The 72,089-nt window shown below is 43.9% G+C and overlaps 1 protein-coding gene, 1 long non-coding RNA gene and 1 pseudogene across 10 annotated transcripts; 2 read left to right on the forward strand and 1 right to left on the reverse strand.

Annotated features, from left to right (window-relative positions):
• Nucleotides 1-13,842: 13,842 nt before the first annotated feature.
• LOC127313512 (uncharacterized) lies at nt 13,843-19,214 on the reverse strand. 9 transcript variants are annotated; one of them, XR_007859063.2, is made up of 5 exons: nt 18,852-19,207; nt 18,432-18,521; nt 17,104-17,493; nt 16,292-16,399; nt 13,843-15,528 (listed from the first exon to the last, which is right to left on the reverse strand). It is a non-coding gene; the product is annotated as an uncharacterized lncRNA (long non-coding RNA). The 9 variants fall into 9 exon arrangements; XR_007859057.2 differs by adding an exon at nt 15,665-15,764 and having other exon boundaries at nt 17,104-19,214; XR_007859051.2 differs by having other exon boundaries at nt 17,104-18,521; nt 18,852-19,209.
• A 237-nt stretch (nt 19,215-19,451) lies between these two features.
• On the forward strand, nt 19,452-21,280 carry LOC127335217 (F-box protein At5g07610-like; annotated as a pseudogene).
• An 8,162-nt stretch (nt 21,281-29,442) lies between these two features.
• Nucleotides 29,443-31,621, forward strand: LOC127305046 (F-box protein At5g49610-like). Its single transcript, XM_051335480.1, has 2 exons — nt 29,443-30,224; nt 30,473-31,621. Exons 1-2 carry the CDS (start codon nt 29,494-29,496, stop codon nt 31,299-31,301), a joined length of 1,560 nt encoding a protein of 519 aa, XP_051191440.1. The 5' UTR covers nt 29,443-29,493; the 3' UTR covers nt 31,302-31,621.
• The last annotated feature ends 40,468 nt before the right edge of the window (nt 31,622-72,089 follow it).

Raw genomic sequence — 72,089 nt, forward strand, 5'->3', positions numbered from 1 at the left:
GCATTATTTGGATTTTTATAACATTGTCCTTACCGGACAATGATGCTTCTTCTGAACCCGAGGTCCAGGTTCCATCAACCGCATTGAACCGCACTATCTCAAGTCCACGTGCAAGTTCACCCTTGCTCATGTCAACTTGATTATTTTCTATTACTTTAATGCAAAGCTATATACTTATCATTCCTGCATCGCAAATGAAATGTTATTTTCCAACTATGAATATGACTATGTGGCTGGCAATGGAACCATGGTATGTGTTGATATGGTGGAGGTTCCATTGCAATGGGTTATATCACCCTAGGATTAAATACCAATGCCGTCCAGTGATTCTAGCGCCGTACAAACCGCGTTGACCATGAGATCTATAATGGCTCTGGAAAAGCCAGCTGTATCTTTTCCTTCGCACGCCAACGGATCGGAGAGACGGTGGGGTGCTGGAGGCACTGCCGCAATAGGTTGGGAAATCCTTTTAAATCCCCATCCATTGGTGATGTTAATCTCTTCGATCTATGAGGGATTGTCCGGAGTACACCATGAGTAAAGCCGTATTATCGGGGGAAAGTCTACTGGAGGTGTACGGTCGGACAAAAGGGTGGGTTTGCAGTCGCGGAGAAGGCGGTGTGGGCTTGGATCTTTATACCTGGCCTCACACCAAAGGAAGTGTGAACGGGGGCAAGTCCCTGCGGATGGCAAAAAGGGTGAGATCTCTTGTGGGAAAAGTAACGCACCTCTGCAGAGTGTATCAAATTGTGGCTGTCACTCCCTGTTCCGGGAAGGGAACTGCGAACGCGGCAGGAAAGGAACTCCACGAAGTTCTGGTCAACCTGTGAAGACTGACGGGCATAGTTTTCATAATAAAAGCAACCTTTTGAAGAAATGTTTTCAAAACATGCATTGACCTGCGATTTCCTGATCAATGGTCGTAGCTAGTGCATCAAACACCTTTTATTCTTTTAGAACTTGCTGAGTACCTCTGTACTCACTTTCTTTCGACACCCTTGCTAGACTGTGATCCGGAAGTGGAGGCTATCAACGATGGAGCACCAGAAGGAAGCTACGAGCTGGTCTACGAAGAACCTGATCTTACCGGCGGAGTGGAAGGCGTAGACTATGGGATAGTCTACGGACCAGATGACACGAAGGTGGAGGAGTAGTGACACATACCCTAGCATCATAGAGCCGAGCAGCGTAGAACTTACCTAAATAAGTTGTTGAGCTCTTTATATTTGTTATGAGTTGTAATCGTACTTAAGTAGTATCTTAGGGTGTTCTCATAGGACTTGTGAGAATACCAACTTGTTAAGACAATGTTTGTAATAAAGTATGGAGTGTTATGACCTGCAATGTTTCTGTTGTACCACTCTGAGGGATATGGCAATTTGTGAGGAAGCCCCTTCACAAAGATCATATCAACGACTTGTATACTACAACATGCAGTGGTATCTTTGGGTCACCGCACTGGTATCGAGCAAATGTTGCGACCTTAGGTTGGAAAAACCTAGTATAGGGAAGAAACCTGTAGGAGTCTAGTAGAAATAGTAAAGGATTCTCTAGAAATATGGTGATTATTCACTTGAGAATAGCAAAACCATATATTTTAGTGCGATAATTCTTTATTATAGCTATTATGATGCATTACCACTACTAATATTCTGCTTTTGTATACAGCCATAATGGCGAACACTTTTCCTAAGAGGACTTTGATGAAGGTTGAGGGTTGGCTCGGTGATTATGATGGACCAATAACAGCTCTCCTATGTGGGATGCTGAAGGAACTTCATTGTGATCCACGGATACCTGTTATCAAGTATACTTACTATGATGGGGAAATCCTAGCCAAGTGCAGAGTATCGGTCCAACTACCGGAAAAACTGCTGATGAGTCGTATAATGCCATACGGAGAAGCCAAAACTATCACCACAGCCTACCATATGGGCCTATTCAAGGCAATCCTTGAGATAAGGCAGCACAAGTCAGTAGAACTCCTATGTTCAGAGTTTTCTCATATACCTCATGCCGAGGAAGATGAGGATCCCACTCTGAATCATTTGGTGTTAGCACACGTAAGTCTGAAGCTGCAAAGACAAAGCACATGGATAGCTGTAAGTCTTTATTGACCACGATGTATCTTTTACACATGAAGATGAGAGGTGAGATTGACCACATGCTAGCTGAGTTCACGGACCCTGATAAAGTCCAAACTCGGATGCGAGATTTGAGGGCACAACCACAACATACTACACCTTTCTTTAACCCAGATAGCGATGTAGATTTGAGTGACCAGTGGTCCAATAGAAATCCACTTACAAGAGATCCACTTACACCTAACTTTGTCCCGCACTATCCACACGTGTCAGCATCGTATGATACTGGATATGGGGGAGACCATTCATGGAACATAAACTGCTCGGAGTCACCGATCGAGAACTCGACGGGTTGGCGTTTCGGGGAGCCTTTCGGTGATGAGGAGGAGCCAATTCCATGTGATACAGGAGATGAGAGTGATGCGGTTAACCAGAATGTTAACCAAAGCTGTGAGCAGAAAGAGAAAGACACCAACTCCATTTCTTTAGATTTGGAGATGGGATTACCCAAAACATCCCAGTACGTCGTAGGTGAGAGTTCTGGAACAAAGAAAAAGAAGAAGAAGAAGATGAGGGGTCAAGTGAATAGGAATCCTCCATGGATGACTGGAGAAGAGGAGCTGTATTCCACTGGGGATATGTATGAATCTTTATCTAGTTACTTTGGCATGACAGATCTCTGTCTCGGCACTTCGTCCGATTCAGACTACATACCTACGGGAAGAACTTTCATTCCGGACGGTCTTCGGAGGACAGACCGCATCTGCCGGATGGACCCTGTGGATGTATGCGGAGGCGAATGAAGACGATGAGGAGTAGAGCTCCAAGGAAGAATAAAGTAATCTAGGTGGTATTGTAATAGAGCGTATTTTAAATTTCCGTTGGCTTGGGCTTTGAGCCAAATAAGTGGTTTATATGTACCACATGTAATATAAGTTTGTGAGTGTGTTATGTATTATACGGTGTATATACATAATAAATGTTTGTTTTGGATTTGCTTCTTGATTTCATTGTGTGACTAGTTCTGGGCATTGAGTTGAGCTCAGAAAACATTTGCATGGTGTAATTATGAGTAATCGCTCTTTGTTACAGGATTAGGGGGAAATGGCGTTAGTAGAAACCGAAGAGGCTCGCAGAGAGCGGGAAGCAAGAGAGAAAGAGGAGGCAGATGCAGCAGCTAGAGCAGAAAACGCACCACCACCACCACACCCAATGTTGCACCCAGACTTCCAACAGTATATGAGGTCAATGGAGGAAGATAGGAGGCGTTATCAGGAAAGCCAGAGCAAAAACATGCAGGATTTCTTTACCCATGTCATTAATGAGAGGGGTAATGAAGGCAAGGGAGTAACACTATCGGACTTCCAAAATGCAAGACCACTACCATTCACATCAGCTCCAGAACCAATGGACGCTGAAGATTGGCTCATGGATACTGAACGGAAATTGAAGACCGTTGGTTGCAACGATGAGGAGAAGATTAGATATACCACTTATCTGTTGTCAGGACCAGCAGCATCATGGTGGGAGAACCTTGTAGCAGTACACCCTCCAGATAAGGTATTCACCTGGGAGGAGTTCAAGAAGAAGTTTCGGGATGCTCATGTCCCGGACAGCGTGGTGGAGCTGAAGAAGAGGGAGTTTGAAGAACTGAGATGAATCATCGCACCAATCATGCAGTATGTTCGGGATTTCAATAGGTTATCCAGGTATGCACCTGAGGATGTAGATACAGAGGAGAAGCGGAAGAAGCGGTTCATGAAAGGCATGAATCCATACATGAAGATGCAACTGAGGTTGGCACGGACTGCCGAATTCCAGGAACTGATTGACTCGGCAATCACTTTCGAGGATGACTACAGGCAAGTCCAAGAGGACAGGAGGAAGAGGGCTCGTATAGAGCCAAGGAAGTACCCAATCAGTAAATCAATACCTGATCGGAGTTTCAAACCCCGATATCGACCTACTACTGGTAATCAATACAACCGGGGAGGTCAGAGTCAGAACCCAATTAACCAGATCATCTGCAACAGTTGTGGCCTGAGAGGGCATTTGCAGAAGGATTGTCAGAAACCCAGAATCATTTGTTATGGTTGTGGGAAGGAAGGACACATCAAACCGGATTGTCCAAACAAGGCGTCCTGGAGCGGACAGAGCTCTGGAGGACGAGGTGGAAACAACAACAACAACAATCGCAACAACAACAACAACAACAACAACCGCAATTACAACTACAACAACAAGAAGGGAAAGCCTTATGGAAAGCTGAATTGCACATCTTTGGAACAAGCGGAAGAGTCGGATCAAACAGTCTTAGGTACGCTAAGCATTCTTACTCATCCTGGCAAAGTATTATTTGATACTGGAGCAACCACATCATTTCTTGCATTGGAATTTGTGGAAAAATTCGGGCTTAGATGTTCTAAGTTAGAAACCCCTATAACTGTTCTATCCGCGGGGGGAACGATCTTAGTAACCCACGTGAAAGAAGCACAAGTCCTAACCATATGTGACTGTGTGTATTTCGCGGACCTATTCATCATACCCATGAAGGACATATCAGTCATCTTAGGGATGGATTGGTTGACAGAAAATGGAGCGGTGATTAACTGTGGAGACAAAACAGTATCACTTCGCAACTCCATCGGAGGTAGAATAGTGTTCCAAGGAGATAAGTACAGTGAGTTGGAGATTGGATTGGAACTCAATAGCCTGAAGGAAGTGAGAATTGAAGATATTCCTGTAGTAAATGAGTTTAAGGATGTATTTCCTAAGGAACTACCGGGTATGCCACCCGATAGAGAGATTGAATTCACAATCGATCTGATTCCAGGCACAACACCAATAGCACAACCACCATATAAGATGGGACCAAAGGAGTTAGTGGAACTGAAAGCTCAGATAGATGAACTGGAACAGAAGGGATTTATTCAAGAAAGTGTGTCACCATGGGGTACACCAGTTATTTTTGTGGATAAAAGAGATGGAGGAAAGAGAATGTGTGGAGATTACAGAAATTTGAACAATGTAACCATCAAGAACAAGTATCCTTTACCTAGAATTCAAGACCTTTTTGATCAAGTTCAAGGAGCGGGAGTCTTCTCAAAGATAGATTTAAGGTCAGGATACCATCAAATCAAGATCAAGAAGGAGGATGTACCAAAAACAGCATTTGTATCAAGGTATGGACACCATGAATACTTGGTTGTACCATTTGGACTAACAAATGCACCAGCAATTTTCATGAATTTGATGAACAAGATATTCATGAAGTACTTGGACAAGTTTGTGATAGTGTTCATAGATGATATTCTAATCTATTCCAAAGATAAAGAAGAACATGCCAAGCATTTGAAGATAGTTTTGCAAACTTTGAGGGAACATCAGCTATATGCGAAGTTCAGCAAGTGCAAATTTTGGTTAGATAGTATTGAATTTCTTGGACATGTTATAACCAAAGAAGGCATAGCGGTGAATCCAAGCAAGGTTCAGTCCGTATTGGAATGGAAATCACCTAAAAATGCTAAGGAGATACGAGGATTTCTTGGTATGGCAGGCTATTATCGGAGATTCATAGAGGGATTTTCGAAGATTGCAGGACCAATGACCAAGCTACTCAAGAAAAATACTCCATTTGTATGGACAGATGAGTGTGAAGCCAGCTTCCAAACACTCAAAGATAAATTAACCACAGCACCGGTGTTAGCAGTTCCTGAACCTGGAAAGGATTATACGGTGTATTGTGATGCTTCCAAAAATGGACTTGGATGTGTTCTTATGCAAGATCGGAAGGTAATAGCTTATGGATCAAGACAGTTGAAACCACATGAACACAACTACCCAGTACATGATCTCGAGTTAGCGGCAGTTGTGTATGCTTTGAAGAGTTGGAGACAATTTCTATATGGATCCAAGTGTGAGTTATACACCGATCACAAAAGTTTGAAATATTTCTTCACCCAGAAAGAATTAAACATGAGACAGAAGAGATGGTTGGAGTTGATTAAGGATTACGACCTTAAGATCAACTATACACCAGGCAAAGCTAATGTAGTAGCAGATGCCCTAAGTAGGAAGAGTACGGAGAATCAACCTACGGAATGGGAGATTCCAAAGGAACTTCGGAAAGAGTTAGAAGATGCCCAGATCTTGTTTATTCAAGGTGATGTCAAAGGAAGTATAGCAACCATGAGGATTATGGATGAGATGTACTCAGACTTGAAATATGAGATTATCCGAAAGCAAGCGGATGATTTGTTCATTCAAGAGGAAATCAAGAGGATTGGCGAAGGAAGACCATCGGAATTCCATCTAGGGGATTTTGATTCATTATATTTCCAGAAAAGGATCTGTGTACCAGATGATCCAGAAGTGAAGTTAATCATATTAAAAGAAGCACATGAAACCCCTTATTCCATACATCCGGGAAGTACTAAGATGTATATGGATTTGAAGGAGATGTTCTGGTGGAACAACATGAAAAGAGAAATAGCACAATATGTCTCGGAATGTCATACATGTCAACGAGTGAAGGCAGAGCATCAGAGTCCTGCGGGATTACTCAAACCACTAGAGATACCGGAATGGAAATGGGATGAAATAGGAATGGATTTTGTTACTGGTTTACCAATGACTAGTAAGAGGAAGGATATGGTATGGGTAATAGTGGACAGACTTACCAAGAGTGCTCATTTCATAGCCGTAAACACAAAAGATACTGCAGAAAAGCTTGTGGATATTTATGTGAAGGAAATTGTGAGTAAGCATGGAGTACCAAAGAAGATAGTCTCAGATAGAGGTTCTATTTTCACATCAGCATTCTGGAAACAACTACAAGAATCTTTGGGATCCAAGTTGGATTTCAGTACAGCATACCATCCACAAACCGGAGGACAAACCGAAAGAACCAATCAGATACTTGAGGACATGCTTAGAGCTTGTGCTCTAAACTTTGGAGGCTCATGGGAGGACCATTTACCTTTAGCGGAGTTCTCATATAACAATAGTTATCAGAGTAGTATTCAGATGGCACCGTACGAAGCATTGTACGGAAGGAAGTGTAGATCACCAATTTGTTGGTTTGAAACCGGAGAAAACAAGGAGTTTACACCGGACTACATCAAGGAGAGACAAGACGTCATCGAGGTGATCCGGGATAGACTCAAAATAGCCCAGAGTCGTCAGAAGAGTTACGCTGACTTAAAGAGAAGAGATTGGGAACCGAAAGTGGGAGACATGGTTTATCTGAAGGTTAGCCCAATGAAAGGACTTAAGAGGTTCGGAGTGAAAGGAAAGTTAAGCCCTCGATATATAGGACCATTTAAGATACTCAGTCAGAATCGAGGAACAGCTTTTGAGTTGGAGTTACCGGCACAACTAAGTCAAGTTCATAATGTATTTCATGTATCACAACTCAGAAAGTGTTTGAAAGCACCGGATGATCCTATCACATATGAAGAAATTGAATTGCAATCTGATCTAACCTATGTGGAAAGGCCTGAAAAGATCTTAGAAGTACAATGGAAGAAGTTAAGAAACAGGGCAATCAAATATTGTAAAGTGCAATGGCAACATCATCCTGAGCGAGAAGCAACTTGGGAGACGGAAGAAGAATTAAGGAAGTCTTACCCCGAGATGTTCAGGTACCAATTTTAACTTCGGGACGAAGTTTCTGTTAAGGGGGAGAGGCTGTAATAACCCAGAACATAGGAACAACGAAGGGTAGATTTAGAAATGGGATGTGCATTTCATCGCAAAACGGGGGAAATTTTCGCGCCTTATTGCAACTAAACCTAAGAGGGATCGAGGTTCTCTCTCATTTTGCACTTAGGGGTAGGCAATGTGAGTTAGGGAAATTTCGACATGATCTCTTTTGTATCTTGTTGATTTGGGGAATTGATTTCATTTGACAGGTGTTAAAACATTTAACAATAAACATTGGACAATATAAAATGGAATTCATAATTTAAACACAACTTAGGAATTCAAACAACTTTGAATTTCAAAGTGAATCATAAATACAATGTTTATTCCAGAATATAAATATTACATAAATCAAAAGCTCATAAACAAAAACTTGGGCTTTATTGATATCACAACACATATTACAAAGTCTTTACAATATTCTTGATACAAAAATTGATGAATAATAAACAGAAATGAAAATGAAGATTACAATATTATTCCTAAACTAAAACCTAGACTATATGACTTGAAGTATATCCTCTGGCCATGTCCATCTTCACAAACCTGCAATAATAAAACACCAACACTAGCCAGAATGTTAGTGTTAGTCAAATAGTTCAGTTTGGACAGTTAGCAAATAACACAATGTTCAGTTTGGACAGTGCAAACTGTCACCACACACTTGTGCTTGTCCAAAACCAGGGACAGCACAAGATAAGGGCAGCAGCAGACCAAACCTGAGCACCACCAGGGCTCAAGTTTCAGCATATGAGAGCACACAGCTCAAGTGTGCTGAGCAGCAACAGCAAGGCCATGCAACAGATTAGTCACCAAGCAAGCCAGGCTTGTGTGTCAATGCAGGGATAGAAGCAGGGTTCATATAAAAGGGGCACAAACCCTAGAAATCATAACCAGTCGACCAGATAAGATTCACCAGGTAAGGGTGAAGCAAGAACAAGCTCAGTTCATCCAGTTCTTGAGCAAGAACAGAACCAACACACACAACCACTTAAGCCACCAGAAATCATGGTGACCTAGAAGATCATCCAAGATCTGGAGGTGAAGGGCTGTGAACAAATCCAAGTCTGCATCAACAAAACATTTCTTTCTAGGAGCTGGAACAAGGTATACCTAGTTCCTGGAAAAGATCCAATGGATCTAATCCATCATATGCATGAAATAAGCATGGGATGAGCAGATGCTCATATGGGTAGATCATCACTTGGTTTTCACCAAGGATTACTGCCAGTCAAAAGCTACTAAGATAGAAACCATCCAGATACAGATCATGTGCACAGAAGCTAGAAATCATGCACAGATGCACACACTAGCAAGATCACATGCACAGATAGCACCAGTAGATAGCAAAGATTAGCAGCCAAGACTACACAGAAAATCCTAAGCATGCAACCATCAGAAACCCTAGATTTCTTCACAGGCAAGCATATTGGCATTCATAGTTACTATGATCCCCAAATATGCAAGCAAAGATGAGTAGCCAACAAGATCCAACCAACTAGGTGAGCAACCACCAAGAGCATGGCTACTGAGGTCACATCACACTTAGCACCAATTAAGAGAAAGCCAAATAGATCACATCACTATCCAGAAATGGATTCAGACTTTAATTGCTTGTAAAAGAATCATGAACAGCAAATTCATATACAAGCAAGTCATTTAAATCATCACTGCATAAGCAGTTCATCATAATTAAGTAATCCAAGCATGAATTTATCACAGATCCATGCTAAGCATGACAAAGACATCTTGTTAAGCAATACAGTTTAATTCATAGCCACTAGAGCAAGTCTAGATAGCTAAAAATAAGCAACAGCACAAGTAAGCAACAGCACAGTGATGCTTGAGCATCAGCATCACCAGATAAGTGAATCATTTAACCACAGTATTAGCCAGTAAGCCATCACTGACAATCAATTGATCAAATGGATCAATCATAGCAAGCCAAGTTACACAGAGAGGTTAGCCAACAAGCAAGAAATGATCCAATGGATCATTGGCTTGCAGAGGTAGCACTGAAGCATATCACAGGCACCACTGGCACACACACAAGTGTCACAGATGCAACACAAGTACACCTAGACAAGCATAGCATGGCATAGTTAGCTCTTGAGCAAGCACAGTAGAGCATGGCAAGTGTAGAGCATGCTAGGAGCAGCAGAGAAGTAAGCACAACATGGACAGCAAGCAAAGCAGCATGTGCCAGTACCAGTAAATGGTAATTGGGCCATGAGCTTGCAATTAACAGAAGCACAAGCAAATTGCATAGGAATAGCATAGCTCTGTGTGATCACAGGATCACCAGAGAGCAGCAGAGCATGAGGAGGAAGAAGAACAGAAGCATGGGAGGCGCACAGAAGAGGTAGAGGAGAGACAACACTTACTTGCGCCCGGAAGCGAGAGGCTAGGGCATGGCGAGGCGGTGCTCGCGCGGCCCTAACATTGCAAGTCCAGGGTAGGCGCCGACGTTACGCCGGCGAACCGGACACGAAACCGCACCACCATAGCAAGCACTGAGGCGACGGCACGAGTATCGCAGCGACACCGCGCCAGGTCAACCCTAGGCACGTACCCATCGTCGGCGAGGACGAGATCTCGCCGGAGTTCGTCAAGGCGATTCTCCACGAGATCCAGATCGGAGGCGATTCGCCAGGAGAGGACGAGAGGGGAAAAACTACGCGGACAGATCGATAGATCTGCTCGCGGCGGTTCAGGATCGGTTGGTGGCTACGGCGGAGGAGGCCGGCGATGGCCGGAGCAGGGCGGCAGCCATGGCGGCGACGCCATCGCCACGGGAGTCGCCAGAGATTAGGGTTAGGTCGAGTGAGTGAGAGGGCCGAGTGAGAGTGAGTGAGGTGGGCCGCTTCGGCGCCACCGAACCCAAAAGGGGGCCAGCCTTATTGGGCCGTCCCTGGGTTAAGTTATTGGGCTGGGCCCAATAGGGGTCCAGAGGGGTATTTTGGTCTTTTACATTTAATAAAAGATCAAAACTTTACCAAATTTCAATAAATCATAAACAACTCTAAAAATCCAATAAAAATTGGATTTATGAATGAAAAATAAATCTTAACAAGAATAAAATATGAAATGGAATTTATGAAACAAATTCAAAATTATGAATTTTCAGAATTTAAATAATAACTTGGAATTTAAAATTATTATTTCCTTGTAATTTAAATTCAAGGAAAAATCTCAAATAAGTTCAAATATTTATTTTCAAACATTTCAAAATGAAATTCTACTAATCCAAGTCATTTCTTTTGAAAGAGGGTATTTTTCCCAGAAAAATACTATACTTCTTTTTATTCCAAAAACTATAGAGTTCACTCTATAATTTCAAATTATTTTGGAATGACTAAGGTAATCATCAAGTAAAATCATTTTACTTTGAATTGTTGTACTTTGTGTGAATCACAATGATTAATACTTTTAAATCAATTGTAAATTACCGTCAAAGACATAAATCTTAAATACAACCCTAAATTGTAATAACTCATTGGGGTAAGGGATTCAACATAAAATAATCCATCCATGATTGCATTATTTGGATTTTTATAACATTGTCCTTACCGGACAATGATGCTTCTTCTGAACCCGAGGTCCAGGTTCCATCAACTGCATTGAACTGCACTATCTCGCAGTCCACAGGCAAGTTCACCCTTGCTCATGTCAACTTGATTATTTTCTATTACTTTAATGCAAAGCTATATACTTATCATTCCTGCATCGCAAATGAAATGTTATTTTCCAACTATGAATATGACTATGTGGCTGGCAATGGAACCATGGTATGTGTTGATATGGTGGAGGTTCCATTGCAATGGGTTATATCACCCTAGGATTAAATACCAATGCCGTCCAGTGATTCTAGCGCCGTACAAACCGCGTTGACCATGAGATCTATAATGGCTCTGGAAAAGCCAGCTGTATCTTTTCCCTTCTGCACGCCAACGGATCGGAGAGACGGTGGGGTGCTGGAGGCACTGCCGCAATAGGTTGGGAAATCCTTTTAAATCCCCATCCATTGGTGATGTTAATCTCTTCGATCTATGAGGGATTGTCCGGAGTACACCATGAGTAAAGCCGTATTATCGGGGGAAGTCTACTGGAGGTGTACGGTCGGACAAAAGGGTGGGTTTGCAGTCGCGGAGAAGGCGGTGTGGGCTTGGATCTTTATACCTGGCCTCACACCAAAGGAAGTGTGAACGGGGGCAAGTCCCTGCGGATGGCAAAAAGGGTGAGATCTCTTGTGGGAAAAGTAACGCACCTCTGCAGAGTGTATCAAATTGTGGCTGTCACTCCCTGTTCCGGGAAGGGAACTGCGAACGCGGCAGGAAAGGAACTCCATGAAGTTCTGGTCAACCTGTGAAGACTGACGGGCATAGTTTTCATAATAAAAGCAACCTTTTGAAGAAATGTTTTCAAAACATGCATTGACCTGCGATTTCCTGATCAATGGTCGTAGCTAGTGCATCAAACACCTTTTATTCTTTTAGAACTTGCTGAGTACCTCTGTACTCACTTTCTTTCGACACCCTTGCTAGACTGTGATCCGGAAGTGGAGGCTATCAACGATGGAGCACCAGAAGGAAGCTACGAGCTGGTCTACGAAGAACCTGATCTTACCGGCGGAGTGGAAGGCGTAGACTATGGGATAGTCTACGGACCAGATGACACGGAGGTGGAGGAGTAGTGACATACCCTAGCATCATAGAGCCGAGCAGCGTAGAACTTACCTAAATAAGTTGTTGAGCTCTTTATATTTGTTATGAGTTGTAATCGTACTTAAGTAGTATCTTAGGGTGTTCTCATAGGACCTGTGAGAATACCAACTTGTTAAGACAATGTTTGTAATAAAGTATGGAGTGTTATGACCTGCAATGTTTCTGTTGTACCACTCTGAGAGATATGGCAATTTGTGAGGAAGCCCCTTCACAAAGATCATATCAACGACTTGTATACTACAACATGCAGTGGTATGCTGGGTCACCGCACAAACTCCTCGTGCAAGGCCGCTTCAGAGATCTTCCACGTGTAATCTTCCAAGCCCATCTCTCTTACGGCCCACCTCCTGATTTGACCAAAATCTGGTGATAACAACACCATTCACTAATTAAAACCAAGTTCAATCTGGGGGTGAAATAAACAAGCCATTTGTTATGGTTTGTCCTACGGTGTTCCCTGGGAACGAGTAACCGGATTTTGACTATGAAATCTATGAGTACTTTGGAGTTGGACTCATCAACTGGAGAGCGCGGATACGGAAACATGCATATTACAGAGATCAGTACGTACGCAATAGATTGTTGAGACTCGAGAGAGGGTTTGCGTCAGTTTTTGCAGGGAGCGTGAGAGAAACAAAGGACGCACGCGGGGTTGCATCGATCGAGTGTAGGCGCGCGCGTGACAGAAACAACAATCAGCGCGCGCCGGTTTATATCGAGCCGGAGGCGCATCCACACCAGCTGGCGCTCCCGCGTTTTCCGTACAACAACTTCAACTTTGATCCGACCCCGGCCGTCTCCAGTTATACTAGATTTAGATGTGCGCCTTGGCGCACGATCCTGTGGAGCTCGCGTTTATTTCTTATAAAGATGAACACATTGGACTAAGGCGTTTTAAAAAGAAGTCATAAATAACCAAGCACGAAAGAATGCCAAACACCGAAAAACAACATTGCTATTACATTCAAATCCAATGGCCAAACACAAATAAGCATAACATAATCTTATACTATTGTTCATGGTTTTGGTTCCAGGTACATGACTAATAATATAGGTGCACACAATTATAGCAAAGCTTCTACTTGACCCCTTGTTCGATGTTGTATTGTCATTGCAATCACATATGTTGTTGCAGGGAAAAACTCGCTTAATGCACAGACCTTTTGTACTACACGAAACACAAGCAGGGAGCAAGATTGCTGTAACAAACCAATATCCAAACAAGGGAAATATTCACATAGAAATTCTCATTTTTGCTATAAGCTGTGCAAACCAGAATACAACACTTGGCAGAAAAATTATCAATTTCATTTTCTTGATACAAAGAAAAATTATCAGCTGATGAAAAGGAGAACAGGGAAAATATATTGCATACATATACTAATACATGGTTCCGAAATATCACGGAGGCATCTCATATGGGTTGACAGAGAGTTGTTCCATTATTAAATATAATTTGGACGAAACATTAAACACGAATGATTCAGACTCAGTCAAATATAGAACAAGCCCCTATGGTCTTGAGCATGTCATGGGACTCCAACGCTGTTGATTAAGATCAGTAGCCACAACCTATGTCTCAAACAAGGGGCTGCAGTTTGGATTGAGGTTCTGTGAAACTATCTTGAATGCGATGGGTGGAAACACACACAATATTGGTTACCATAGGATCTGTCAACTTCTTTCAGCTTATTGGACTTCTCTCCAGTTTTTGATCATTTTCATTCATCTGCCAGAGAAGAACCTCGCTCACATTCTTCTTTGTTTCCACCTCAGCATAGTTGAAGTCCTTCAGGACATTTTTGACAGTCTCCATGTATCTGAATGCTTGGACTGCAACCGAACTTTGGGGCGCACCTTGGCACACGGCCCTACCTCTCGCATTGGTTAAATGAAAAGAAAAATGCATCATTTCATTTTATTGGGTACATAGAAGAAGTATGAGCTAACAAAGAGAACCAAAAGAACACATAGTTTGTACATCTGGCGTGGTATGAATATTTGAATACAACTGCTAAGCATTTCATACTGTATGATGTAGATGATTAACTCAACTAATGTTAATATTGACATAGCATGTCCACCCAACGATGTGGAAAATGGAAATGAAATCGTTGATTCAATACTTTGTTCGCCATGAAGTTCAATGCTGCCTAATTATGTACAGGTTAGGCTACTATGTTGTGGCACCTAATTATGAACTTCTCTGATAAGTAACATTCTAAATGTTTCTAGCACAAATTGTATGCTGTGAAGCATTTCATCACAAGTGCTAACCGTGGCAATGTCAAAAGAACAAAGATGGGAACTCTTATAAATGCTTTAAAACCAGAAAATGTGGCCAGCTATGTACGCAAGATAACTACCATATATTTGTGAGCTCCAGTTTATGTTGATAAAGTACTCAACAGACGCCATATCTAAAGCTCTCTCACAGAACAGCTATGATTACTACTGACATGAAGATTTGAATATTTGAATACAGTTGCTAAGGATTTCATACTGTATGATGTAGATGATTAACTCAACTATATCAAGGATTTATAATGTAGATGATTAACTCAATTATATTTAGCCGCATGAGGCTTACCAACCATTTATCAGTGCAAAAAAAAGGCGGTCTACTACATGAGTACCAAATTTCCAACATATACACGCATCATGGTTTCTGGAGTTTTGGTGCTTGTGGTTTTTCAGAAGAGAGGACCACTCTTTCTTTTGTTCTTACTTTGAGGGAGAGTCTTTTTTTCATCAGGCATATAACCACTCCTCCAAGACATAGATACTGGACTTGGTAACAATATAAGTATCAAGAAATAAAAACTAAATAGCGAGATTTTCCACATTAACTAAGTATAAAGAATACATACCACTCAAAAGAGAACAATTTATTTCCTGTTACCTCCTACATTGCAGTTGCCATTAGTATTCTGAAGGAAGAAAACCTATCTTTGGGCAGATCAGAGTCTCTTGCTAGGTTGTGATTTTGATCATATGCCACATGAGTGGATTGCAATCTGCGCATCATGCAGGTTACAGGTAAATACGGTGATCATGCTGAGCTACCAAATCTCAATGCTGAAAATGAAGGTAGACAAAACCGAAAGTGCATCGAATGACCTAGGAGAATATATCAACCAGATAGTAACTGACCTATGGTTCAAAGATCTACTTCAAAAAGTCAACGTTAGCTATCTAAAGTTGAGGAAAAATTAGCGCCCGGTGGGCGACCCAGAGATTCGATCATGCTTACCTAAAATCATCAGCGCAAACGCATCTATTAGTTCAGCTGTAGCTGCAAGGTGAGCGTATTCTACAGTACCTTATATGTGAAAAGTTAAATAGTTAACAGCGGCAAAATTCTTTGTCAAGAAGAAGCAAAATACAGAGAGCATAGAAATTGCTCCCTAAGGAAAAGATTAAAGTTCATCGAGATCAATATCGTTAAGTACCACAAGCTGAATTAAGCTGATCTGCTACCAAATGACTTGGACAAAATGAACTTGGCCGAAGGCAAGCAATTGGTCTACCACAAGCTGATATGTCTCTTTTTCTGCAGCTAGCACAGTTGAAGTGCTCTTGTCGTGTGTTAACTGGTCATATCGATTAGTTCTAAATTCATTTTTTTCAGCTAAAGAAAGTAACTGATCGTACCGATTAGTTGCTGAACAAATTAAAAGAAAAAGGAAATAGCCCTGTGTGCTACACATCATCATGACAAGTCTGCATTAACTGTAGCAGCAGATTGTTCAAGGAAACAAAAATAGAAGTGGGCGTTACCTGCGGAAGGGTCAAATGCAGTGAGGTGATGTTCCATGCGAAGCCACCTGCTTCTCCCGTTAAGGGCCAAAGAGGAGGGAGAGGCGGAATAATATACTGCCACGATAACTTCAATGTAAAATAAATATCATTATGTATTGGCCAGGAAAAATTCTAAATTGAGACAGAACTTGGAATGGAATAAATTTCGATAAACTATATTAGAAGCCAATGTAGCATAAGTATTGTATTATCATAATGCAGTAAATATGTAATGAATTTTGTTCGGTGTAAGTTTAGTGTGGATTTTAGATACACATAGTTAGTGGAAAGACATTACTGAGAAAAAATAGAGCATCATCTTCACTGTGGCACTACCTGATTACAGAAGCTAAGAACAGAAAGTAAGAAGAGCAACACTGAATCAACCAAGTCATAGTGGATTAAAGAAAAACAGCCTACACGATACTTCAAAATCATATATCACACAAACTTCCAGAGCAAAGAGAAGTGACTGCAGCACATCACCATCGATACCATGGGCATACATACTTGAAAAACTGAGAAAAAAATGAACATAGCCTTGGACACCCATTGAAAATAGAACATGGACAGATATTTTCCTTATTCAGAATCTTCTCTTTCTGTCACCCGCACATCAGACAACACACAAACAAGGCCTATATCACTTTATATTTCTTTTAATCCTCCAAATAGTAAATTTGTAGTAGATATATTAGCCCAAACACAATACAATTTGGATTACCTCGAACTGGGAAATTATTAAATGGTTAGATGCAAACAAAAATAATAAAGCAGGATGCAAACACTACCTGGTACACATCAATCTATTATTGCGATGTGCCATCCTTGCTCATGTACCCCCCATTGGCGCATGCTTGACACGCCAAGTACTTTCAGCAAGGAGGACTTTCAAGAGCTGACTCAATATGTACCGCACATGAACGATTCGTCATTGACCAAACCTACAGGAATATAAGATAGGTGACAAAATAAGAAAGAGATTAACTGCTTGGTAGTGTTTGAATTGACGACAAATAAGCAGCGGTACAATCAACAAATTGTCATATCATTACCAGGTAGCCTACAATGAGCCAATTAGAAAATGGAAGATAACACCCATGTTACTGAGATGAAATAGTTACATGAATTACAGGAGGATACTACACCATTATCTGCATTCCAGTAGTGCGTCATGACTCCTAGTTACCATCAGGCAGAAATGTAACATGTTAGTATCAGCATAGTAACTTAATATGGTGTAGTGAATGGAACACCGTAGCCAATATTTTGCAAGAATAATTAATTCATGTACATAAGAAAATATTGCCACTTCTGGGATGAGCATTAATCCAAGTTATTGTATGAATGAGCATCATTTTTATATATTAGTAAATTGGAATAAATAGGAAAATATCATAATAAAAGAAAGCCAATCGTTAGCAGAGACAAGTAGCTGCAAAAAGCTTCCAGTATTTCCTCCCTCTTAAATGTAATGAAGTGATGACCTTAAACGCCAGCCTTAGAATCACACACGCAACTCCAGGAATTAAACCAAGAGAGGGTGGGGATAAAAACAACATGGCCGCCTTATAGTCCATGTGAAATAAACCTACATTAAGCTTCCATAGACAGTATTATAGTAAGCATAGTGTGCAGTAAGCAGTATGAATACCCTTTAGTGTTTACTTATGAATGTTGAATCCTAGTGGAAGAGGACAAGGGAATCAAAATATGTAACAGGATCGATAGTCAAATCTCTATGAGTTCGCAAATAGACCATATTGGAAGGTGGCATTCTGTGGTATAGAACACCAAAAGCATTGAGAAAAACAGGCTTCATATAATTGATGAATTAACTGGGAATATATATAATATATCTGTACAATAGACAAACAGACATCAGCGCGTTTCTTAGATGCTCCACACAATTTAATTGTTGGATCCACACAAAAAAAAGTCACTGAAACAAAGAATAACTGAAAACCAGGCTACAAAATAATCTGGTTCCTCTCCTTCTCTTTTTACTTGGACAGACAAACATGAATATGAACAACCCATATTAACCTATCCTTTTTATCCATATAAAGAAAGGAAATGACAAACCTGATCAATTGAAGTACAAATACTGAATCCATACCTACTGTAGTTTCTCGGTTCATTTACACCACTGGCAAGGACATAATTGATGTTTCATTACCAAAATCCATCTCATAAATCTGCGCAAAACCTACACAAAAACCAGAAATATTATCCAAAAAGAACACTGGCACACCTTGCATCATCTGTTATACGCACAACAGATGAAGCCTTTCCACTTAAAATCTAAAATACGTGGCTTCTCTTATGAGCAGTAATTTCAATAAGATGCTGCTAATGAAGATAGCAATAATTTCGCGGATCAAATAACGGTGGCATGTAGAGAAGAAAAGTGGATACAACTACAACATAAAAAAACGCAAAAACACAATTTCATGACTCCTAGACATATCATCAAACAGTTGGCTTGCATAGATTTCTCTAGATTATTACACGCAAATGGGTAAGGGAGAGAGGCAACCTAAAAGAAGAGGCAGAGGTGGGCACTACGTCATGGACATGGCTGACCGTGTTCTCCCTCCACGCCGACGATTGCACCGAGCTGAACGGGGCAGGGGCTCGATGGCGGATCTCCAATGGGCGACGCCCCGCATGCTATAGGCCACCAATTTTGTGCTACTGGCTCGGACGAGCGGCGTAGAGGAGAAGAAGGAGCGGGAGGTGGGGCTGAGCGGCCGAGCCGGTTGCTCCATGGGAGGGTGGAGCTCAGGCCGGGCCAATGAAGTGGCGCAGCTGCACCAGCCGCCGCACATGGAGAAGAGGAAAGGGTCACGGGAGTGGTGGTCTGGGGAATTTGGCTAGGGTTTTGACAGTGGGTGTGCTTTTTATATCATAAGATGAAAACCAACGAACGGCCCAGATTTATGTGCAGGCGAGATCTACGGACAGTAAAATCAGATTTACCAGGTTGCCCCATGAGATTGCCTCTATTATACCTTTAGATTCATGCTTCGCTCCCCGTTCCAATCTACTATATTGGCCAACAACTTGTAGCCGCAAAACACAACCTCGCCTGAACTCGATCGAACGAGAAAAAAGAGAGGCGATCGATCGGGAACCGATGATGATGGCAGCGGAGCCGTACGCGCTACCCGAAGACCTTCAGGCGGAGGTCCTCCGGCGCCTCCCGCCGCATGTCCTGGCCGCGTCCCGGCGGGTCTGCAAGGCGTGGCGCGACTTGGTCGACGCCCGTCTGCGAGGTTACCTGCTCTAGCTCTCCGTGCGCGGCATCTTCATCAACTACGACGAGCTTGACTTCTCGGAGTTCTTCTCGCGTCCCTCGACGGGGCCGGCGATCCGCGGAGGGCTCGGCTTCCTGCCCTGCGACGGCGTCAAGGCCACGGACCACTGCAACGGGCTCCTGCTCTGCAGCGATGGTGGTGGGGATCGCGACTACGTCGTCAACCCGGCCACGCGGCGGTGGGCGCGGCTGCCACCACGCCCTCGGCCGTGCAAAAGGAAATTCGGCCACATCGCCTACCTCGCGTTCGACCCCGCCATGTCGCCGCACTACCAGGTTTTCCTGATCCCGCGCCTGCCAGTGCCTTCCGCGTCTAGGAAATCCGACGACAACCCATTGCTTCAACCCGAGTGGCCTCCCGCGTCGTACGTGTTGCATGCGTTTTCCTCTACGGCTCATAGGTGGGACAAGATCACCTTTCTTCGGGAAGGGAAAGCTGCGGGGATCCTAGCCGACATGGGTTCGGATCTATGGTATGGTCAGTACCATGCCGCCTACTGGGGAAGTGCGCTCTACTTCCATTGCCAGCATGGCTATCTCACCAGGTGCGTACTTACTACTTCTCGACTCCTCGGTCGCCATTAATTATATATCAGCAAATAAGATATGTATCACTCCGTACGTGGTTATTGATTTGTTTTATCCAATTTCTTAAATCCTGCAGACTGTCCATCTCAAATCGCACGTACACAGTAGTTAGACTACCAGGTGCGGATGAATTCGAAGCATATCACAACCGCCATTATTTGGGGACATCACTCAGAGGGGTGTATTGCGCAAAAAATAATCGCCGGCTTGGACTTCAGCTTTGGCACCTCGATGAATCTCGCGGTCGAACAGAATGGGTGTTGGTACATGATGTGGAGCTCGAGACCTTTGCACGCAGATTCCACCCAAGGGAGGAGGGCCATGCTAAAAAATTACACAAACAATGGATCCTACAAGATGTTAACTACCGTAAGGTCCTTGAGAAGTACAATCCTAACGGATATGAAAACTGCGCAGCACCAGTGGAAGAGAAATACGACTGGAACTCCGATGATGATAACGTTCTTGATCACATCGTCGAAGATACCACTGAAGACTACAGCGAAGATTATTGTTTCCTTGGATTTCATCCTCATAAAGAGATTGTCTATTTGAGTTTATCAGTAGGAAGAGGAGTGGCCTATGACTGGAACTACTCGAAATTTCAGGACTTGGGCAGTTTACATCCAAAATATTATTATGACATGGACCAAAGGATAGAGACATCTTTCACATATACACCTTGCTGGATGGGCCAGTTCCCTGGAAACGAGCTGAAATCTCAACTTGAAGATGAGAAATTAGCTAGAAGAGAATTGAAATTGCAATTGGAATCTCAACTTGAAGATGATCATAACTTCACTTACACATGTGTGGACGAGTATGAGATGCGCAAGCTCCGGGGGCATGCCAAGAGGGCCAAGGACTCTGCCGCCAAAATTCGCCGCAGACACCGCAACACGGGTCGGTAGGAACCCATCTTCACCGACATGAACTCCATGGCAACCAAGTTCGACCTTCGCAAGGTCACCGAGTAGCTCTTCACTGGCATCGCCCGATCCAGGCAGCTTGGCTAGTGTTTTGAAAACAAATATGAGCACCTATGTACACACAATTCTGAATATCAACTATCTAACCTGTTAGAGGCCACGCACTTGCAAGCCCGATAGAAAACAAGGTGTTAGACCCTGTTTATGTATCTTGTATTTGCTTGGAAAAACCAATCATGGCGCCACGAGTAATTTTGGAGGACCCTGCCATGTAGTTTATTACATACATATACATTTAAAGTAAATAATGTATGTGGAGCTAGAATATATTGGCAACCATATATTATAAAAAATAAACTAGTAGAATTGTTAAATTACTTAATAGTTATGGTACATTTTTTCGAACAGGACGTTGCAACCTCAATCTCTCTATCGAAAAGATGCATACGCCCATATTTTATTCGGAGCTAGTTGAGTTCTCAGTTAACTCATACACCGTCCCATTGCATCATGAGTCATAAACATGAGTTGCAAATTAGATTGCACCTGAGTTTTTTTAGTTGCAAGAGGGGATACAACTAGCAAAAATAATCCGGATCATTATGGCTTCTTTGATTCATAGGATAGGAAAATCATAGGAACATGAAAAGTATATGATTGAAATGTTATGGTTACTTGAATTCTATGAAAAGATAAAGTGTGTTTGATTGTAGCAAAGAAAAATTTCCATGAGGTATGACCTCATGTTTTTTCCTATAGAAATTGCACTAGAAGATTTCTATAGGATTTGTTCCTATGAATTAAACAACATGTGTAGGAAATTTTACTGTATGATTTAAATCCTACACAATTCCTATGAAATTCCTATGAATCAAAAAAGCCCTTAGATGTGCTTTGTTATTCGTGCTAGTCATGAGGGTTGCAACTGAGATTTGATGACGTCATCTAGTTGATAAGTAACTTAGTTCTCATTCGACCGAGAATTAGCCACACCCTTTTTTTTAATTATATTATTCAACAAAGAACTTACAAGAACATACATAGAAAAACCCAAAGCCCCACACCTACAAACTTACAATCGGGGGAAGCATGACATGTGGGCCTTCTGCCCTAGGAACATAAACAACGTCCCACCATCTAGATACAGGGGGGCTCATTGAATCGCTCTATAGTGCTCTGGGGCACATATCCAAGCCAGTAGACCCTCAACGAGCACCTCATCCACACACATCGGAAGCCGCCACCATCTTCGACCCATCTTCAGAGCAAAGATTCGCATGTTTCTCACCAGGCCACCACGGCGCCAAACAACACCACCGCCCTGCCTCGACCATCAAAGTACACCCACCATCGGATGCCGTTGCGGCATGCCGCCGAGACTCGTCATTGATGACTTAGAAGATTCCACACCGCTCCATCCTTGAGGCCGCTCCTGCTAGTACCTACTCCGAAAACAATGCCCCCCACCCCCTAGAGGAAAGTGGCGCTAGGCACCGCCATCTTTCGATCCGAGAAACCTAGATCTAGCCCAAAGAAAATGAAACTTCCTGCCGATTCCACGCCCACTTCAGATCACATACCATGTGTTGTTTCAGTTGGCATCTCTATTTCTAAACTAAAGATCTTTCGGTTTGAGTATCACTCGATCACAATAAAGGGTTTTATTGATGCTGTGAAAACAATTTGGAAAATTAATTCACTAGTAGGAAAACCCTTATAGGCGGAGCTTAGTTCTGTGGCGCACCCCTAAGAATGCGCCACAGAATTTTATTTTGTGGCGCACCAGGAACGGTGCACCACAGAAATAGCTTAATTTTGTGGCGCACTATGGAACACTGCGCCACAAAAACTTGGTGGGGCCCACACCCTGTCATGCCCAATCATTGGTTTTACTTTTTCTACGGCGCACTGCACTTGGTGCGCCACAGAAATAACGTATTCTGTGGCGCACTGGCCTCGGTGCGCCACAGAAATAACGTGTTCTGTGGCGCACTGGCCTCGGTGCTCCACAGAAATAACGTGTCCTATATCATGGCCGTACCCCTCCCTCGCCCGTATACCACTCTCTCCCCTCTCCCCTCTCCCCGCGCCGCCGCCTTCCATGGCGAGCGCTGCCGTCGCCGTCGCCGCCGCCTTCCTCCGCGAGGGCCGCATGCCGCCACGCTCCACCCATCCCCGCCACCAGCAGCACAAGCCGCTGCGGCGTGGAGGAGGAGGGGCCGGCGCGGCGTCAAGGTGGAGGACCCACCGCCGCGTCAAGGTGGAGGAGCCGCCGTGACCTCCACCCCTGTCGTCGTCGTCGGTGAGCTCCTCCACAACTGCTGTCATCGTTGGTGAGCTCCCTCCCCTCCCCTCCCTCTTCCTCCCCCGCGCAAGCACAACGTGCTCGACAAAGTGCTCGCTCGGTTGGCTGGCCAGGTCGGCGTGGTTGAGGTCGATGTCGGCGACGACGGTCACGTAGGAGTCGTGCTCTTGCTTGTGCTGCTAGGTTTATTGCTGTTGTTGCTCTAGATGCATTGCTGCTGTTGCTCTGGATGCATTGCCCCTAATCATTTTGCTTCATATGGTGTTCATATGAAGACCAGCTACTAGCAGTGACATGCTATATTGGCTCTATCTGCTCCAACGGTTCATTTGGAGCCTGGATTGCTAGTGGTTAGAATATTGTTATGCTGCTAATCCTTGTTGTTGCTTGTCTTAAGCAATAGAAATTGTCTATGCCTCTCTGTACTTGCTTACCATTAACTGGTGAGCTAGTGATGCTTATTGGAGTGTTCTATATCAGTGACATATCTATGCTGCTACTACATATTGGTGTTGGTTATTGTCAACTTATATCACTTGCTATGCCTGTGTGGCTTACTGGATCATATGTACCTGTTGTTTGTGGAGGTTTACTGCCACTTGTTATTGATGAACCATGTGATGGTAATGATTCAATTTAATTCAATGATATTAATTTGATTTCCATCCTTTGTTGGAAATAAATCCATATCTGAACCTGTACAAGGCAATGAAGACTTGCTCACTTGGTATGCTACTATGCTACTGTGGTATCCTTGTGAAGATTTACTTGATGGATTCTTGTGAGCTTATGGTATGCTACTATGCTTATAATGCTCTGATTAGTGGGGATGCTTACTGGATCATGTGCATATAGTTCATATATTTCCCTAAAAAGAAAAAATGCTCCCTGACCAGATGCTTGATGTCTTGGCTCAGCCAATGATGCAAAGGCTGAGGCAAAAACTTGGATAAGAACAGATACTAAAATGTGTGATTTAAATGGAATGCTTATGATGGTATACTAAAATAGAGATATTCACATTAGGGAATCATGTAAATGAATGCCACTGTGGTATCCTTTGAAGAAAATGGGAAGTTTCTGATGGTTTAAAAGACTAGGTGATGCTAGGTTATTAAGTTGGCTGTCAAGGTTGGTTTTATCTGGTTAACTTGGATAGGCTATGTGTTCTTGCTTACTTATGCATATCCATCTCTACTGGATTGACTAGCTCAGGCTTGGCCTCTCTCTTGCCAGCATCACTTGGTTACTACCAAGGGATGAATAATCCCTTATGGTACCCCAGCTTTGTTTTGAACTCAACTGAGTAATGATAAATTTCTATTTGTTGTTGGCTTTGATGAAAATAGAGATATCCACAGTAGGGGATCATGTAAATGAATGCCACTGTGGTATCCTTTGAAGAAAAAGGACTGTTTCTGATGGTTTTAAAAGGCTAGGTGGTGCTAGGTGATTCAGTTGGCTACCAAGACTTGTCTCATCTGGTTAGCTGAGATATGCTATGTGTTGTTGCTTGTTTAGGCATATCTATCACTTACTGGATTTACTGGTTCTTGATTGGCCTCTCTTTTGCCAGCATCGCTTGGTCTATATACCAAGTGATGAATAATCCCTTTGGAGCATCTGCTCCATGCATGCTATGTGTGTTTGAGCATCTTGACTTATGTCACCATGGTTGCTGGTTTGTTGGTGTTTTTGTACTTGCCGATGATTAGATGGTTGGTCGATCACTCGTACACTCGGGGGTGGAGCAAGTGAGCCTAGTGTGATGGCACAAGTATCAATATTTTGTGCATCCTACCTGGCCTCGCTTACTCCATCTCTGGATGTTAATATTTGTTTCGACCAACAAAGTATGAGGCATTCCATTTAGTTCATACTAGCTACTTCTTAATTGCATTGGCCTTTCTTCCATTTTAGTGCCGATGATTAAATTGTTTGGTCACTTGTACACTCTGGGGTGGGGCCAGTGAGCCTGGTGCGATGGCACAAATATCAATCTCTTGTGCATCCTACCTGGCCTCACTGACCCCATCCCGGAATGTTAATATTTCTTTCGACCAACAAAGTATGAGGCATATGATATCTAGTTGAGATACCACTTGGCTCTTTCTTCCATTTTAGTGCCGATGATTAGAATGTTTGGTCACCTATACGCCGCAATATACTTTGTAGATGGGCCCCCTTTCCCCGGCCGCCGTTCCGTGAACGAGTCTTTGACGAGACAACAACGCCGACCTGCCTCTTCGGCGCATCACCACTTTTCTTCTCTCGCCGTCCAGTACGTGAACGATTCCTTAATGCAAAGACGGTGCCAGCCTCCCTAGCATCATGCCGACCCCTGTTGCCGCGCTTCAGGCCGTGTCTCACGCGCCCTGCACTCTTCGCCTTTTTGCCCGGTGAACGAATAGACTAATCGTTGGAATAAGGAAGCCGATGACGGCCGATCGCAATTTAATCTTGCGACCGGCCATCATCGGTTTCCTTATTCCAACGATCAGTCTATTGGTTCACCGGGCAAGAAGGCGAACAGTGCAGGGCGCGGGACACACGGCCTGAAGCGCGGCAACACGGCCCGGCATAATGCTGGGCAGGCCGGCACATTCTTTGCATCAAGGACTCGTTCACTGGACGGCGAGGGACTGCCGTGGTTCTGCGCCGGAGAGGCAGATCGGCGTTGTTGTGTCGTCAAGCACCCGTTCACGGAACGGCGGCCAGGGAAAGGGGGGCCCTTCTGCAAAGTATACTGCGGTGTATACTGCAACTATGGTTTCTGACCATAGTATTTGTGTTGACCAACAATGTATGAGGCACTTATTCCATTTTGTCATTCCATTTGCTTTGAGATTTTCAAAATGCCGATGATTAAAATGTTTGGTCACCGTACACTCGGGGGTGGCGTAACTGAGCCTGGTAAGATAGCACAAATATCAATCTCTTGTGCATCGGACTTGGTCTCACTTACACCATCCCTGAATGTTAATATTTGTGCTGACCAACAATGTATGAGGCATTTATTCCATTTCTCTTGTGCATCGGACTTGTTGGTCTCACTTTCTTCCATTTTCATCATAGTAGAAACTGGATGAAGACCCCGATGCAAGCGAGCCTGGTGGGTAGAGATGAGGGAGCAAAGGAGGAACCGGATGAAGACTACTTTGTATCTCGAAATTGTGAATTTTGTATGAATTAAGAGTTGTATGCAAAACATTTGACACTTGCCACTATATACGTATCTCGATCGGGCTCTAAGTAATGTGATGATGATATCTATGTTATATCTGTGCAATGTACATGATATTTATATTATATCTGAATGTTGTTGTATATAACCTGTATATTGCTGTCTATAAACTGCATGTGTATAGCAGGCAGCACAAAATCGTGTATAATACAAGCAAATTCTGTGGCGCACTGAAAACCAATTCTATGGCGCACGCGTTTCTGTGGCGCACCTAAACACACGTGCGCCACATAAACCTTAATTCTGTGGCGCATGGGCCGGTGCGCCACAGAAACCTTATTTTTGTGGCGAAGTTTCTGTGGCGCACCTCCCATGCGCCACAGAATCCATTTTTGGTGCGCCACTGATGAGGCTTTTCCTACTAGTGATTGTCGATGGACAATGGAAAATGTAGACTCAAAAAATGGAGCAGTAGCATTCCTGTGATTAATAAGTTCATTGCAAACTTCAATAAAGTCATTTTGCTCTTGGATGATATTGTTTTTTTTTCGATAAAGGATGCTTTATTACTTTAATAAGCAATTACATCCAGCCTCAGCATAACCAGGATGCACACAGCCATTTTGTTGTCTCAAGTCCAAAAAGGATAAATAATAAAAACTAGGCGAGATACATATCGGAACGATGAATCATATAACGCCTAAAGTGTAGGTGGGGCATCTATCCGTAGACTATGCTGCCACCCATGTAGGGAAAAAGTATCCCTCGCCGTAGCCTCCAACCGTGTACAGACCTCCGTACATAGCTGTCGGTTCTCCACTCGCTGTAGAGGTAACCATGAACGGAGAATACCTGTACATCTGTAGATGACCTGCAACAAAGAACAATTTTTGTCATTAAAGATCTTGTCATTTCTACATAGCCAAAGCGTCCAGATAACTGAAAAGAGAATGCAAATTTTAATTGAATGCAATTTTAGAAATATTGTGAAGAGAAATGCAACACTTGTTACCTTTTTTTTTGAAACGGAGGCAAAACCTTGCTCCATCCATTAATTAAGAAGAAGGCGCTCAATTTTTAGGAGAAAATCGGGCGAAAACCTACAACAACATGGACACGTCCACCCAAACACCATGCACCCACACATACCAACACAAAGATCATAGAGCCACACGAACTAACACGACACACCTACACGCACCGACAAGGGGGGACACCATCAATCAACCACAAATGTCTTTCTTGTAGCACACTTCTCTTGCTTCTACACTTGTTTGGGCTAGCACCATCACTCTTGGACGTAACCTCACAGCCAGGGTACGCAGTGGTGAAGGTAGCGAGAAAAACGAAGATCTCCCTGGCAACGAAAGCTCCGGGCACAGGTGCCAACACTCCTCACTTAGCAACCACATGTTCACCGGACTCATGCGAGAGATAGACAGGTGCGTCGACAACATCACTCAACTCAAGGTCAAGTGTCTGAGTCGTGATCATGGCCATGCCCTCATGCTCAGAGGCAGCTAACTCATTAGGCAGCGATGATGGCCCAGGAGGAGAGAAATAACCGTGGAAGTGCTCTTCCTCAACCACTGAGGACGTCTTCTCAGAGGAGTCAAGGCCCGACCTAAGCTTGCACTTTGGCGAGCCCCAAACCAACACAAGGACATGCTTCAGTTGGCTCCATAGAAAAACCAGCACACACCAACAACAGTTTGAGAGCTGCGAGCTCTTCATGACGTGGGCAAGACGCCTCATCGACACAGATATCAACTAGCTGAAGGAGCTCCATGTGCATCAAGGCAACATGTGACTGATAGAGAGAGTCCAGAGTGGCGTTGATCTTGAACTGCACGCAACTCGTAGGAGAGGGTATTGGCACCACCGTTGCAACCGAGTGGCCCATGACCTCAACCCAACTTCGGGGTGATGAAGGGGGACGATATTGAGCAGATGGAGAGTGGCTCCGTTGGAAAGGAGCAGAAGCGACTGGAGATCGAACAGAAGTGACCACGTCTTCACCAAGAGTGGCAGGAAATCGAGCACGACAAAAACGCTCCGGTGACGACGATATCGGATGCATCTAAAGGGCCCACGACATGTGCTGACATGGTGGTCACGCGCGTGGCACCTGCAACATCTCCCACGAGCACAACGCTTGAAGTCGAGACCACACTCAAGACCTTCCCCTCGAAGCAAAGATGTTGGCTCACGGCCAGGGCGGCCACCCCGACCCACTTGCAACCGAGCCTTCATTATCTTCAACAGCAACAGATGCAGCGCAGATCTTCACCGCATTACCCTCAACCTGCAGCTAATGTGGTGTTATGAAATTGCAAAGGAAGCTTTTCTAAATTATGCTGCACTAGTTGGACTGGCATGCTATTTTTTCAAGCTACACCATAGGATCGCTCTGGTCCCGAAATTGATTACAATTTCTTATGTAGAACACACGCAAGTTCAGTCTAATAGTGTAGATTTGCAAAAGAAAAGATGGAGGACCACAATTTGAATGAGATGCAGCTACTTTTTGGGGTGTATGATTTGAAATGTGTATTGTTTTTTTTATAGCACTGTATTGTTTTATTTTAACTTCAGCCTGAATATATGTTTGAACCCTGATCGGTGGCACAAAGTCTGAATTTATATTATCACGTAGTCTGAATCTTGTGTGCAGAATGAACCGCCTTAGGTACGCACGAAATCCCTCTCAAAAAAAAAAAAAAAGGTACGCACGAACCGTCACGGTAGGAGCAACCCTAGAAATAGGGAACTTGAGCTCTTGGAAGAAATCAAGAAACACTAGGTCGCGTGCGCGCGATCGCGAACGGGATCAAGGAACGGCGAACTGGACCGACGATGGCGCCGGAGCTGGCCGCAGCGCTACCCGAAGACGTCCTCACGGAGGTCCTCCGGCGCCTCTCGCCGCATGTCCTGGCCGCGTCCCGGTGGGTCTGCAGGGCATGGCGCGACGTAATCGACGCCCGCCTGCGCCACCTCCTGTTCTCCCACTCGGTGAGCGGCATCTTCATCAACTACACCGCGCGCACGCATGGCTTCTCGAAGTTCTTCTCCCGCCCCTCGATGGGGCCGGCGATCCACGGAGGGCTCGACTTCCTACTCTGTGATGGTGTCAAGGTCACGGACCACTGCAACGGGCTCCTGCTCTGCTACGATGGGGAGCGCGACTACGTCGTCAACCCGGCCACGCGGCGGTGGGCGCGTCTACCCCGACGGCGCCCTCAGCCGCACATGACGGGATTCGGCCAGAGCGCCTGCCTCGCGTTTGAACCCGCCGTGTCACCGCACTACGAGGTCTTTCTGATGCCGTGCCTTCCCAGCGACGGCGACGGCGACGGCGAATCGAATGATGAGGAGGACACGTTGCTCCGATCGGAGTGGCCTCCCGCATCATACTCGCTGCACGTATTTTCGTCGATGGCCGATCGGTGGGACGAGAGGACGTTTCTGCGGGAAGGCGAGGCAGAAGGGATCGTCGCTCACACTTATTCGGATCTACGGTATCATCATGCCGTCTATTGGCGAAGCAATCTCTACATCCATAGCCGGCATGGCTGCTATCTTACGAGGTACGTACCTTTTGCTAGTTCTAGGTTGATCGACAACAAAATTAGTTTAAAGATGATTCTAGAACCATTAGAGTTGTATTGTGATTCAGCCACACGAGAATTGCACATGGGTGTGAGTTACACATCTTTTTTCCGAGTTGCGTGTAAACTGCAAATGAAAATGGTTGACCAAGAATTAAGTTAATTCTAGGTCAACCCAGAACTAGCCGCACACTAACTTGTTTTATCCGATCGTTCACATTTTGTAGAATGTCCTCGACAAATCACACGTACAGAGTAATCAGACTACCAGGTGACGATGATGTGAGACAGGGAGGATATCCATACTACCATTTGGGGAGATCGCTCGAAGGGATCTATTGCGCACAAAATAAGTACTGGAATAAGCTTCTGCTTTGGCACCTCAGCGAGCCATCACGCGATCAAACAGAATGGGTGTTAAAGCATGATATTGATCTCGCGGCTTTTGCACACAATTTCCACGCACTCAACTACCGTCAGATGTTTTTTGAGGAGGACCATGCTCAACAAGTGGGCGGACCATGGATACTACAGGATGTTAAGGACTTCCAGAACTTTGAGGAATTATGGATCTTTGACGAGGATAGCATGGGATCCTGGAACTCTGAGGAGCATAACATTCTTGACATTGACGATGCTTTTGAAAGAAACTATGGCGGAGGAGGTCATCATTTTCTAGGATTTCATCCTTATAAAGAGATCGTCTATTTAGAATTTCCAATTGGAAGAGGAGTAGCCTATGATTGGAACAGCTCGAAATTTCATGACTTGGGCAACTTAAAACCACAAGGATACCATTACCTCCAACTAGGTACAGATGCATGTTTCCCGTACACGCCTTGTTGGATGGGGCAATTTCCTGGAAACGAATTGGAAACTCAACTTAAATATGAGGAGCTATTGACAAAAAAATTGGAATTGGAAGCTCAGCTTGAAAGTAGCTCCAACTTTACCTGTGTGGACGAGTACGAGCTGCACAAACACCGTGGGCACGCCAACAGGATCAAGGACTGTGCCGCCAAAACCCGTCGAAGACGTCGCATCGTGGCTCGGTAGGAATCTACCTTGACCGACATGAAGTTCAAGGCGACCAAGTTCAACCTTGGCACCGCTGGATCCAGGTTGTTTGATTAGCTTCCTTGAAACCAAAATGAGCATGTATGTGCAAATAATTAGAATATCAAATTGAAGATGAGGAGATGTGGGACACCATACTCATGTTCGAGGCCCCGTACTTGCAACTTGTTGGCCCAATGGAAAAGTAAGTTTTAGACCATATTCTTGTATTTGCTTGCCCTGTTCGTGTATCTTGTATTTGCTTGGAACAAGCCAACCATGTGTACCAGTAATTTTGAAATCCTGTGTGTAGGTGGATCCGGACTATAGACTGCTAAAAGTTATCACAGGAAGAAAGTAGACTTGTAAATTACTCAGCAGTTATTTTAGATACATAAAACCACAAAACTCATGGCCACCGTGTTCACTGTTTACAGCATTCACTAATTACTGAAGTAAAGAAAACCACCATAGTTCAATTGTCTTAAACCAACACTTTTTTCATATTGATGCTAGCAACAAGCATGCATGGCCACAAAACTAAGTTTAATCTGGGGGTGAAATCGACAAGCCATTTGCTATGGTGCTGTTCTGCGATGTCGCCTGGGAACGAGCATGTCTCGGACAAGTGATCGGATTTTGGTGATGAAATCTAGTATTCTTCTTCAGCACCACTAGCACCACCCAAATCAACGCTATGATCAGCAGCCTGAAATGAGGAATCGAATATGAAGTTAGAATGTGAACTAGATCTAGTCAGCAACGTTATTCCGTTGACCTACTTAATCCTAGTAGTACTAAGTAAATCTATAACCAAATTGTGCAGCCTCTTTACAAGGAAATTTACAAAGGAACAGGAGTGTACAGGAAAGCTTGCCCCTGCGTCCCCCACTCGCCCTCGCGTGGTGACGGGGGAACCCAACCCCCCCCCCTCTCTGCCGCTAGAGAGGATGGCCACGCAAAGGTTGGCCGTTGCTGGCAGCGACGAGGTCACTACTAGAAAAACAACTATAGTAATATTCTCAGTTTCTCACCCGTAGCGCACTAAAGTAGTGGTGCGCCACGGGTATATAGCCATGGCGCACACAGAATTTTGGTGCTTTTCATGCATATTTTTATAGTCGTGATGCACCCTAAAAAGTGATGCACCACGCCTATATTTTGGCCGGGCAAAATATGATTATCATGGAAGATTTTTTTGCAGTAGAGTTCTCCGAGTTTTGCTCGGAATAGGTCACCTGGAGGAAGCTGAGACCGAGGCTATTGCCGGAGCCGATGAGGAATCCGGCGACCATGCGGAAGAGTCCAGCTAAGCCCCTCCAAGAAAGATTACAGCAAAGATGTAGCAAAAATATATGTTCAGAGAACTGAAGGTGCTTCATCTCCGGCCAAAGAGGAAGAGAAATGATTTGATCCTACGTGAAAAACATGGAACTGTGTCACTCGGTCCCTTTGAGAGTTTGTAATAACTTAGTAAACTTTATGCCTTTGCTAAGTAGTGTGTGGAAACATTTAAGGTGGAAAATAGTTATCCTGCTACTTGTTAGTTTACATGCACATGATTGGTTTTTTGAAGCAAGTGTTGGTTTCCGCATATTTTCGAATAACATGTTTAAATTTTTACGAGTTGGAAAACCTTTTACCGAGAAAACTTGTTGCGGCAATAGAGCCAAATAGCTAGCCATCAAAAACCTTAGAGCCATCCCCCAACACTAAGTGTCCAAAATCTTTACTAGGACTCCACACATTAGCAACAGAAAATACGTAGGCTAGAAAACTTAAGCTCATGTACAGCAGGGCGGTTTTTAAATATCCAAACTAATAATCACATAGGCAGAAACTTCTAGCTCTACGTTTCTAGTTGGAAAAAATTACATGATCCAAAAATAAAAAAATAAAGAAGGTAAAAAACTTGTAGAGTGAACCAAACGCTTTTCATCGTTCATATAACACTACAGGAATGGGAGGCTACGCCGAGGGCCAGGCTATACGCCGACGGCCAAAAGTCGGGGCCGTCGGCGTATGGCCCGGCCAGGCTAGCCTGCCCTTTCGACCCTCGGCGTAGCGCGGTCGTCGGCGTAGCGAGGTCTATGCCGAGGGCAGCCCTCGGCATATCTTTGGTCCTAGGCGTAGACAAGGCTACGCCGACGGTCACCCTCGGCGTAGGCCATTATTCAAATTTGTCTAATTTTGTAAAAATCATAACTAATTCATATGATGTCAGAAAAATGCGTATGAGGTATCAAAATGTTCAGAAAAACATCCTCTATTATGTCAAAATCATGCATATTTGAATCATGTACAGTACCATGTTAACATAGAAATAATTCAATCACTTTCTTATATGTCCTCAGGTTCCCGTTTTAGCCAGATGGCAATTTAAATGAAGTCAGAAAATCTCGCGGAGCCGCATGGCATCATTTTATATGTCCTAGTAACCACTCCAAAATATGAAATTAGGATACGGCAATTATTTTGGAAAACCCTTCACAAACAGGGCTATCACGTCCGGAGTTCTATGGCTTTTAGGGCAATGAGTAGGAAACGGTCCGTGACACCGCATAGTTTGTCGGAACGAGGCCATATTTGGCACGTGTGTGGTCCCTGGGATGGGAAGCAAGGCCCCGGGAACGGATTTCCAATCCGACCCATGGGCGATGGTTTTTTCATTTTCGGGGTGCCAAAATGGTTTTTTTTGTGAAGCAGCTACATGGGGCGCATTTTAGTATTGCGCGAGACCTCCGCGTAGTGGTAGGACACCGGCTTCGCACCACATATCACATGCCATATGTGTGTGCTAGCTATATGGGAATCCATGCGGCTTCCTGCGGTTTCCCGCTGAATCCGCTGGAAAGTGACCGGATTTGAACTAGGGCTACACTTTCCGTCGCTCAATAAATTTCGGGAAAATTGTTTTTAGGTATGAGATATCACTTTATGTGCGAATTGTTTTCTGTTTAGCGCGATGGTAAACGGGTGCACCAGCGTGCCCGGTACGGCCATACCGCATCTTCGTGGGGGCCCGTTTTGGCCAATGGCAATTTAAACGAAGTCGGAAAATCCCGCGGAGCCGCATGGCGTAATTTTATGTGTCCTAGTAACCACTCCAAAATTCGGAATTAGGACACTTATTTTGAAAAACCCTTCACAAACATGGCTATCGCGTCCGGAGTTCTATGGCTTTTAGGGCAAATGGGTAGGAAACGGCTCGTGACACCGCATAGTTTGTCCGAACGAGGCCATATTTGTCACGTGCGTGGTCCCTAGGATGGGAAGCAAGGCCCCGGGAGCGTATTTCCAATCCAACCCATGGGCGATGGTTTTTTCATTTTCGGGGTGCCAAAACAGGTTTTGTTGAAGCAGGTACATGGGGCGCATTTTAGTATTGCGCGATACCTCCGTGTAGTGGTAGGACACCGCCACCGCACCATATTTCACATGCCATATGTACGCACTAGCTATCTGGGAATCCCTGCGGCTTCCTGCGGTGTCCCACCGAATCCGTTGGAAACTGGCCGGATTTGAACTAGGGGTGCACTTTCCATCGCTCAATAAATTTCGCAAAAAATGTTTTTAGGTCTATAACACATCACTTTATGTGCTATTTTTTGTCCGTTTAGCGTGTTGGCGAACGGTGCACCAGCCCGTCCGATACGGCCATTTCGCATCTCCCGAGGGGGCCGTTTTGGCCACATGGCAAATTGGGCATCATATTTGGATTCCTCTAATTTTTAGGTTCAAATTATGATATGGATGCTATATTTAGATTCCTCTAATTTTCTGATCGATTTAGAGATATTTTTTGGGGAATTTCGATTTTCCGATTTAAAGATATTAATTATTCCATATTAAATAGAAAAAAGACCAAAAAATGAAATCATTTTATTGTTATTTGAATTCAATATTATTATTACTTATATATTCATTGTTGTCTACTAAGTAATTGTTTGGGATTCAAAAATAAAAAGGTGTGCATCACGGTTCAAGGGTTAATAGGGTTGATATGCTATTATTATCAGCAAGAGGTGTCAATTCTATAATGGAAGCTCATCCGAATGGAACCAAAAAGTGAAGCGTGCTGATGCTGGAGTAGTATGAGGATGGGTGACCGACTGGGAAGTTTAACCATGATTGTAATTTGACTAAGATTAAGTGTAGTTAGAGTTAAAAGTGTATTGGGTGAAAGATAAACAAGTAAAAAAAATTGTGTAAAAGAAATTAAAAATTTAAAAAATTTAAAAGTCTATGCTGAGGGTTCTGCCGTCGGCATATAGAAAAAATATTTTTTTCAATTTTTTTTTGAATTTTTTTTTGGAAAAGGGAAATTTGAATTTTTTAAAAGTCTATGCCGAGGGTTTTGCCGTCGGCGTAGCAACGCCGAGGGCCGGGCTACGCCGACGACGATAGTGGCTTGCCGAGGGAGTTATACGCCGAGGAGCTATACCGAGGACGGCCCTCGGCGTAGCCTACGCCGACGGCCAAAGCAGGCTACGCCGAGGGTTCCCAGCCCTCGGCATATAGCCTCATTCCTATAGTGTAAGAGACATATTTACATAGTATGAAATGTCCTAAAAGTGGAATTGGCGTAGTTGTGCGAATTTCATGGTCGATCTGTTTCGTCATAGACGTCACCTGGATCCACCCTCTTTCGTTTTCGGAGGAAGTTTTTAGGCATGTCTCATACTTCACCAATATCTATGAGGTAGTAGGATCCCTTATGCAATGTTTTTTATAACGAAAGGTCCTTCCCATGTTGAAGTCAGCTTGTGAGTCTTCTCATGTTTGAGGCGTAGCACCAAATCTACTTCCTTAAATGAGTGTATCGATGATACGTCTCCAACGTATCTATAATTTCTGATGTTCCATGCTAGTTTTATGACAATACCTACATGTTTTGTTCACACTTTATATCATTTTTATGCATTTTCTGGAACTAACATATTAACAAGATGTCGAAGCGCCAGTTCCTGTTTTCTGCTATTTTTGGTTTCAGAAATCTTACACAGGAATTTTTCTCGGAATTGTACGAAACAAAAGCCAAACCTCCTATTTTTCTGAGGGACACACGGAGCCAGAAGGGCAAGCCAGGGGGAGGCCCACGGCCTCCAAACCATAGGCTGGGGCGGGCTCAACCCTGGCCGCGCCGCCATATGGTGAGGGCCCCTCGGGACTCCACCGACATCGCCCTTTCGCCTATATAAAGCTCCTGCCCCGAAAACCCTAAAAGAACCGATGATATTGCACGAAGAGTTTTGTAGCCGCCGCCATCGCGAAGACAAGTTTCGGGGGGACAGAAGTCTCTGTTCTAGCACGCCGCCGGGACGGGGAATTACCCCCGGAGCCATCTCCATCGACTCCATCGCCATCTTCATCGCCGTTGCTGTCTCCCATAATGAGGAGGGAGTAGTTCTCCCCCGAGGCTGAGGGCTCTACCGGTAGCTATGTGGTTCATCTCTCTCCCATGGTGTGATCTTTATGTGATCATGAGCTTTGTATCACTATTAATCTACGTGCTACTCTAGTGATGTTATTAAAGTAGTCTATTCCTCCTCCATGATGTAAAGTTGACAGTGTGTGCATCATGTAGTACTTGGCGTAGGTTACGATTGTAATCTCTTGTTGATTATGAAGTTAACTATTACTATGATAGTATTGATGTGATATATTCCCCCTTTCATAGCTATTGGTGACAGTGTGTATGCTGTGTTAGTACTCGGTCTAAATTACAACGGTCTATTATGCACTCTAGAGGTTACTTTAATATGAACTCCGGACGTTGTGGAGCTTGTTTACTCCGGCTTGAGGTGTGCTTTTGTAGCCCTACACAATGAATGGTGTTTGTTATCCAACAAGAGAGTGTTAGAGAGTAGCATTTATTTATTCAGTTATGTGATCATTGTTGAGAGTGTCCACTAGTGAAAGTATGATCCCTAGGCCTTGTTTCTAAGCATTGAAACACCGTTTTCAACAAGTTCTGCTACATGTTTGCTTGCTGCCATCTTTATTTCAGATTGTAATTACTACTTATAATCATCCATATTACTTGTATTTCACTATCTCTTCGCCGAACTAGTGCACCTATACATCTGACAAGTGTATTAGGTGTGTTGGGGACACAAGAGACTTCTTGTATCTTAATTGCAGGGTTGCTTGAGAGTGATATCTTTGACCTCTACCTCCCTGAGTTCGATAAACCTCGGGTGATTCACTTAAGGGAAACTTGCTGCTGTTTTACAAACATCTGCTCTTGGAGGCCCAACACTGTCTACAGGAATAGAAGCGTGCGTAGACATCAAGCTATTTTCTGGCGTCGTTGCCGGGGAGGTAAGGTAAAAGGTATTCACATCCTCCGACTACTAAGCTATTTCCTAGCACTGTTGCCGGTGTGTGAGTGCTCGAAGTTATTTCCTTTAGATCCTGCAATTGCATCTTTTTGTTTCTTGTTTTTATTTTCACTAGTTAGGCATAATGGAAAACAACAACAAAATTAGAGATCTTTATGAAATTTATCTTGAGTTAGGGCATGATGTGTTTGAAGAGAGAACTAAAAAACCCATGGAACTTTCTTTGCAAAATAGTTGTAGCAATGTTATTAGCATGAACTCTTTGAACACTATTATTTCTAATGCTATGGAAGAATTTAAGCTTGGGGAAGCTGGTTTTGATGAGCATGATATTTTAGTCCCCCAAGCATGGAGGAGAAAATTTACTTTGATGATACTTTGCCTCCTATTTATGATGATTATAATGATAGTGGTATTTTGGTGACACCAACTATGGAGGATAAAGTTTATTATGATTACAATATTCCTCCTACATTTGATGATTATGGTGATGAGAATAATAATGATAGCTACTTTGTTGAATTTGCTCCCACTACAATTAATAAGAATGACTATGCTTATGTTGGGAGTAGTAATTATTTTATGCATGAGACTAATGATAAGAATACTTTGTGCGATAGTTATATTGTTGAGTTTTTTCATGATGCTATTGGAAATTATTATGAGAGAGGAAAATATGGTTGTAGAAATTTTTATGGTACTAAAACACCTCTCTACATGCTTAAAATTTTGAAGTTACTCGTGTTTTATCTTACTATGCTTGTCACTTTGTTCTTCATGAATTTATTTGTGTACAAGATTCCTATGCCTAGGAAGCGGGTTAGGCTTAAATTTGTTTTGAATTTTCTTCTTGATGCTCCTTTTGCTTCATTTTCTATTTTCATGAGAGCATCATTAAAATTACTGAGCCCATCTTAATGGCTATAAAGAAAGCACTTCTTGGGAGATAACCCATGTTTTTATTTTGCTACTGTTTTATTATATCTTGGAAGTTGTTACTACTGTAGCAACCTCTCCTTATCTTTATTTTATTGCATTGTTGTGCCAAGTAAAGTCTTTGATAGTAAAGTTAATACTAGATTTGGATTCCTGCGCAGAAACAGATTTTTAGCTGTCACGAATTTGAGTTAATCTCTCTGTAGGAGAGTCTATAAAATCTGCAAAAAAAATCATGAGTAATCCTCAGATATGTACGCAACTTTCATTCAATTTGAGCTTCTTCGTCTGAGCATGTTAAGTGCCTCTAAAAAAATCGTCTGTACGGACTGTTCTGTTTTGATAGATTCTGCCTTTTATTTCACATTGCCTCCTTTACTGTGTTTGAATGGATTTCTTTGCTCCATTAACTTTCAGTAGCTTTGGGTAATGTCAAGAAGTGTTAGAAATGATTGTGTCCTCTCTGAACATGTGAATTTTTGATTATACACTAACCCTCTAATGAGATTGTTTTGAGTTTGGTGTGGAGGAAGTTTTCAAGGGTCAAGAGAGGAGGATGATATAATATGATCAAGAAGAGTGAAAAGTCTAAGCTTGGGGATGCCCCCGTGGATCATCCCTGCATATTTCAAGAAGACTCAAGCATCTAAGCTTGGGGATGTGATACGTCTCCAACGTATCTATAATTTCTGATGTTCCATGCTTGTTTTATGACAATACCTACATGTTTTGTTCACACTTTATGATGATTTTATGCGTTTTCTGGAACTAACCTATTGACGAGATGCCGAAGTACCAGTTCATGTTTTCTGATGTTTTTGGTTTCAGAAATCCTAGTAAGGAAATATTCTCGGAATTGGACGAAATCAACGCCCATCATCTTATAATTCCACGAAGCTTCCAGAACACCCGAGAGGGACCAGAGGAGGGCCAGAGGGCCACCAGACAGTAGGGCGGCGCGGCCCAAGGGGGGGCGCGCCCCCCTATTGTGTGGCGCCCCCGTAACCCTTCCGACTCCGCCTCTCCACCTATTTAAGCCTCCTGACCTAAAAACTTCGGACGAATAAGCCACGGTACGAGAAACCTTCCAGAGCCGCCGCCATCGCGAAACCAAGATCTGGGGGACAGGAGTCTCTGTTCCGGCACGCCGCCGGGACGGGGAAGTGCCCCCGGAAGGCATCTCCATCGACACCACCGCCATCTCCATCACCGCTGCTGTCTCCCATGAGGAGGGAGTAGTTCTCCATCGAGGCTAAGGGCTGTACCGGTAGCTATGTGGTTAATCTCTCTCCTATGTACTTCAATACAATGATCTCATGAGCTGCCTTACATGATTGAGATTCATATGAGCTTTGTATCACTATTAACCTATATGCTACTCTAGTGATGTTATTAAAGTACTCTATTCCTCCTTCATGATGTAATGGTGACACTGTGTGCATCATGTAGTACTTGGCGTAGTTTATGATTGTGATCTCTTGTAGATAATGAAGTTAACTATTACTATGATGGTATTGATGTGATATATTCCTCCTTTCATAGTATGATGGTGACAATGTGCATGCTATGTTAGTACTCGGTATAATTGCGTTGGTCTATAATGCACTCTAAGGTTATTTAAATATGGACATTGAATGTTGTGGAGCTTGTTAACTCCGACATTGAGGTGCTCTTGTAGCCCTACACAATTAATGGTGTTCATCATCCAACAAGAGAGTGTAGAGTGGTTTTATTATGTGATCAATGTTGAGAGAGTCCACTAGTGAAAGTATGATCCCTAGGCCTTGTCTCCGAATAGAAAAGTCACACCACAAAGATTCCTATCTCCCACGTCAACTGCACGCCAGCAAGCATTTTCTGGCGCCGTTGTCACTGTTTGTTTACTGTTCCACTGCATGTTTACTCGCTGCCATATTTTATTCAGATTGCTATTACCACTCATATACATCCATATTACTTGCATTTTACTATCTCTTCGCCGAACTAGTGCACCTATACATCTGACAATTGTATTGGGTGTGTTGGGGACACAAGAGACTTCTTGCATTGTGATCGCAGAGTTGCTTGAGAGGGATATCTTTGACCTCTTCCTCCCTGAGTTTGATAAACCTTGGGTGATCCACTTAAGGGAAAACTTGCTGCTGTTCTACAAACCTCTGCTCTTGGAGGCCCAACACTGTCTACAGGAATAGAAGCGTGCGTAGACATCAAGCTATTTTCTGGCGCCGTTGCCGGGGAACGAAAAGCTTCACCACGGATATTTCCTCCCTCGTCAACCACGCGCCAGTTGTAGGCAGTCAAGCTATTTTCTGGCGCCGTTGCCGGGGAGGAAAGGTAAAAGGCACTCACACTCCGGTCCGAGGAAACTAAGTTATTTTCTGGCGCCGTTGTAAGTGCTCAAAGCTATTTCCTTTAGATCCTGCAATTGCATCTTTTTGTCTCTTGTTTTTATTTCACTAGTTAGGCATAATGGAAAGCAACTATGAGCTTTTTAATCTATTTCCTGAGTTAAGACATGGATTGTTTGATGCGAAAATTAAAAAACCTATGGAACCTTATTTGCATGCTAGTAGCAGTGATATTAGTATGAACACTTTGAACACCATTGTTGCTAATGATATAGAAAGTTCTAAGCTTGGGGAAGCTGGCTTTGATGAGCATGATATTTTTAGTCCCCCAAGCATTGAGGAGAAAATTTTCTTTGATGATACTTTGCCTCCCATTTATGATGATTATAATGATAGTGGTCTTTTGGTGCCACCTACTATGGAGAGTAAATTTTATGATGATTATACCATGCCTCCTACACTTAATGAGAATAATAATGATAGCTACTTTGTTGAATTTTCTCCCACTATTACTAATAAAATTGATTATGCTTATGTGGAGAGTAATAATTTTATGCATGAGACTCATGATAAGAATGCTTTATGTGATAGTTATATTGTTGAGTTTGCTCATGATGCTACTGAAAATCTTTATGAGAGAGGAAAATATGGTTGTAGAAGTTTTCATGTTACTAAAACACCTCTCTTTTTGCTGAAAATCTTGAAGTTACACTTGTTTTATCTTTCTATGCTTGTTGCATTATGCTTCATGAATTTGTTTATTTACAAGATTCCTTTTCATAGGAAGTGGGTTAGACTTAAAAGTATTTCATATTTGCTTTTTGATGCTCTCTTTTGCTTCTACTCTTATTTCTTGGGAGTGCATCGAAATTACTGAGCCCATCTTAATGGCTATAAAGAAAGCACTTCTTGGGAGATAACCCATGTGTTTATTTTACTACAGCAACTTTGTTTTATATTTGAGTCTTGGAAGTTGTTACTACTGTATCAACCTCTCCTTATCTTTATTTTGTTGCATTGTTGTGCCAAGTAAAGTCTTTGATAGTAAGGTTGATACTAGATTTGGATTACTGCGCAGAAACAGATTTCTGTCTGTCACGAATTTGGGCAGTGTTCTCTGTAGGTAACTCAGAAAAATCTGCCAATTTACGTGAGTGAACCTCAGATATGTACGCAACTTTCATTCAATTTGATAATTTTCATCTGAGCAAGTCTGGTGCACCTTAAAAATTCGTCTTTACGGACCGTTCTGTTTTGACAGATTCTACCTTTTATTTCCCATTGCCTCTTTTGCTGTGTTGGATGGATTTCTTTGTTCCATTAACTTTCAGTAGCTTTGTGCAATGTCCAGAAGTGTTAAGAAAGATTATTTCACCTCTGAACATGTGAATTTTGATTATGCACTAACCCTCTAATGAGTTTGTTTCGAGTTTGGTGTGGAGGAAGTTTTCAAGGGTCAAGAGAGGAGGATGACATATGATTAAGAAGAGTGAAAAGTCTAAGCTTGAGGATGCCCCCGTGGTTCATCCCTGCATATTTCAAGAAGACTCAAGCATCTAAGCTTGGGGATGCCTTGCCCCTTCTTTATCAACAATTTATCAGGTTTCTTCTCTTGAAACTATATTTTTATTCGGTCACATCTTATGTACTTTACTTGGAGCGTCTGTGTGCTTTTATTTTCGTTTTGTTATTCTCTGAATAAATGCTTATGTGGGAGAGAGACACGCTCCGCTGGTTCATATGAACACATGTGTTCTTAGCTTTTAATGTTCATGGCGAAGGTTGAAACTGCTTTGTTCTTTGTTATATGGTTGGAAACAGAAAATGCTATATGTGGTAATTGATATATGGTCTTGAATAATTTGATACTTGGCAATTGTTGTGCTCATAAGGATCATGTTTAAGCTCTTGCATCATATACTTTGCACCTATTAGTGAAGAAATACATAGAGCTTGTTGAAATTTGGTTTGCATGATTGGTCTCTCTAAGGTCTAGATATTTTCTGGTAAGGGTTTGAGCAACAAGGATGACAATGTAGAGTCTTATAATGCTTGCAATATGTTTTTATCTGAGTTTTGCTGTACCGGTTCATACTTGTGTTTGCTTCAAATAACCTTGCTAGCCTAAGCCTTGTATTGAGAGGGATTACTTCTCATGCATCCAAATCCTTGAGCCAATAACTATGTCATTTGTGTCCACCATACCTACCTACTACATGGTATTTCTCTGCCATTCCAAAGTAAATTGCTTGAGTGCTACCTTTAAACAATTCAAAATTTATCACCTCTGATTTGTGTCAATGTTTAATAGCTCATGAGGAAGTATGTGGTGTTTATCTTTCAATCTTGTTGGGCAACTTTCACCAATGGACTAGTGGCTTCATCCGCTTATCCAATAATTTTGCAAAAAGAGCTGGCAATGGGATTCCCAGTCCCAAATTAATTAACCTTCATAATTTTACAAAAATAGACACTCCTCCATGGTATGTGATTGTTGGACGGCACCCGAGGATTCGGTTAGCCATGGCTTGAGAAAGCAAAGGTGGGGAGGAGTGTCATCTAAATAAAATTAAAATAAAAAGGCACTCCTTCAAGGTATGAAATTGTTGGCAGGCACTGATACGTCTCCAACGTATCGATAATTTCTTGTGTTCCATGCCACATTATTGATGTTATCTACATGTTTTATGCACACTTTATGTCATATTCGTGCATTTTCTGGAACTAACCTATTAACAAGATGCCGAAGTGCCGGTTCTGTTTCTGCTGTTTTTGGTTTCAGAAATCCTAGTAACGAAATATTCTCGGAATCGGACGAAATCAACGCCCAGGTTCCTATTTTACCCGGAAGCATCCAGAACACACGAGAACCGCCAGAGAAGGGTGGCAGGGCCACCACACCACACCCCGGCGCGGCCTAGGGGGGGGGGCGCGCCCCCCTAGGGTGTGGGCCCCCCTTCGACCTTCCTGCGCCGCCTCTTCGCCTATAAGAAGCCCCTGGATCAGAAAACCCTACACCGATTGACGAAACCCACGAAAACCTTCCAGAGCCGCCGCCATCGCGAAGCCAAGATCTGGGGGACAGGATCTCTGTTCCGGCACCCTGCCGGAGCGGGGAAGTGCCCCCGGAAGGCTTCTCCATCGACACCGCTGCCATCTCCACCGCCATCTTCATCACCGCTGCTGCTCCCATGAGGAGGGAGTAGTTCTCCATCGAGGCTCGGGGCTGTACCGGTAGCTATGTGGTTAATCTCTCCTATGTACTTCAATACAATGATCTCATGAGCTGCTTTACATGATTGAGATTCATATGAGTTTTGTATCACAATTTATCTATGTGCTACTCTAGTGATGTGTTATTAAAGTAGTTCTATTCCTCCTGCACGTGTGTAAAGGTGACAGTGTGTGCACCGTGTTAGTACTTGGTTTATGCTATGATCATGATCTCTTGTAGATTATGGAGTTAACTATTGCTATGATAATATTGATGTGATCTATTCCTCCTACATATGCATGAAGGTGACAGTGTGCATGCTATGCTAGTACTTGGTTTAGTAGCGTTGATCTATCTTACACTAAAGGTTACTTAAACATGAGCATTATTGTGGAGCTTGTTAACTCCGGCATTGAGGGTTCGTGTAATCCTACGCAATGTGTTCATCATCCAACAAAAGTGTAGAGTATGCATTTATCTATTCTGTTATGTGATCAATGTTGAGAGTGTCCACTAGTGAAAGTCTAATCCCTAGGCCTTGTTCCTAAATACTGCTATCGCTACTTGTTTACTACTGCTGCGTTACTACTGCTTGTTTACTGTTTACTGCGTTACTACTGCTACAATACTACCACCATCAACTACACGCCAGCAAGCTATTTTCTGGCACCGTTGCTACTGCTCATATATATTCATACCACCTGTATTTCACTATCTCTTCGCCGAACTAGTGCACCTATTAGGTTTGTTGGGGACACAAGAGACTTCTTGCTTTGTGGTTGCAGGGTTGCATGAGAGGGATATCTTTGACCTCTTCCTCCCTGAGTTCGATAAACCTTGGGTGATCCACTTAAGGGAAAACTTGCTGCTGTTCTACAAACCTCTGCTCTTGGAGGCCCAACACTGTCTACAGGAAAAGGAGGGGGAACGTAGACATCAAGCACTTTTCTGGCGCCGTTGCCGGGGAGGGAAGGTAAACGGCACTCACACATTGGCAAGCCCGGCAACTAAGCACTTTTCCTCCCTCGTCAACTACGCGCCAAGCACTTTTCTGGCGCCGTTGCCGGGGAGGAAAGGTAAAAGGCACTCATACTTCGGTTCCAGGTAAAGTACTTTTCTGGCGCCATTGTGTTTGTGCTCGAAGCTATTTCCTTTAGATCCTGCAATTGCAACTTTTTGTTTCTTGTTTACACTAGTAAGGCATAATGGACAACATCTGTGAGCTTTTTATTCTATTTCCTGAGTCAAGACATGAATGGTTTAATCCGAAAATTAAAAAACCCATGGAACATATTAGCATGAACACATTGAACACCATTGTTGCTAATGATATGGAAAATTCTAAGCTTGGGGAAGCTGGCTTTGATGAGCATGATATTTTTAGTCCCCCGGGCATGGAGGAGAAAATTTACTTTGATGATACTTTGCCTCCTATTTATGATGATTATAATGATAGTAGTCTTTTAGTGCCGCCTACTATGGAGAGTAAATTTTGTTGTGATTATATTATGCCTCCTACACTTGATGAGAATAATAATGATAGCTACTTTGTTGAATTTGCTCCCACTACAACTAATAAAATTGACTATGCTTATGTTGGGAGTAGTAATAATTTTATGCATGAGACTCATGATAAGAATGCTTTATGTGATAGTTATATTGTTGAGTTTGCTCATGTTGCTACTGAAAGTTATTATGAGAGAGGAAAATATGGTTGTAGAAATTTTCATGTTACTAAAATGCCTCTCTATGTGCTGAAATTTTTGAAGCTACACTTGTTTTATCCTCTTATGCTTGTCACTTTGTTCTTCATGAATTCATTTGTGTACAAGATTCCTCTTCATAGGAAGCATGTTAGACTTAAATGTGTTTTGAATTTGCCTCTTGATGCTCTCTTTTGCTTCAAATACTATTTCTTATGAGTGCATCATTAAAACTGCTGAGCCCATCTTAATGGCTATAAAGAAAGAACTTCTTGGGAGATAACCCATGTGTTATTTTGCTACAGTACTTTGTTTTATATTTGTGTCTTGGAAGTTGTTTACTACTGTAGCAACCTCTCCTTATCTTAGTTTTGTGTTTTGTTGTGCCAAGTAAAGTCTTTGATAGTAAAGTAAGTACTAGATTTGGATTACTGCGCAGTTCCAGATTTCTTTGCTGTCACGAATCTGGGTCTACCTCCCTGTAGGTAGCTCAGAAAATTAAGCCAATTTACGTGCATGATCCTCAGATATGTACGCAACTTTCATTCAATTTGAGCATTTTCATTTGAGCAAGTCTGGTGCCATTTTAAAATTCGTCAATACGAACTGTTCTGTTTTGACAGATTCTGCCTTTTATTTCGCATTGCCTCTTTTGCTATGTTGGATGAATTTCTTTGATCCACTAATGTCCAGTAGCATTATGCAATGTCCAGAAGTGTTAAGAATGATTGTGTCACCTCTGAACATGTGAGTTTTTGATTATGCACTAACCCTCTAATGAGTTTGTTTCGAGTTTGGTGTGAAGGAAGTTTTCAAGGGTCAAGAGAGGAGGATGATATACCATGATCAAGGAGAGTGAAAGCTCTAAGCTTGGGGATGCCCCGGTGGTTCACCCCTGCATATATCAAGAAGACTCAAGCGTCTAAGCTTGGGGATGCCCAAGGCATCCCCTTCTTCATCGACAACATTATCAGGTTCCTCCCCTGAAACTATATTTTTATTCCATCACATCTTATGTGCTTTTTCTTGGAGCGTCGGTTTGTTTTTGTTTTTGTTTTGTTTGAATAAAATGGATCCTAGCATTCACTTTATGGGAGAGAGACACGCTCCGCTGTAGCATATGGACAAGTATGTCCTTAGGCTTTACTCATAATATTCATGGCAAAGTTTCTTCTTCGTTAAATTGTTGTATGGTTGGAAACGGGAAATGTTGCATGTGGTAGTGTATAATAAAATACTTGTAGAACATTGAGCTTTGATAACTTGATTCTTTGCAAATGTTTTGAGATATTTAGATGGCAAGGCTTGCTGGATAAATGAGTTAAAATTAGTAGTGGATTGTTGTCTTTAAGCTTGTGCCGTACTACAAACTCTATTTAAATAGTTGAAGGCGTAGTTGGACTTGATAGCTTTCCATGTCTGAGAGTTCATCGTAATAACTAAGTTGTGCTGAAGGTCGAGGGAGCTAGCGGGGTACTTGTGCCACCGTGAACGGCCCTCCTTGGAGTAAATTTTAATCATGCTCTTAATGATGAACCTGCTAGTTGTTTGCAATAAGCTTGTGAGTTCTTTTTGACTAATGTTAAGCTACGGTTTTTGGCACTTCCACCATCCAAATTTGCTAGCCTCTTCGGTACTGTGCATTGCCTTTTGCTCACATTGAGAATTGTGCATACTTCGCTGGTACATCCAAACCCGTGGGAGAACTTTCTCTTGTTCTCCTACACATAAGCCCATACATCTCCTCAAAACAACCACCATACCTACCTACCACAGCATTTCCATAGCTGTTCCGAGATATATTGCCATGCAACATCCATTTTTACATTACATGCCATGTTGTCATTTATTATTTATATATTGCTTTGCATGATCATATACAGCTGATGTGTGGTTTACCCATGTTACGCTAGATCATTGCACATCCTGCTACACTGGCAGAGGCATACAGTTTCATACATCATGTTTCATTCATTATGAGTTATTTGTACCAAAAAGTGTGTTGTCATATTAGGATGTTGCCCCTAAAAATGGAAAGAGCCGTGGAGGCCATCAAAAAGAAAAGAAAAAGAGAAGAAAGAAAAAAATGAAAAGAAAGAAAAAAAAGAAAAAGAAAAAAAAAAGAAAAAAAAGAAAAAAAAAGAGAATAAAGAAAAAGGGGGCAGCATTACTATCTTTTATCCACACTTGTGCTCATGTTTTAGCACCAGCATTATTCATAGTCATCATTTGTGCTCATGTTCAGCACCTACATTCATATGAGAGAGTTTTCATGTTTTACTAGTATAACTATGTGGGGAATTTACACTATAGAACTTGGGTTGTATATTCCAATGATGAGCCTCCTCAAAAGTGCTCTAGGTCTTCGTGAGCAACCAAGTTGGATGCACCCCCACTAGTTCCATTGGAGAGCTTTCATACACATATAGCTCTATGTGCATCCGTTGCATGGCAATCACTACTCCTTGCATAGCTTCGATCATAAGGTTTCCTCTTGTCTAATGGTCATTTACAGCTTTGCAAGCCTTTCTTCCATTTGGCCTTCCAAACCCCCATTAACGTTCTTTATGCCATAACATCCTGGTGCTAATACCAAATGCTTGCGCTCACCGGTTGAGTAGATTTCGAAACAGTTGATTCATGATGTTCATGTTTATGTTTACTTGACTGAATCCTTCTTATGTTGTGAAAATTTACTTGATGCTTGGAATGAAGGATAGAACTTCTATGCTGAATACTTAATACATCTTTAATGAACTTTGTACGGTTGCATGTCTTTAAAGCAATAGTTCATGAAAACTTTTAGCTTGTCTAACTCTTGCATTATCATCTCTTATGTCAATATAGATACTTGCTTTGAATGATTTGATCTCAGCTCATATGCTTTACAAATAGTATGATCAAGATTATGATGGCATGTCACTCCAGAAATTATCTTTGTTATCGTTTTACCTGCTCGGGACGAGCAGAACTAAGCTTGGGGATGCTGATACGTCTCCAACGTATCGATAATTTCTTGTGTTCCATGCCACATTATTGATGTTATCTACATGTTTTATGCACACTTTATGTCATATTCGTGCATTTTCTGGAACTAACCTATTAACAAGATGCCGAAGTGCCGGTTCTGTTTTCTGCTGTTTTTGGTTTCAGAAATCCTAGTAACGAAATATTCTCGGAATCGGACGAAATCAACGCCCAGGTTCCTATTTTACCCGGAAGCATCCAGAACACACGAGAACCGCCAGAGAAGGGTGGCAGGGCCACCACACCACACCCCGGCGCGGCCTAGGGGGGGGGGCGCGCCCCCCTAGGGTGTGGGCCCCCCTTCGACCTTCCTGCACCGCCTCTTCGCCTATAAGAAGCCCCTGGATCAGAAAACCCTACACCGATTGACGAAACCCACGAAAACCTTCCAGAGCCGCCGCCATCGCGAAGCCAAGATCTGGGGGACAGGATCTCTGTTCCGGCACCCTGCCGGAGCGGGGAAGTGCCCCCGGAAGGCTTCTCCATCGACACCGCTGCCATCTCCACCGCCATCTTCATCACCGCTGCTGCTCCCATGAGGAGGGAGTAGTTCTCCATCGAGGCTCGGGGCTGTACCGGTAGCTATGTGGTTAATCTCTCCTATGTACTTCAATACAATGATCTCATGAGCTGCTTTACATGATTGAGATTCATATGAGTTTTGTATCACAATTTATCTATGTGCTACTCTAGTGATGTGTTATTAAAGTAGTTCTATTCCTCCTGCACGTGTGTAAAGGTGACAGTATGTGCACCGTGTTAGTACTTGGTTTATGCTATGATCATGATCTCTTGTAGATTATGGAGTTAACTATTGCTATGATAATATTGATGTGATCTATTCCTCCTACATATGCATGAAGGTGACAGTGTGCATGCTATGCTAGTACTTGGTTTAGTAGCGTTGATCTATCTTACACTAAAGGTTACTTAAACATGAGCATTATTGTGGAGCTTGTTAACTCCGGCATTGAGGGTTCGTGTAATCCTACGCAATGTGTTCATCATCCAACAAAAGTGTAGAGTATGCATTTATCTATTCTGTTATGTGATCAATGTTGAGAGTGTCCACTAGTGAAAGTCTAATCCCTAGGCCTTGTTCCTAAATACTGCTATCGCTACTTGTTTACTACTGCTGCGTTACTACTGCTTGTTTACTGTTTACTGCGTTACTACTGCTACAATACTACCACCATCAACTACACGCCAGCAAGCTATTTTCTGGCACCGTTGCTACTGCTCATATATATTCATACCACCTGTATTTCACTATCTCTTCGCCGAACTAGTGCACCTATTAGGTGTGTTGGGGACACAAGAGACTTCTTGCTTTGTGGTTGCAGGGTTGCATGAGAGGGATATCTTTGACCTCTTCCTCCCTGAGTTCGATAAACCTTGGGTGATCCACTTAAGGGAAAACTTGCTGCTGTTCTACAAACCTCTGCTCTTGGAGGCCCAACACTGTCTACAGGAAAAGGAGGGGGAACGTAGACATCAGGCACCCGAGGATTCAGTTAGCCATGGTTTGTGAAAGCAGGGTTGGAAGGAGTGCCACCCAAAAATAAAAATGTTTCATGGGAGCCGCTCTTCGATGGTTTGTCTGGCAAGGGGGTTAGAGTGCCCATTACCATACGTTGACAACAACAAACACCTCTCAAAACGTTACTTTTATGCTCTTTCTATGTTTTCAAAATAAAAGCTCTAGCACAAATATAGCAATCCATGCTTCCCTCTTCGAAGGGTCTTTCTTCTACTTTTATGTTGAGTCAGTTTGCCCACTTCCTTCCATCTCAGAAGCAAACACTTGTGTTAATTATGTGCATTGATTCTTACATGTTTACCTATTGCACTTGTTATATTGCTTTATGTTGACAATATCCATGAGATATACATGTTACAAGTTGAAAGCAACCGCTGAAACTTGTATCTTCCTTCGTGTTGCTTCGATGCCTTTACTATGAATTTATTGCTTTATGAGTTAACTCTTATGCAAGACTTATTGATGCTTGTCTTGAAAGTACTATTCATGAAAAGTCTTTGCTATATAATTCAATTATTTAATCATTGTCTTTACCATTGCTTTGAATCGCTGCATTCATCTCATATGCTTCACAATAGTATGATCAAGATTATGTAAATAGCATGTCACTTCAAAAATTATCTTTGTTATCGTTTACCTACTCGGGGACGAGTAGGAACTAAGCTTGGGGATGCTGATACGTCTCCAACGTATCTATAATTTCTGATGTTCCATGCTTGTTTTATGACAATACCTACATGTTTTGTTCACACTTTATGATGATTTTATGCGTTTTCCGGAACTAACCTATTGACGAGATGCCGAAGTGCCAGTTCCTGTTTTCTGCTGTTTTTGGTTTCAGAAATCCTAGTAAGGAAATATTCTCGGAATTGGACGAAATCAACGCCCAGCATCTTATAATTCCACGAAGCTTCCAGAACACCCGAGAGGGACCAGAGGAGGGCCACAGGGCCACCAGACAGTAGGGCGGCGCGGTCCAAGGGGGGGGGGGTGCCCCCCTATTGTGTGGCGCCACCGTAACCCTTCCGACTCCGCCTCTCCGCCTATTTAAGCCTCCTGACCTAAAAACTTCGGACGAATAAGCCACGGTACGAGAAACCTTCCAGAGCCGCCGCCATCGCGAAGCCAAGATCAGGGGGACAGGAGTCTCTGTTCCGGCACGCCGCCGGGACGGGGAAGTTCCCCCGGAAGGCATCTCCATCGACACCACCGCCATCTCCATCACCGCTGCTGTCTCCCATGAGGAGGGAGTAGTTCTCCATCGAGGCTAAGGGCTGTACCGGTAGCTATGTGGTTAATCTCTCTCCTATGTACTTCAATACAATGATCTCATGAGCTGCCTTACATGATTGAGATTCATATGAGCTTTGTATCACTATTAATCTATGTGCTACTCTAGTGATGTTATTAAAGTACTCTATTCCTCCTTCATGATGTAATGGTGACAGTGTGTGCATCATGTAGTACTTGGCGAAATTTATGATTGTGATCTCTTGTAGATTATGAAGTTAACTATTACTATGATGGTATTGATGTGATCTATTCCTCCTTTCATAGTATGATGGTGACAGTGTGCATGCTATGTTAGTACTCGGTATAATTGCGTTGGTCTATCATGCACTCTAAGGTTATTTAAATATGAACATTGAATGTTGTGGAGCTTGTTACCTCCGGCATTGAGGTGCTCTTGTAGCCCTACACAATTAATGGTGTTCATCATCCAACAAGAGAGTGTAGAGTGGTTTTATTATGTGATCAATGTTGAGAGAGTCCACTAGTGAAAGTATGATCCCTTGGCCTTGTCTCCGAATAGAAAACTCACACCACAAAGATTCCTATCTCCCACGTCAACTGCACGCCAGCAAGCATTTTCTGGCGCCGTTGTCACTGTTTGTTTACTGTTCCACTGCATGTTTACTCGCTGCCATATTTTATTCAGATTGCTATTACCACTCATATACATCCATATTACTTGCATTTTACTATCTCTTCACCGAACTAGTGCACCTATACATCTAACAAGTGTATTGGGTGTGTTGGGGACACAAGAGACTTCTTGCATTGTGATCGCAGGGTTGCTTGAGAGGGATATATTTGACCTCTTCCTCCCTGAGTTCGATAAACCTTGGGTGATCCACTTAAGGGAAAACTTGCTGCTGTTCTACAAACCTCTACTCTTGGAGGCCCAACACTGTCTACAGGAATAGAAGCGTGCGTAGACATCAGGATGCCCAAGGCATCCCCTTCTTCATCAACAACTTATCAGGTCACCTCTAGTGAAATTATATTTTATTCCGTCACATCTTATGTGCTTTACTTGGAGCGTCTGTGTGTTTTATTTTTGTTTTGTTATTTTCATTCTCTGAATAAATTCGGATCCTAGCAATCCATGTGTGGGAGAGAGACACGCTCCGATTTTTCATATTGAACACTAGTGTTCTTAGTTTTACTTTTAATGTTCATTGCGAAGGTTGAAAACCGCTTCGTTTATTGCTATTTGGTTGGAAACAGAAAATGCTTCATGTGGTAATTAGTATATTGTCTTGAATAATTTGATACTTGGCAATTGTTTTGAGCTCTCAAGTAGATCATGTTTAAGCTCTTGCATCATGTAGTTTTAACCTATTAGTGGAGAATTACTGTAGAGCTTGTTAAAATTTGGTTTGCATGATTGGTCTCTCTAAAGTCTAGATATTTTCTGGTAAAAGTGTTTGAGCAACAAGGAAGACAGTGTAGAGTCTTATAATGCTTGCAATATGTTCTTATGTAAGTTTTGCTGTACCGGTTCATACTTGTGTTTGCTTCAAACAACCTTGCTAGCCAAAGCCTTGTACTGAGAGGGAATGCTTCTCGTGCATCCAAAACCTTGAGCCGAAACTTATGCCATTTGTGTACACCATAACTACCTACTGTGTGGTATTTTTCTGCCATTCCAAGTAAACTGTTTGCGTGCTACCTTTAAAATTTCATTCCTTGTCTTTGCAATATATAGCTCATGGGAAAGTAGCTTAAAAACTATTGTGGTAAAGAATATGTCGCTTATGTATCTTATTTTTTATAAGTTGATTGTTGAGAGGTAACCATGTTTCTGGGGACGCCATCAAATGTTACACTATTTGTTGAATATCATGTGACTTGCTATGCATGTTCGTCTTGTCTGAAGTAAGGGTGATTTGCCATGAGTTGAATGGTTTGAGTATGCATATTGTTAGAGAAGAACATTGGGCCGCCAACCAAAGCCATGTATCATGGTGGAAGTTTCAGCTTGGACATTAATCCTCAATCTCTTATGAGAATATTATCTGTTGTTGGATGCTTAAGCATTAAAGAGGAGTCCATTATCTGTTTTCTATGTTGTCCCGATATGGATGTCTCAAGTTGAGATTTATCAAAAACGAGAAATCAAATGTGATCTATCTCCTTGGACCTTTGTACATGCTTGCTTATTGCAGTCATCATATTACTTTGTGTTGACAATTATCCATGAGATATACATGTTGAAAGTTGAAAACAACTGCTGAAACTTATATCTTCCTTTGTGTTGTTTCAAAGCCTTCTATTAAGAATCTATTGCTTTATGAGTTAACTCTTATGCAAGATTTATTGATGCTTATCTTGAAAGTACTATTCATGAAAAGTCTTTGCTATATGATTCAGTTGTTTAGTCATTGTCTTTACCATTGCTTTGAATCACTTCATTCATCTCATATGCTTTACAATAGTATTGATCAAGATCATGTTGGTAGCATGTCACTTCAGAAATTATCCTTGTTATCGTTTACCTACTCGAGGACGAGTAGGAACTAAGCTTGGGGATGCTTGATACGTCTCCAACGTATCTGTCGAACACGATGACTATGATAGCGACGTAGTTTCTGCAGGTATATGATGCATCTTTGGTCTGCCAAATCTCAAGCCTCTTCTAATAGGTCCACTAATAAGTGTCTCACCTCGTCAGCATCTTCTTTCCTATAGGCGGAAACATGTGGTGAATCATGGAATATGTCCGTTGGTAGGATAGCTTCTGCTCCATATATCATGAAAAATGGCGTGAATCGTGTTGATATGTTCGGAGTTGTACGAGCTCCAAAGTACAGATGAGAACTCTTCCGGCCGAGCTCATGCAACATGATGCAGCGGTGCTTCGAGTCTAGGTTTGATTCCGCTTAGTAGGTGTTCATTGGCCCTTTCAACTTGACCAAGATCTAGTCGGATCAATACTTCTCCACAATACTCTTTTAATTCACCTTGAGCAAAATTCGAGACATTATTAGGAATTATGTTGTGTGGGAGACCAAATCTCACTACAGGTCTCTGAAGCTCTGAAGCTGGACCAGTGTTTGGTGGCGGAGACGGCTTGTGTAGCGTTTGCATGAGGTGCTTTCTACAACTCTACCAAACCGGATGAGCGCTCACAGTTCGCTTAGAGGATGCAATATTTCCGGTTCCTCGTTGATGGGAATATTTCATTGTTTTCTAGGGAATAAGGCTATGCTGACATGATTTTCACTCGTTGCCAGCTCACTACAGGAAAACGGTACGGTGCCGACGGTTATTGCCGTTGGCGTAGCAACTAAAACCGTCGACGTAGGTCTATGCCGACGGTTACCGTTGGCGCGACATCGTCGGCATCGCTGCTCGCCGGCATAGCCGGAAACCCGTCGGCGTAGCTTCACCGTCGGCATAGCTCGACACACCAACGGGGTTTCCTGGCCGTCGCTATCGCTTGGCCGTCGGTGCGCCACCGCTAACGGAGCTCAGTTAACGGCGGGGAGGAGCTACCCTAACGGTGTAACCGTCGGCATAGGTGCGACGTGGCGGCTTCTAGCATACAACGTTGTAGGTATTGCATGGTGATTTTGGGGTTTTTAATTTATGATTTTGATCAGACATTTGTTGAATAAATCAATTAAAAATCCGTATGCATCTTTTATCTGATTAGTTGATCACATTTTGCAAAATGTACTCAGGAGGCATGGAGGATATCCAAAGTACCATTAATTGGGGAGATCACTGAGAGGGTTCTATCGCACAAAATTATTATTGGAATAAGCTTTAGGTTTGGCAGCTCGACGAGTCATCACATGATCAACATAATGGGTGCTGAAAGCATGAAATTGATCTCCAGGCTTTTGTACACAATTTTCACGCGCTTAAGTACCGCAATATACTTTTTGAGGAGGACCATGCTCAGCAAACAGGCGGACGATGATAATACAGGATGTTAAGGACTTTGAGGAGTCCGTGGATCACGTGGATTCCTGGAACTATGACAAAGGTAGCGTGGGGTCCTGGAACTCTGACGAGGATATCGTTCTTGACATTGACGATGCTTTTGAAAGGAACTATCGCGGAGGAGATCCTCATTTTATTGGATTTCATCCTTATGAAGAGTGTGTCTCTTAGACTTTCCACTAGGAAGAGGAGTGGACTATGATTGGAACTGCTTGAAATTTCATGACTTGGGCAACTTAAATCACAAGGATACCATTACGCCCAACTAGAGACAGACACATCTTTCCCGTGCATGCCTTGTTGGATGGGGGAGTTTCGTTGGAAACGAATTGGAAACTCAACTTAAATATGAGCAGCTATTGAGTATTGACACAAAAGTGGGAAATGGAAACTGCCCTTTTTACAACAGACATTGCGAATGAAGGGTTTCGCTCCAGAATAGGGTAGTTTAGTGCAACAATTTGTTCAAGGTGGTAGTGTTGGGATCAAGGTGAAAGATGATATTGGTCATTATTTCTAGACAAAAAAAGGTTTAAGGCAAGGGGACCCTTTGTCTCCAATGCTTTTCAATATTGTAGTGGATATGCTTGCCATCTTAATTGAACGAGCCAAAGAGAATGGTCAAGTTGGAGGGTTAATTCCACATTTAGTTGATGGAGGCCTCTCTATAGCTGATGATACTATCCTTTTTATGGAACATGATCTCAACAAAGCTGTTAATATGAAATTAATTTTGTGCCTCTTTGAAGAGTTATCGGGGCTCAAGATTAATTTTCATAAGAATGAGATTTTTTTGTTTTGGAAAGGCAAAGGAGGATGAAGACCAGTATAAGCAGATCTTTGGATGTGATGCTGGACAACTCCCCTTTAGATACTTGGGTATTCCAATCCATTACAAAAAAACTCAGAAATTCAGACTAGTATCCGGTATAAACACGTTTTGAGAGTAAACTAGGATGCTGGAAAGGGAAGTTACTATCCTATGGTGATAGGTTAGTACTTATTAATTCAGTTTTAACTAGCTTATCAATGTTTATGTTGTCTTTCTTACAAATACATGTTGGGGTAAGGAAACGTTTGGATTTCTATAGATCTAGATTCTTTTGGCAGTCAGATGAAAATAAACGTAAATACCGGCTTACCAAATGGAACATTATTTGTCGACCCAAAGATCAAGGGGGATTAGGTATTGAGGTACTCGAAATTAAAAACAGATGCTTATTGAGTAAGTGGCTCTTTAAACTTCTGAATGAAGATGGGGTGTGGCAACAATTGCTATAAAATAAATACCTAAGACAGAGGACGTTATCAGAGGTGCAGGCTAGACCTACGGATTTCCCTTTCTGGAAGGGGTTGATGGAAGACAAACAGGAGTTTTTTTCTAGGGGTTTTTTCAAAGTGGGTAATGGTTTGACTACTCGCTTTTGGGAGGACACATGGTTAGGAGATACTTCGTTGGCTCATCAATATCCATCCTTGTATAATATTGTGCACCATAAGAATGTCACTGTTGCACATGTGTTAGCCCACACACCACTGACTATTACTTTCCGAAGGGTACTGAATGGTATAAATGGACTGCATGGTTGTAATTATGTCGGAAACTCATGATGGTAAACTTGAATGATGAGGATGACCGTTTTGTTTGGAACCTGACACCGAATGGTTTGTTTACAGTGAAGTCGATGTATGAGGATCTTATGTGTGATCATACCCCTTTTCTTAGGAAGTACCTCTGGAAGGTCAAAATTCCTCTTAAGATTAAAATCTTCATGTGGTTCTTAAGTAATAAGGTACTGTTAACTAAGGATAATCTAGTCAAACGTCATTAGAATGGGTGTACAAAATGCGTTTTCTGTGGGGAACAGGAGACCATGCAGCATCTTTTCATAGAATGTCTTTTGGCTAAGCTTGTATGGCGAACAGTTAACCTCCGACTAATATTACCAATATGTTTGGTAATTTGTTAAATGGAGTAGATAGATAATCTAAGGCGTTTATCCGTATTGGGGTTTCTGCTTTATGTTGATCTATTTGGAGGGTCAGAAATGATATAATTTTTAATAAAAAGTCTCTTTTCATTTCTTGCAGGTTATCCATATGGTCTCCCACTGGGTCCAGCTCTGGGCCCTACTCTCACCGGAGGGGCAGCGGGATGCCATGGCTACTGGATGCACACGGCTCCTGATGGTCGCTCAGGATATCTTGTGCCAGGCTGGTTGGCGGCATACTAGAAGACTATGTTGACGTGTAGTCATAGTATGTGTTTTTTCCGATGGTTGGTTTTTGTATCAACCCTCGGTGATGCGTGAGTTGTAAACTATACTGTTCTAAACATTTTTTTCAATAAAAGATCGTGTGCATCGCCATGATGCAGAAGCCGGAGTATACCCCTATTTCAAAAAAAAAAAAACTTGAAAATAGCTCTAACTTTACCTCTGTGGACGAGTACGAGCTGCACATGCTCTGTGGACGCGCCAAGAGGGTCAAGGCATGTGCCACCGAAATTCGTCGAAGACGCTGCATGGCGGCTCGTTAGGAATCCACCTCTTCTCCCACATGAAGTCCAAGGCGACCAAGTTCGACCTTGCCAAAGTCACCGAGGAACTCGTCACTAGCACCTAATCATTAGTTCCCTAAAAGCAAAGATGAGCAGTTATGTCCTAACAATTTGGAATGTCATTTTGAAGATGAGCAGATATCGGTCATTCATGTTTGAGACCATGCACTGGTAACTACTTGGCCCAATGGAAACCAAAGTTTTAGAGCCTGCTCTTGTGTCATGTATTTGCTTGGAACAAGCCAAACCATGTCTACCAGTAATTTGAAAGACCCTCAGGTGTAGTTTATTTATATATATACATGAAAACTAAATAGTGTACATATATACCCACCAGGAATTATTCAAGCAGTTTGTTCCTGTGGTTATGTAGATCCAGACTAGAGTGGTAACAGTTATTCAAGGACTCATGCGGTGTCGGAAGCTATTAGTGCTGCTGCTCTGTGGGGAATTACTCACATCCAGATGGAAGCCGACGCGCAGAATTTGATAAAGGCACTGCAAAGCAACGAGTTCGACCTTAGGGCATCTCTAGCGGGCGCGACGCATTTTAATGTCCGCGAGCGTCTGTTTGCATCGTGCTGCGGACGTAAAAATGACCGTTTTTATCCGCGCGTCCGTTTGCGTCTGGGGTCTGCTCCAGCGGGGCGACGAATTTTTTTTCCCTTTTTTCCATCTTCTCCACTTAAACATAGTTTTAAATATAACATTTGAAACATGATTTTACACAAACTAACACATAATTTGGAACATGGTTTACACAAACTAACACACAGTTTGAACTATGGTGGACACAAATATAAAATTTTAAAAAAAAGAAGCCAGTTGTGTTGATTTCCGTATGTTCGTTGCCAAGAAAGAACATTCGAGGGCACACCTAATCACCCAAACTGGAAAATCCAGCGGGAGGAGATGGTGCCCTTGTGGTTCTACCGATGAGGCGAACATCCAGAAACCTCGACTACTGGCTTCGTCTGGCCCGTAGCCAGATTCGCTGCAAAGAAAGAACACTCAACATTCTAACTATCGGTGTCGGAGCCGGAGTCGTCGGTGTGGTAGTGCCTGCGGCAGGCTGTGTCGTCGAACACCTTGACGATCATCTCGTCGTCCCCCTCGTAGAGGAAGGTGAGCTGGCAGCCGGGCTCGAGCTCGAGGTCACGGGCGAACTTGTCCCACTCCGTGTGCAGGTACATCTTGCCCTGCCCGTCGAACAGGACCTCCACGGTATAGCGGCAGAAGTTGCAGCTGGCCTCCCGTAGCTGCAACTGCACCGGCTCGACGCTGTCGACGAACTCGGCGAACTTGCCTGGTAGCCGCTTGATGGCGAGTGGGTCGTCGTCGATGCGGAGGAGGAACTCGAAGCAGCGCTCCTCCTGCGAGGACGAGGAGGGCGCAGGCGACGGCGAGCGTGGGGCCGTAGCTGCTCCACCACGGCGGCCCCTACCCCGACCACGGGGGCGCCCAGGGCCGCGGCCTCAACCGCCTCGCCGGCCACGACCTGCCATGGATTTCCTCGCGGGTTTGGCTGCGTCGCAGGAACACCTAGGCGGCGCTATGGTCGAGCTTTGTGGCGGCTAGGGTTTCTTTGGAGGAGTGGATGAGGAAGAAGAACCCGCACCCCTTTATATAGGCCGGCGGCATGCGGGGCCGCGGGACGCGTGCCGTCGCCATTAACGTGGTTGACGAAGGTGGGCGGCCGCTCGGCAGCCGAGGCATCGTCGCCATTAACGTGGCGCAAAGTGCCGAAGCAATGCAGCGGCGCAGCGGCGTAGTCACTGGTGCGTTTGAGAAGACGCATCAACGCAGGGTCGCTGCCAGACGGCCCCGATGAAACGTCCACCAGACGTGAGCGGACGTTTCCGGGCGTCCGCAGAGACGCATCCGAGGCGCATATTTTGGCCAGGTTTGCGTCTCCGCGAACGGCCGGTCACTTTACGTCGCCCCACTGGAAGTGGTGCCAGACGTATTTCGAGTGTTTAGCCAACTGAATATTTCATCAATGTTGTTTTCTTCCTGTCCCCGTTTTTGTAATAATTTAGCACATGCCCTTGCGGCGGTTGGTGTGAGTAGGAACGATGTCAGGTATCTGTGGCCTGAATCGCTTCCAAACGATGCAAATGTCTCTCTGGCCAGCATGTCCGCTGAGCCGGTCAATTAATTAATGGAATAAGGCTGTTCCATCTTCTGAAAAAAAAGGAAGAAACTAGACTTTTAAAATTACTCAGCGGAAAGAACAACCGCCACCCTCCCCCACACCGCTCCTGGGTCGCCCCGCGCGACCAGGGGCGGAAACCCTAGTTCCCTCCCACCCCGTCCCCAACTCCTCTCCTCCTTGCCGACGCCGGCGTGCGCCGCCCGGCAAAGCCAGCGCGGTGCCGGCGGCGGTGGGCCTCCTTCCCCGTCGCGAGGAGATCCGGGCGGGGCGGCGCTCTCCTTGGCGGCGGTGGTCGGCGAGGCCTGGCGTGGTAACAACCGGCGTGCTGCATTAGGGGCAACCTCCCGCAGGTGGAGGCGGCGGCAGGTGGTGGTGCTCGTGGCGGCTGCCTTCCATGGCGGTGGCCTGAGTCCACCTCTGCAGTTCCCGGGCTCGACGGCGCAAGGGGCGGGGTGCTTGGCGTGTGAAGCTTCCCAGGGTGGGCTATGCACGTTGCTGGCCAGATCTGGGCCAGGCGGGCCTGGATCTTGTGGTGACGGTGGCGGCAGTCTACCCTGGGGGACGGTGGCTTAGGGAGGGGCTGGTGCGCCGGCGCTGCAGTGGTTCGAGAGGCGGCTGGTGGCTGCGTCTTGGCGGTGGGGTGCTCGGTCGACGGTCGGCCAGATCTGGCCGGTCCGCCGGTTGACACTCGTGCTACAGGTCGGGCGGGCGGGCGTGGGGGTGGTAGGATGACGGTGGGTCGGCGGCGGCGGCGTCCTCGAGCGTGCACGTCGAAGCCGGTCCTAGGTCTGGGTGGTGCTTTGCGGGCCTTTTGGGCCCGAGCTATACGGAGGTTGCGCCTGACCTGCTTGTCGCTCCACTTGTTTGATGATATTTTGTCATGGTTTTATAGGTTAAATGAAATTCAAATCATAATTGCGAGATTGCAGTACAGATATAAGCAATAGCTTGATATGCTTTGAGGACACACACGTGATGGCCAAGAGTCCTTGCATGGCCTGATATAATATATGGCAGATCTCTTAGGGAAAAGATTAAGATAATGATCCACTGCCGAAAGTGGTCATCGATGGGTATTAATATACTTGACTCATTCATCAGCGCGTACATGTTTATGACTTGGTTTTCTAATCCGCACGTACGTTCCTCTTGCCGTTAGCCGAGTTGTTTCGGGATAAACATCACGGGTAGCAACGGGTGGTTGGATGGGGGTTTAGTCCGAGCACTGCGGAGAAGTTGTTTCGCCGGTGGCGGCGCAGCCTCGCGCAAGAGATGATCGCCCCACTGGTAGAAAAACAGGTTTCCGTCCAGTACCATAAGTCGCGAAGTTAAAGGAACCGCGACTAATGGGATCTTTAGTCGCGGTTCGGGAGGCGAACCGCGACCAAAGGCCTGGGCCCAGGGCGCTCGGTGGCCAGCTGGTGCACGTGGGGGGCTTTAGTCGCGGTTGGCCAGGCCAACCGCGACTAAATCCCCTCCCCTATATATACCCATCCAGCAGCCAACACTTAGCCATTTGGAGCCACTCTCTTCACAAACTTCACAAGTGGGTGTTAGGTTTGCTTTTGGTTCCTCTTATGCACATAAGGTGTTTGATGAAATGCCCCAAGAGCATGAAACAAACATGATATGAAGTGTTGGAGCCACATTTGAGCTTTCTCATTTATTTTTTCCTCCTCGATCGCGGTTAGCAACTTAAACCTTTGATGTGTCATTGATAAAATATGCATGTGTGTAGTTCATTGTTTAATTTATATTGTTTGTAGCTAGTTAGTTTAACAAATGCATGATGGTTAATTATATATTTTATATTATAATAATGCAGATGAATCGGCAATGGATGTACGGTAACCGACTCTCCGGCGAGTTCAGTACGGGTTTGAAAGATTTCCTCGTAGTGGCTAATGCGAACAAGCAGGGGGGTTTTGTTATCTGTCCATGTGTTAACTGTAAGAATCAGAAGGGTTACTCTTCCTCAAGAGATGTTCACATGCACCTGCTTCGGCACGGTTTCATGCCAAGCTATAATTGTTGGACCAAGCATGGAGAAAGAGGGGTTATAATGGAAGAAGATGAAGAAGGGGATGATTTCATCGATGAAAGCTATCTTGCTCATTTCGGTGATACTTTCATGGAGGATGCTGAAGGTGAAGGGGAAGGTGAAGGGGAAGGTGCAGAAGAGGCACGTGATGATCCCGTTGATGATCTTGGTCGGACCATTGCTGATGCACGGAGACGCTGCGAAACTGAAAAGGAGAGGGAGAATTTGGATCGCATGTTAGAGGATCACAGGAAGGCGATGTACCCCGGATGCGATGATGGTCTGAAAAAGCTGGGCTGCACACTGGATTTGCTGAAATGGAAGGCACAGGCAGGTGTAGCTGACTCGGCATTTGAAAACTTGCTGAAAATGTTGAAGAATATGTTTCCAAAGAATAACGAGTTGCCCGCCAGTACGTACGAAGCAAAGTAGGTTGTCTGCCCTCTAGGTTTAGAGGTTCTGAAGATACATGCATGCATCAACGACTGCATCCTCTACCGCGGTGAATACGAGAATTTGAATGAATGCCCGGTATGCACTGCATTGCGTTATAAGATCAGAGGCGATGACCCTGGTGACGATGTTGAGGGCCAGAAACCCAGGAAGAGGGTTCCCGCCAAGGTGATGTGGTATGCTCCTATAATACCACGGTTGAAACGTCTGTTCAGGAACAAAGAGCATGCCAAGTTGTTGCGATGGCACAAAGAGTACCGTAAGTCGGACGGGGAGTTGAGACACCCCGCAGATGGAACGCAATGGAGAAAGATCGACAGAGAGTTCAAAGATTTTGCAGCTGACGCAAGGAACATAAGATTTGGTCTAAGTACGGATGGCATGAATCCTTTTGGCGAGCAGAGCTCCAGCCATAGCACCTGGCCCGTGACTCTATGCATCTACAACCTTCCTCCTTGGTTGTGCATGAAGCGGAAGTTCATTATGATGCAGTGCTCATCCAAGGTCCGAAGCAACCCGGCAACGACATCGATGTGTACCTAAGGCCATTAGTTGATGAACTTTTACAGCTGTGGGGCAGACCTGGTGTCCGTGTGTGGGATGAGCACAAAGAAGAGGAATTTGACCTACGAGCGTTGCTTTTCGTAACCATCAACGATTGGCCTGCTCTTAGTAACATTTCGGGACTGTCAAATAAGGGATACAATGCATGCACGCACTGCTTACATGAGACTGAAAGTGTACATTTGCCAAATTGTAAGAAGAACGTGTACCTTGGGCATCGTCGATTTCTTCCGAAAGGTCATCCAGTAAGAAAGAAAGGCAAGCATTACAACGGCAAGGCAGATCACCGGCCGAAGCTGCGGAACATTGCTTGGTGCTGAGGTATTTGATATGGTCAAGGATTTGAAAGTCATCTTTGGAAAGGGTCCTGGCGGACAATCAGTTCCGAAGGGAGCTGACGGGCACGCAGCCATGTGGAAGAAGAAATCTATATTCTGGGAGCTAGAATATTGGAAAGTCCTAGAAGTCCGCTCTGCAATCGACGTGATGCACGTTACGAAGAATATTTGCGTGAACCTCCTAAGCTTCTTGGGCGTGTATGGGAAGTCAAATGATACAAAGGAAGCACGGCAGGACCAGCAAAGTTTGAAAGACCCTGATGACCGGCATCCGGAACGGTTTCAAGGTCGTGCCAGCTACGCTCTGACCAAAGAAGAGAAGGTCATCTTTTTTGAATGCCTGAGCAGTATGAAGGTCCCGTCTGGATTCTCGTCCAATATAAAGGGAATAATAAACATGGCGGAGAAAAAGTTCCAAAACCTGAAGTCTCACGACTGCCACGTGATTATGACGCAATTGCTTCCGATTGCTTTGAGGGGCTCTGCCGGAAAATGTTCGAGTAGCCATTGTGAAGCTATGTGCATTCCTCAATGCAATCTCTTTGAAGGTAATCAATCCAGAAGTTCTACCACGGTTACAGAACGATGTGATCCAATGTCTTGTCAGTTTCGAGTTGGTGTTCCCGCCATCCTTCTTCAATATTATGACGCACCTCCTGGTTCACCTAGTCGATGAGATTTCCATTCTCGGTCCTGTATTTCTACACAATATGTTCCCCTTCGAGAGGTTCATGGGAATATTAAAGAAATATGTTCGTAACCGTGCTAGGCCAGAAGGAAGCATCGCCAAGGGCTATGGAAATGAGGAGGTAATTGAGTTTTGTGTTGACTTTGTTCCTGACCTTAAGCCGATTGGTCTTCCTCGATCGCGGCACGAGGGGAGACTAAGTGGAAAAGGCACGATCGGAAGGAAATCAACGATATGTATGGACGGCCATTCTCTGACTGAAGCACACCACACAGTTCTGACCAATTCCAGCTTGGTGGCTCCGTACTTTGAGAAACACAAGAATATTTTACGCTCGGACAACCCTGGGAAGCCTGAATCCTGGATTAGGAAGGCCCACATGGAGACTTTCGGCAGTTGGTTGAGAAAACATTTAATGAATGACGATCATGTTGTAGATCAGCTGTACATGTTGGCCAAGACACCATCTTCGACTATAACGACTTTCCAAGGGTACGAGATAAATGGGAATACATTTTACACGATCGCCCAAGATAAAAAGAGCACCAACCAAAACAGTGGTGTCCGCTTTGATGCAGCAACCGAGAATGGGCAAAAGGTCACATATTATGGTTACATAGAGGAGATATGGGAACTTGACTATGGACCCTCCTTTAGGGTCCCTTTGTTCCGGTGCAAATGGTTCAAGCTAACAGGAGGTGGGGTAAAGGTGGACCAGCAATACGGAATGACAATGGTGGATTTCAACAATCTTGGTTACCTTGACGAACCATTCGTCCTAGCGAAAGATGTCGCTCAGGTTTTCTATGTGAAGGACATGAGTAGCAAACCGAGGAAACGGAAAGATAAGAAAACGATCAGTACATCATGCGATGATCCAAAGCGCCACATTGTTCTTTCAGGGAAAAGAAACATCGTGGGAGTGGAGGACAAGACAGACATGTCAGAAGATTATAATATGTTTGCTGAAATTCCGCCCTTCAAAGTGAACACCGACCCAAGCATTAAGTTAAATGATGAGGATGCTCCATGGATACGGCACAATCGTAAGCAAGCAGGGACACAAGGAAAGAAATGATGTGTAATAATTTATTGTACCAAACTTTGTTGAATGGATCATGTGAATTATATTACCCGTGATGTGTTTGGTGTCCATTTTCGAATGATTCAATTGACTCGAGATAGCACTGATGATACATGAAATTTGGAGTGACTAAGTCATACTCCTGCATACATGAAATTTGGAGTGATTTAGTCATACTCCTGCCTAGGCGTGTAATATGCATACTCGTAGTCTTCATAGCCACCGCCGTTGTACTGGTAGTCGTCGCCTTCTAAGTTGCCGCCGTCGTCGTCGCTGCTGTCGTCGGGCGGCGCTCGTGGCTCGAACTGAGGGTAGCGCAGGCGGGGGATATCGCCGGCCGTGATGTAGTCCATGACGCTCTGCAGAGTCCGACCGTACCACCATAGCCGACGGCCGACCTCGTGGAAGTTTCCAGGAGGCAGACCGTCCTCCTCATACCTGGCGAGCGCCCTCTCACGCCGATTGATGAAGAAGGCGTCCCAAGTATGCTGGTTATCGGGATGCCAGCGGGGATTCATCCGCTGCTCCGGCGTGAGGTCGAGGTAGTAGTGGTTCGTGATGGCCGCCCGGCGCGCAGTACCCTGAGGGACGGGAGGGACCGGCACGCCGCCGGTGCTTAGGCTCCAGCCGGCGGGGACGCGGTAGCCCGGTGGGCAAGGGTAGTTCGAGGCGCAAAGCTCCTCCACCTGCTGGTAGGTTAGAGTGGGTGCGGTGGAAGCCATGAGAGAGTGATGAGAGATTGTAGAGATGTCATAATGCTGGCCAAGCCGGGCTACATATATGTAGTGACAAATGGCGGGAAAAATGGGAGCGAGAAGACAGGAGGCGGGAAGAAAGTGGCGGGAAGAAAGAGGCGGGAAGAAAGTGGCGGGAAGAAAGAGGCGGGAAGAAAGTGGCGGGAAGAAAGAGTCGGGAAGAAAGTGGCGGGAAGAAAAAGGCGGGAAGAGGGGGTCGGCGGAGACAGAGGCGGGAAGAGGGGGCCAACGAGAAGACAGAGGTGGCCGGGAAGAACTGGTGGGAAGAGGGAGGCGGAAAGATTTCTATTTTTAAGATTTTTAATTGAATTAGTTTTATTTTTCTTAATTTTTTGATATATTATTTGTATTTTTTAGAATTTGAAATGAATTTGTTTTATTTTTATGAATTTATTGATGTATTATTTGTATTTTTAAAATTTTGAATTGAATTAGTTTTATTTTTCTGAATTTTTTCATATATTATTTGTATTTTTAAAATTTTGAATTGAATTAGTTTTATTTTTCTGAATTTTTTGATATGTTATTTGTATTTTTAAGATTTTGAATTGAATTAGTTTTATTTTTCTGAATTTATTGATGTATTATTTGTATTTTGAAGAATTTGAAATGAATTTGTTTTATTTTTCTGAATTTTTTGATATATTATTTGTATTATTAACATTTTGAATTGAATTAGTTTTATTTTTCTGAATTTTTTGATATATTATTTGTATTTTCAACATTTTGAATTGAATTAGTTTTATTTTTCTGAATTTTTTGATATATTATTTGTATTTTATGATTTTGAAAAAGAAAAGTAATTTGAAAAAAGACCTTTAGTCGCGGTTGGCCTCGCCAACCGCGACTAAAGGTCTCTGCGCGCGGGAACGAAAAACCCGGCGAAAAAGCCTTTAGTCGCGGTCTGTCTGGCCAACCGCGACTGAAGGGTACCCTTTAGTCGCGGGTCGCCTCCCCAACCGCGACTAAAGGGGGGGGCTATATATTTCCCCGCGCGAGCGGGCGGTTCGCACTTCTTCTTCCTCGCCTCGATCGATCAGTTCGTCTCCCTCTGCAGCGCGACGCCCTGCCCCGCCGCCGCCCCGAGCAGCCGCCGCCCGCCCCGCCAGCGCCCTCGACGCGCGCCGTGACGCCGCCGCCGCCGTACGTCCCGTCGCCCCGCCCGATTCTTCGTCCCCGCCGCGCGCGCGCGGCGCCGTTCCTTCGTCGTTTGTCGCCGTGTCGCCGCCGCCCGGCCCGCCGTTCGCCGTTCGTCGCCGCCCGCTCGGTGTCGCGCGCTTACAGAGAGATGAGAGAGGCCGCCGGCCACAGAGAGAGAGGAGAGATGAGAGAGGCCGGCCGGCCACAAATTGGAACTCAAATTTTTAACAAATTGGAACTCAAATTTTTAACAAATTAAATTTTGTAACTTAAATCAAATTGGAACTTAAATAAAGTGTAATTACAACTACAACTTTGACTTAATAAAAATTGAACTAAAATGGGTACTAAAAAAAGAACTAAAATTTTGACTTAATTAAAAACTTTGTCTTAATTAAAAACTTTGACTTAATTAAAAATTTTGTTTAAAAAAAGAACTAAAATTTTGACTTAATAAAAATGAACTAAAATTTTGACTTAATAAAAATTGACTTAATAAAAAATGAACTAAAATTTTGACTTAATAAAAAATGAACTAAAATTGTAATGCCGCCATACCGTCGCCAACGCCGTCAACGCGCCAACGCTACCTCTATTCATAAAAATGTAACGCCGTCAATGCTACCGCCTCTATTCAACGCGCCAACGCCAACGCCGTCAAAGCGCCAACGCCAACGCGCTCCTCCTCGCCTCCCTCTTCCGCGACACCCTCTCCCACCCCTTCCTCGCCCCCTCTTTTGCCACCGCTATTTCACCACCGCCACCGGTCTCTCGGTCACTTTTAAAATAACTTAACAAAAGTTTGTCACTTTTAAAATAACAAAAATAACTTAACCACCGCGCGTATACGGAGGGGGCACCGCCACCGCGAGGGTTATGTGTCCTCGGCACCGCTACCGCCCTTTCGCCACCGCCCTTTCGCCACCGCCACCGGTCTCTCGGTCACGCGGTCACTGCGTCGCCCCTCTCGCCTCCCTCGTCGCCCTCTCTGTTTATATGTAGAAGAGATGTGATAATGCATATACACAATTAATTTGTTTTGACTACATGTTTTCAGAACTGACATATGGCGGACGATAGAGCTGACCCGATTATGGACAACTATGATCCGGACCTTGAAGACCATATGTTCGGCATCATAAACGGCGATATTGTATATGTGCCGACCGGACAAGAAGAAGATGATATCTCTTCTTATCTGAACCTTGAGGGTGAAGATGAAGGGCGCCGTCAGCAAGATGATGCCGAAGAAACGTCGATAAACGACGATCTTCAATTGGAAGTAGCAACCACCTCCGGCGCCGAGGTATATATATACATTGAGCCTCTGGTGATACAAACTAACTGATTTGAATAAATATGTGTGTACTAACGCGCGCGACTCTCTTTCTTATTTTAGCCCTCGGCCGGATCATCGAAAAAATCGAGTACGTCGTCAAAGCGTGGTGCAACCAAGACGATGAAACCAGGAGAAACATGCACCATCGAGGTTGTCGAGGAAGCAACCGGCAGGCCGCTGGAGCCCAGCAAGAACGCCACCAAGTTTATCAGCCAATGCGGAGCCGTTGTTAGAGACAACGTCTCGATCACCGTCCAGGAGTGGAATGAGCCAAAGAAGGCACGTCTTGGTTTCACTTTTGTCGATAAGAGAACAAAAAAAGATTGCTTCAACAAGCTTATGGAACATTTCGTTCTACCTCCGGAATACCGCAAATACGATGAGGAGGGTAACAAGATTGAGGAAAACAAGGAGAGGTGCAAGCTAGTCAAACAGTTCGCTATTTCTAAGATGTCCAACGCATTCCGGAAATACAAGCAAAATCTATCCCATGACTTTGTCAAGCAGGGCAAGACTCCGGATTTCAAAGGACAATATGAGAAACTGCAACATGATTGGCCAGAATTTGTGAAGCAAAAGAAATCGGAGCAGTTCCTTGAAATATCGAAAAAAATAAGGATAATGCGGCCAAGAAGGAGTACAATCATATTATGGGGCCAGGAGGGTATCGCTTTTGGCAGACTAGGTGGGAGAAGATGGAGAACGAGCTGAGGGCGCGAGGAATCCGTCCAGGTACGGAGGGATGGGACCCAAGGGCCAAAAGCTGGTGGTACGGGCATGGGGGATCGCTGAACCCGGAGACAGGGGAGTGTGTTTACCAGGGAAAAATAATTAAACCCACCCAAAAGCTTATTGAGGCAATGAGGGATGCTCAAGAGGGGAGGATCAAGTTCAACAGAGAGAACGACGCCCTGACAAAAGCCCTCGGGAATCCTGAACACGGAGGACGTGTACGAGGCATGGGGCACATTCCGTGGACAGTAGGGTTCCCCCAGAACGATGACCCGTACGGTTACAGAAGCCGTAAGAGAAAGATGGATCGGGAAGCAGATGTTGTGGCGCGGTTGGCATCGGAAATGGATGTCATGAAGAAAACCGTGAGTGTACTAGTAGCCGAAAGAGATGCAGCTTGGGCGCAGCATGAAGATCATCCATTGGATCTCGGAAGCCAGCAGCGGAAAAGCAGCGTGGCTTCCACGGAGGCCCCACCGGCTGGTGCACCGACGATCGAAATTACTGCACCGGAGCCTCTGGTGGTCGAAATTACTGCACCGGAGCCTCCTCGCTACCCCGTGGACGATATAAAGGAGATGAAAGCATGTCATCTGTATTATCCTATCGGGAACATGTCCATGAAGGTAGCCATCGGTAGTGCTTTACCACCTGGAGCACTCCACCACAACAACCCCATTCAAGATGGCTATGCTCGTGTCACGGTGGAGGACATAGTCCAAGGGTTTGAGGACCTGGACATTGACATTGCTACACCTGAAGGGGCGACAAGACTTGGAGATGTCAAGCGCCAGTTCATTCTATGGCAGAAGAAGTTTATCAAATTTCCAGGCGAGGCGCCAACAAGTCCACCCCCCTACGGTGGTGGTGGTGGCGGCGGTGGCGGTGGTGGTGGTGCTTCACCTACACCTCCTTCACGTCAGCCGACGCCGCCCCCCAATTCACCTCCGGCGGGTAAGCAGCCGCCGCCCCCTAGTCCGCCCCGGGCGGGTAAGCAGACGCCGCCCCCCAATCCACCTCCGGCGAAGAAGCAGAAGCAGCAGTCCTGGATTATTAACCCGGACCCTTACGTACCTAAGAAAACAAAGGTACCAGAGCCATCACTGAAGCCTCTCCCCACGAGGCCTTGGGAACGTAGTGCCGAGGAAGTCGAGGCGGCCGCGACTGCTGATTTAGAGAAATGGAAGGCGGGCTGCAAGAAGAAAAGAGAGCCCGAGCCCAAGCCAGTATTTTCTGATGAGCAAAAGAAGTGGGCTAAGTCATTTTTGAACACACCGTCCCAAGCCGCAAAGAATCTGCCTGACGACTATGCACGTGAACTAAAGAATCAGGCACGCATATTCAAGGAGAAGAAAGAGGAGGCCCATAAAGCGGAATTACAAAGTGCACAAAGCGGGAAACGAGTTGTTGCCCAGCTCGGGGAACAAAGTAAACAATCGATTGCCCCGCTTATAGTGACAGCCGCCGGTCCGGATGCCCCCGAAATCATAGAAGCTGCGGCAGCACAGGGATTGACTGTAACGAGTGCCAGAGAACAAGCGGCCAACTTAGGTATTACTCTTCGTGAACTGTTAGGCCTTGATGAGGCGCCAGTGAAGGAGGTAGTACTTACATATGTGAAGAATGGGTCTCTCGTCGAGCCTGCGCAGGAAGAGGATCTACCTCCACAAATGAAAGGTCTGCTGAACTGGTACAAGCGTTACATAAAACATAAAAACGCCAAAGATTATATTTATGCGGAAGTTGGATATGAGCATCACTTCAAACAATACTCTGTACAAATTCATCTGAGTGAATTGTTCCAGCTTTTCAATCTGCGCGAGCTCGACAAATCTATCATCAGTTGCTACGTTCTGTAAGTGATTTATTTCTACCCCATCTCGTTCATATTGCTTGCACTATATATATATATATATATATATATATATATATATATATATATATATATATATATATATGTCCTAACTATATTGTTGTGTCCGCTATTATACATGCAGATTGAAGATTAAGGAATGCAGAGTAAGGAGCATCCATGATGTTGGGTTCATTGACCCACACATCGTTAATGGATATACGTTAAAGCATCACCCCGCCGACGTGGAGAAAGACCTGTGGCGGTTTCTTGAAAAGCAGGAACTCAAAAGTGATATTCTATTTCCTTACCATTTTGGGTGAGTGTTTATGTCTTGAGCACATTCTCTTTTGTTTACTCCATGCATGGTATGTGGCCGGCTAATCGATGAGTTATGCATGACGATCTTGTGCATGTATCGTGTCCGCAGGTTCCACTGGATTCTGCTAGTAATTAAAGTTGACAAATCAGAATGTATCGTCCACGACTCTCTGAATATGGATAAGGCGGAGTGGGCCGACATGAGACAAATGATTCAAAAGTAATTGTTTTCATTCATTTGCGCTCTATATCGATCGGCCTATTTCGTTCATTTCCTAATTAAGCTTCAAGTAATTAACTAATAACTCTCTTGTTCATTTAATTTTCTTTGCCTCGTAGGGTTTGGAGACGGTTCGCAGATACAAAGGTCGGTGAATTCAAGAAAGAGCTAAATTTCATGCGGTCAAAGGCTAAGAATG

Source organism: Lolium perenne, chromosome 1 (genome assembly GCF_019359855.2).
Source record: "Lolium perenne isolate Kyuss_39 chromosome 1, Kyuss_2.0, whole genome shotgun sequence".
Classification (NCBI taxonomy): Eukaryota; Viridiplantae; Streptophyta; class Magnoliopsida; order Poales; family Poaceae; genus Lolium; species Lolium perenne.

Excerpts from the sequence above, each read along its gene's own strand:
- LOC127305046 (XM_051335480.1), top strand. The coding sequence starts at position 29,494 with ATGGCGCCGGAGCTGGCCGCAGCGCTACCCGAAGACGTCCTCACGGAG. Across the intron at positions 30,225-30,472 it reads CATGGCTGCTATCTTACGAG|AATGTCCTCGACAAATCACA; the intron begins GTACGTACCTTT and ends CACATTTTGTAG.